At 33.6% G+C, this 68059-nt stretch overlaps 2 protein-coding genes and 1 long non-coding RNA gene across 3 annotated transcripts in view; 2 read left to right on the plus strand and 1 right to left on the minus strand.

Moving 5' to 3' along the window:
- Window positions 1-19984: 19984 nt before the first annotated feature.
- LOC123669780 (MFS-type transporter clz9-like) lies at window positions 19985-20812 on the plus strand. The gene has a single exon (XM_045603371.1). It carries the CDS (start codon window positions 19985-19987, stop codon window positions 20810-20812), a length of 828 nt encoding a protein of 275 aa, XP_045459327.1.
- A 1895-nt stretch (window positions 20813-22707) lies between these two features.
- LOC123669161 lies at window positions 22708-23325 on the minus strand. The gene is made up of 2 exons (XR_006745699.1): window positions 23168-23325; window positions 22708-22910 (listed from the first exon to the last, which is right to left on the minus strand). It is a non-coding gene; the product is annotated as an uncharacterized LOC123669161 (long non-coding RNA).
- Window positions 23326-64077: 40752 nt separating this feature from the next.
- The window catches only part of LOC123669781, a 5175-nt gene continuing 1193 nt past the window's right edge, over window positions 64078-68059 (plus strand). The window contains exons 1-3 of the mRNA XM_045603372.1: window positions 64078-64136; window positions 64975-65314; window positions 66125-66385. Of these exons, the coding sequence (XP_045459328.1) occupies window positions 64078-64136; window positions 64975-65314; window positions 66125-66385 (660 nt within the window). The remainder of the gene's footprint in view (window positions 64137-64974; window positions 65315-66124; window positions 66386-68059) is intronic.

Genomic DNA, 68059 nt, shown 5'->3' on the forward strand with positions numbered 1-68059 from the left:
CAAATTTGTTTTTATCTCAATTTGGTATGTAAGCAATCAAATTTGGTAGCTGGTGTCCGGACAGGTCAACGTCTTCCGGGTCCCCTAGTAATACTATAATTATTTACAATAATCTTTTGTATGATGTCAATTAATGAAACATTATTTTTAATTATGAACCGAATTCTTATTAAATTATTTTATTTGTACAGTTATTTTTTTTACAAAAATTGTATTTTAAAGTCTATTCCTTATATTTTTTTTTTTAGCAAAACCATTTATTTTTCATTCGTTATGATTAATATTAAAAAAAAATTACAATGCTCGACAGTTAAATTATTTGCCGTAATGTTACATATCCATATAAAATCAAAAGAAGACCAAATCATTCCTCAAACTTTTATTTCACACCAATTATCTGTGTTTATTGTAATTATATTTACATTAACTTAACTTAAACGTAAACTTAACGTAACTATATTTACATTAATTTAACTAACTTAACGTACTTCATGGCAACGCTATTATTAACGGCGATATTTATGTTAATCGGAACCACCGGTCACGAATTGTTGTGAACATAAATGTTATTTAGTAATATGCGATAACAACAAATCATTTCAGTACTCAGCTACGTTAAATATTTAGTTTTAATTACATCACTATACAATATATAACAGAAATTTAAGCGAATTAATTTTGTACAATCATATACAGAAGAAATAATAGTATATTATTTTTGAAGTGAAACGTCTTTAGGCGCATGAAGGTAAAATTTTTACGCATGAAACTGCAACGTTTTGATGAAACGGCAGCGTTTTGAAGAAACGGCAACGTTTTGAAGAAACGGCAACGTTTTGATGGACGGCAACGTTTTTGTCGATGGCGCTGGAACGGAAATCTAAAGCTTTAGATTTGTATAAATATAAACGAGACTTAAAAATTAGTTTGCCAAAGAAGTTTCACTTCTGATATGAGGAGGTGATTAAGTGTTTCTTCGTATGCTATGAGCCGAGAACTCATTTAACTGCGTAGCTTTTGGAATTAGGATTCACTCAGCGAACAAATTAGTTGAAAAACAAAAAAAAATGTTTTCAATTTAAAATTAATGTATCAGAAATATACACACGGAGGCAGTGTGTTCAATAATAATATAACCTTTACGTAAAATCATTATGTTTTTTATTATTATTTTCTCCATTACACGAACAACTCTATTACGGACAAAATAATATTTGTTAAGTCTACGTTTAGTACATTATAAGAAAGTTGTTTTGTTAACTTTAAGCAATAAAATACAAAAGATGCTATGTTACATTTAACAATTTAATAATCGTGTTATTCTTTATGGACTATATTGATTATAGCTACATCATATGAAGATAAAAAATGATCTAAAACTAGTCTATTTAATTGAATGAAACTCGTTTGATTTGTTTAGTCAAAAAGTTTACTCCTGAATGACATTCTTACTCTAATAATGAGCCAAACTTTGTAGCCCTTTTTGCGAAAATTGCGCGGACGTAGGAGTATGAAATTTTTCACACTTATAGTTTACATAGACAAGGATTGTAGAACGCTATTTTTTTTTATTATGCATAAAAATACATCACATCAATAAAAAAAATATTACACTCTAATGTATTTGACATATGCGCTATGGATACTCTTTTGTTTATTATTATAGAAGTATAGTCTTTGACAACGGAACCTTAACAATGTTCAAACTTATAATTTAAATTATTTATGGTCGAATTTTGACCACTGAGCGACCACTAGTAATATATAGTAATATATATATAAGCCTCTAACATCCCACTGCTGGGTGGTGACGGCCTCTTTCTCCATGTAAGAGAAATATTGAAGCTTAATCTCGAATCATAATATTTATGACAACAACTGGGACCGACGGCTTTACGTGCTCTCCGAGGCACCGTGGGAAGACCCACAAGAATAGATATCCAAACCGAAAAGAAATATTTGTACAAATATAAATATCCATTCCGAGCGGAAATTGAACCAACAAATCGGCAGCGTTTTAAGCGACTAAGTAAGCCGTATGACGTTATTCAATACGGAAGAACACCCAAGGTGGCGAAATAGTTATTTTTAATGCACTCGTACAATATTTGTAGGAGTATATAGGAAAGGGGTTACTGAGAGTAACTCGAAAAATAAATTGACGTTAATCTAAAAATAATAAAATAAACTTTTTCTTTAAAATTTTTACTATCAACACACAATCTTATTACACAATTTATATGCATAAAAGCTTATCGCGAAATTTACCGATGTAGATAAACAAGGAAATTGAATAACTTGAACTGAGTTTTCAAACTAAGAAAATACGAATACTGTTTCGACGAGTACATTTTTAGCGCATATAAAATAAAAGCTTATTTCTTATATTTTATACTATTATATTTAGAAAAAAGTTTTTTTTAATTTATTAAAATTACCCATTGTGTGTGTTAAAGACGTTAGGAAGTTAGGGGTACCTATGAGAGCTTTCTAGAGGTTTGTTTAATATCTCTGCTATACATACGTTATCAAATTAAGGGTTGATTATATCAATAAAAAGTAAGAAAGAAAAATCATATTTTCATTTGGGAATTTTTCGGAGTTACGGGACGTATAAAATAAATTCATGAACACATCCCTTTTTTTGCGTATTTGATTCTTTTTTACAAATATTGTTTTTATCCATTTAACACTTTTAAAAACTCAAGATACCAACATATAAAGACAGAAAAAACGTAAAAGCAATAAGTGACATAGCCGTGATGTATTGTAGCGTTAACGTGATAGTCGTAACAAATGGGCACGTAAGCGTTTATTTCTTAGAACACAAGATTGCTGTTTTTAATTAAGTTCCATTTAAGTTCAATAATATTACACAAAAATTACCTAATTTTTGTGTGGTAGTAAAACTTTTATAACATTTCAATTTTGCACTTATTTTTACAACTTAATTAAAAATGATTCTTAGTGTTATACATTACTAGCTGACTCAGCCACGCGTTGCTGTGGCTTAGTAATTATAATTTAATAAAATATATGTAAATTCTATATCAAAACGCGCCATCAATAATTTAAAAATATAAATACGGTGCCATCTACCGGATATCTTTGCAACTTAGATGCCAAACCGCCATCTATTAAGATTTTATAGAACTAACCGATAAATACACACTAAAGTCGTATATTAAACATTTAATTTGCAAGAACAAATATTGAAATCTATGATTGAGATAAAAAGTAGTCAGTAGCTTCGAAACGAAATATGTTGAATGTTCTACTTATAGTTGGCTATTTAAAAACTAAGATGAGCTATCTCAATTGAATAATATTTTATCAACAGATAAATGATATTAGGACTGTAAAACTATTTTGGATTTGTCTAGAATTATAGTACCGCTGTGTCAACCTTGCACTTTAGGAGTAATTATAGTTGTATTATTTTACGTCTACCTCATTTGGATAGTTTTACGTCTACCTCATTTGATTTTTGTCAGTAACTGTATCTTTGTGGTTTTTCTGACAGAAATCTCTTCTAGGGATAAATAGAACCTATTCATTTATTTTAATAACTTACATTTTATAATTTACTTAAACCATAATGTTCAGTCAGTCAGTTCAGCATTTGCAGTTCGCTGCTGGAGCTAGGCCTCCCTAAGTTCATGCCATACATCTTGGTGTTCCGCAATCCTCATCTAGTCTACACCGGCAATCTTACGTAGATCGTCGGTACAGCGGACCGAAGGACGTCCCACAGTGCGTTTGCCAAGACGGTCTCCACTCCAGGACACTTCTGCTCCAACGGCCATCGTTCCTGCGACACAGGTGACCAGCGCATTGCCATATTATCTTGCTAATTCTGAACTTCGAAGAACTTCGAGGATTCCGCAATGCGCGATGACAAAAGTCTTCGTACAATGCGTCCTGCCTGTGTTAACATACGGAACCAAGACGTGGACACTGACGAATGGACTGATCCACAATAATTATATATTGCTTTAATTAATGCCATTTTTGGCGAGAACTTGTGGAGGCCTATGTCCAGCAGCGAACTGCGATAGGCTGAAGTGAGTGAGTGATTTAATTAAGATAAAACCCACTATAAAAGTGTTTTAATTGACCTCTATTTCATTTCTTTATGTTATGTATATTCTAGTATTTTCCGCTACACTGACCGTATCGATGAATACTCTACGAAAGGTCTAACAATAACGATTTTAAAGACAGACATACGGACGTACTTAAGAGCCTGAATTATTAACTTTTGCTTGCGCCCTCACTACTCTTTTTTTGCACTTGTAAAAACGTCGGAGAAAATTGCCGGACTACATAAACTAAAGCCTTAAAAAATTTCAGAAGTGCTTTATATGTTAATATCCGTGTAATACACCATACAGGTGTTTGCAGTGGTCTGAGTGTTTGTGCAGTACTTGTGGGTCTCCCCACCGTTCCTCGGAGAGCACGTTAAGCCGTCGGTACCGGTTGTTATCATGTACACCTGATAGCGTTTGTTACTCATAGTAAGCAATATATCTGCCAGTTCTGCCCCCCTGCACCCATGCAGCGCTCCATTTCAAGTCTCCACTGGGGCTACAAATTCAAACATTTATTAGTCTATTATAATTAAGCGATTTGACATAATTTTCTACACTTTTTTTCTATTACTGGCCGGAGCGTATTCTTCTGACTCACTCAAAACTATGTCTCATGTCATCCATCTTCGCAATAAAAAAACCCAATTGTTTACCAACTTATTTAAAAAAAAATATATATCTGCCAACCCGCATTGGAGCAGCGTAGTGGTTTAAGCTCTGATCGTTCTCCTACATGCGGAAAGAGGCTTATGCCCAGCAGTGGGATATTACAGGCTGAAGCAATCCGAGTAATACACCGCCACTATTTAGTTAACATAGATATCATCGTTATTAGTTTATCATGCTTGCTTATTCCTTTGAAATACAAACATATATAATTCTCTTATTAAGCCACACATAGATTATTTGCTTGAAATCTGAAGCTCAGCGGCAAAAACAAACTTAGAACCCTTTCACGTAGCACAAAATAAATTAATAAATTTTTTATTTAAATATAATTTCTTCACCTCCAACCAAAAAATTTACAAGCAAATTGGTCTTATGAATGTTCATCAAACTTGTGTTTATTATAATTGCTTATTGATACGTAAAATATTAAACAAGGATTTACACGCTAAATTAAAATTTAACAAAAAAAAAAAAAACAAGAAATACAAAAAATGAAATTAAGATCAGCCAATGATATTATACTCTATAAACCACTAACTACGGGAAGAGGTGTGTTATGTTCGAAGGTACCCAAGTGTACAATAAACTGCCGAACGACGTTAAGGAAGCTAAATCGCTTTTTGCTTTTAAGAAACTACTTAAAAGCTATGTAAAAAATCGAATAATATAATCGCAATAAACTAATCACCAACTATTTCAATTTCATAAAAATATCTCATTAAAAATTGAACTACATATTCATGTACTTGACATTCGTCAACTTCGGGTAATGGTATGTGGCAAGGATAATATTCGTAATAATAACAATTTTTTTTAATTATAATAAAAAAATTACTAAAATTATATACATAATTATAATAAAGCAAAACAATTGATACGTTTTCACTTAAAAATAAATAAAGAAACAAATAAATAAAAATGAATACGTGTATTAATTTTTGTTATATAATGAAATATAAATTTACTCTCTCTCTCTCTCTCTCTTCTAATACCTCCTATTTCCTCCTATATCCTCCTGGTATTAGAAGTAACATAGGATACTTTTTTATTAAAAAAAATCAATGCGAGCGAAGCCGCGGGTAAAAGCTAGTATTTTAATAAATTAAAAATTCTTCACGAGATTTTTTTATTTACAGATATACTAAGGTACATAGATCATACAGGTATCTGCCATCTGGAGCCGATTCTGGCTATAAAATCAGGTCATGCTCATCACAAGAATCATCTGTTGTCATCGAAACTGAACTATCATGCAATATTCCAACTGCGTCGGATATGAAAAGAAGTGGTTGTAATTCACACTAGCAAAATTTTATTTAAATCTATGTACCGTTTGTATGATGTACCTACATATACATAAAAATGCATTGAAAAACTCTAAACACAAACCATTTTTAATCAACAGCTTTTTTTATTTTCGATGCTACACCCCTCTATTTACAAAATATTGTCATATATACCCTTTTACAGTAATTGACCGTAATTTAAATTACAAGGTGAATTTAGTTTTCGTAAATTTCACTTCCTCCTATCTAACTTTCCTGTTTTGGCAACAACAACGCTTAACGCTGGCGACCCTAAACAATCTGCCCGTGAGAGATATGTGATTTACTCTAATTCAAAGATCGGAGTGTAAACAACTCGATAGGGTTCAGCATCCCATGAACAGATTAATAAACTACGCTCACGTGTACTGCGGTATTTACTCAATTTGGTCACGTTGTAAACAAAACACGTGTTTCGTTTATGATTACTACATTACGCAACGTATATTTTCAGGAAGTAATGAGAAAGAACGCTTCAGCCGTTTGACTAAAAATCGATCGAAGCTTCAATTCGTGAGAATAGACAAAAATTCTCCACTTCAGGTTGGCAGATATATTCCCTACTATGAGTAACGATCGCTATTAGGTGTAACATGATAACAATCAGGACTGACAGCTAAACGCGCTCTCCGTTGTAAAATATTAACAACTTATATCAACTTGGCAACAATCTGAAATATTGACAGAATGACAAAGTCTAAAGACAAGACGAGCACTCTGGTGTAATGGTACGTGTGGCGTGTCGGCGGCACCTAAACATCGACGGTCGCGGATTCAATTTCCGCTTGGAGTGGATATTTGTGTTTATACAAATATTTATTTTCGGTCAGACTGTTAACCCTTGTGGGCCTCCCTACCGTGCCTCGGAGATATACACCTTATAGCTATCGTTACTCATAGTAGGGAATATATCCGCCAACCCGCACTGGAGCAGCGTGGTGGATTAAGTTAAAGTTGGCGGCGGATCAAGCAAACTTTTTTTAAATATTTAAAAATCCAATACTTTCGGAGCCTGTATTTTCTAGTTTCTCTTTCATACCAGTTCTCGCATTTATTCTTCTCGCACTTTCATTCCGCATACCTTCCATTTTTTCCATCATTTTAGCATTCATCACCTTTCGCACACAGGGTGGGTTCCCTCTACTTTTAAGTCCTAATTTTTCTGCTATGATTACCTTACATTATATTTCACATGGGTAAATAATTTGGCACTCTTGGGTTTTAACGTTCTTTGTTTTAGAATGTTGATTTTTCCTTAATTTCTAGTTATTAATATTAAATAGTCTTAATGATATATATATTATCATTATTACAATTTTTCTTATATTCTATTTTTACAAAACAAATTTTTGTTCATCCTTAATAAACTACAGGGTCTTAATCTAGTATTACAGGATCTTAGTCTTATATTATTGTATAGTTATTTTACATATTCTAGTCTAGTGCTATGTTATTAGTACATTTCTTTCATTACACTTATTAACTACTTCAACTTTACTCTTGTAACTTTAATTTCTGTTAACCTAAAAAGAGACATTTAGACAAGACAACGTTTATACACACGATATTCATTATAGAGAGGTATAATCAAGTACTTTTAATCCCATACAAAATTAGTTTTCGATAAACTCTGTAAGATATATACACTTAGATATACATAATTACTTGTTCGTTTCTACTGTGGTGTAAAATAAAGAATATTGTTAATATAGACACATGAAAAATACAAAATTAAATTAGTTTGACGTCCATTTTTTTACGATTACTTTGAAGTAAGTGAAACTAAGAAGACATTCTTGTTAAAGTCTCTTGGATTAGCTTAATTGATTACATTCTTCGAAGTTTATGTCGGTGGTTAATCTTTTTAACAGTGATTGATATTTGCTCTGACATTTAATGCCTGACTGAAACCAGCTAACGCGGTCTATTTTAGCTAGAATCGAAAAGTTATTATATTTCGTAGATAAAGAATTGTTAACTAATTTTATACGTGTGCCAGTTCATTTCTTCCTGCATCCCTTAACTTACTACGCCCATGCGTATCTTTACCTGATAAAAATCCAGAATAATTAATTTTTTCATTACAAATAACTTCAAAATTAGCGAACCTTTAAGGTGAAACGGGGAGAACATACATGGGAGTTCGGTTCTTTAGTAAGTAAAAAATTAAGAAAGTTTATATTTCAGTTGTTTGTTAAAAAAAATATATCGCTTTAGCCTGTAATATCCCACTGTTGGGCATAGGCCTCTTTCCCCATGTAGGAGAAGGATCAGAGCTTAATCCACGACGCTGCTCCAATGCGGGTTGGCGGATATATTCCCTACTACTATGAGTAACGATCGTTATCAGGTGTACATGATAACAACCGGGACCGACGGCTTAACGTGCTCTCCGAGGCACGGTGGGGGGACCTACAAGGACTGCACAAACACCCAGACCACGGCAAACACCTGTATGGCCAATACAAATGTTTGTCATGTGCGGGGATCAAACCCGCAACCGCCAGCACAACGGGTACAATCCATGGCTCTGATCGTTGCGCCAACGCGGCGTCAAAAAAATAGATATGTTAGCATTTTTATAATATATTTCCTTTACCAAAGTGAAATTAGGTATGATATTTTGTATAGAAGTTTATTTTCACTTGAAATTATAACGTTGCTACCCGTATCGGATGTCTACCCGCGAACTTCAATCTCGTGCACAAGACATTCGTAGATAATGTCAAAATATCGAGCTCCGCAAAATAAAAATATAAAACATGGCTAATATCCTGTTTTAAATAATTTTGGTAATGAAAGTACCCATGATAATTTAAAGTCTTCTATAAAGTTGTAGTTATTGAAACAAAAACATTAATAGTATTTATCTCACTTAGTCATCCGTTTTGGATTTAAATTAATTGTATTATCTGACGTATTATTACTGTTTAGGTATACGTTATTAAAACTTATATAACAAGTACTTAATTTCATAAAGAGTAAATAAACGAACAGTATTTAGTATAGTTTAATAAGACAATAAAAATTATAAAAATTGATTTTTAACAATGTTTTAACAACAGCTCGAGTGCAATGTTGCGAGTAGTCGTTTAAAACACCGATGGTTTGCGGGTTCGACTCCCTCTCGGGATGGATATTTGCATTCCTATAAATATTTCTTTACGGTTTGGATGTCTGTCCTTGTGGATCTCCCCGCTGTGCCTCGGAGAGCACGTTAAGCAATCGGTCCCGGTTATTATCATAAATACCTGATAGCGATCGTTACTAGATCGTAGAGTACTTATCCGCCAACCTGCAGTGGATGATAATGTAATTGTAATGATAAAGTTTTATACATCTACCTACTAATAAGATAGGATTAATTATACAAAAAAAAAAGAAAAAAAAAACAAAAAAAAAAGATTTTACTTTACGTCCTTCCAGGAAATTATAATCACTAGCTGTTACATAAAACATTTTAAAAAATCCTAATTTAGTAAACGAACAAATTTACTATTATAAAAACACTGATTTAGAATGCAGATAATGATATTTTGAAGATTAATGAGCTGTGACCGCTATCGACCAATATATTATAAACAAATTATATATAATATTACAATTATTGAAGAAATTAACTAACTAAATATATTTGAACCAATCGATAGTTGCTAGTAGGATAATAATCCAGTGTCGAGCATTGCGCAATGGAAACAGACAACAACAGAATAAAACATGACAAACACCTTTATGGTATGGTGAATATTTTGTATGTCTTGTAGCCCGAGGTTTCTTCCGTTTTGCACGTTTTCTATTTTCTCCTGTTAAAATAGCGCCTATATCATTTAGTAATAATAGAGCGGATGGACGAAAAGATTTTTATCTATTACAGATGAATAAAATATTAAATCTCTCCGTTTTATAATATTAGTAAGTATTGATATGCTGGGAACAACCTAGAGACTACTAAAACTAACTAACAATAATCAGTTGTTACAACTATTGCACCTGCCGTCAAAGTACTCCTACCAAATAAGAATATATAAACATAATAGGAATATGTAAACATAATAAGAATATGTAAACATAATAACACTTTTTATTTTATTTAAACTGTTATTGATACGCATGAACAAAGCAGTCGTGCGAAATTATTCCACGAATGAAATAAGCTGGTAGCTATAAAAGGAGGCGTTTTGTTTGGCTTTATTTCTCTTTTTTATAAATTTTCTATTTGACCTTTGATGTTTGCATTACACTTTTCATTAACTTTCGTTTCTATTGTTCCATAATATTTTTATAAATATTTCATAGTAATCTAAACTAAACCTTTCACAGTTAACAGGTTTTTTGAGTTGATATTTAATATTCCAGCAGTGGTCTGGAATATTTTTATAACGCTAAGAAGATTTTAAATATTAGACTGAAATATAACGTTGCTATTTCATTTGAAGACCAATTTTGGTTTATGCTCCTTCTTACGTCGCTATTCGTTAAATCAGATTAACTATTTGGTCATATACCTATATGAACAGATAATAAAAATAAAAGAAGTAAAATATATGTATGCGTCTTTATCGTTACGCATTGCAGTGCTATATCTAAAAATCTACTTGTTGATTTTTATTCGATAAAAAAATTATAAAAATACCCAAAAACAAAGAGGAAATAGTCCCAAAAGTCGAAACGATACGATCGTTGAATAGTTTTGAGATAAAAAAAGATAACAACAACAAGACTACAATCGCGACTAACTACTTCGTTTTCTATTTTTACATCTACTTTTTGGGTTTTTTTATTTGATATTTTATGTAAGAAAATTTATTATACTTTGCAATTTTTATTTATTAATTTAACCAAAGTATTAAATCACCATCCGGTGATACAAAATACGTAACGTAACAATATATAAGTAATGGTATTACGAAAAGCTGCAGTGAAAAAACGTCACCTTCTTCACACTTCGATCGCTTTTTCGACGTAAACAACAAAACAACGCTAGAAACAAATAATTGTATTTGCTAGCAAACGAAAAAAAAACCAACTTCAATTACATCGACAAGTAGGTAGAATAATAATCAAGTAAATATGCGATATCAAAGATTACTCAAAAATTTGTTACCAGATCTCGATGAAATTGAAATGTCACCACATGATAAACATCAGCTTTCAATTAAATTAAAAATTTATCAAAATCTTTACACCCAGTAAAAAGTTATGGGGTATATAACGTTGGTCGACGAAAAAATAGTCAAGTAAAAACGCATTATTAGAAAGAGATATAAATCGAAAAGTAGTCGTTAGATCTCAAATAAATTCAAATATAATCAAATGACATACACCACCTTTCGAATAATTTTTTTTTTCATCGAAATCGGTCCACCCAGTTAAAAGTTCTGGAGTAACATACATAAAAAATAGAGTCGAATTGAAAACCTCCTCCTTTTTTGGAAGTTGGTTAAAGATACAGATAATTGTGTTTGCTCGCAAACGAAAAAAAAAACGAATTCATTCACATCGACAAGTAATACCTACAAATTAGATAAACGAAAATATAGTCAAGTAAATACTCGTTATCATACATTACTCAAAAAGTAGTCGTCAAATCTCGATCAATCCCGATGAATGATGAACCACATGACACGCGTAGCGTATGTCATGTGGTCCCATTTTTTCGATTACCAAAAATTATAAAAATCTTTCTACCCAATCAAAAGTTCTGAGGTAACTAACATACATAAAAAAACAAAACACAGTTGAATTGAGAACATCCTCCAATTTGGAAATCGGTTAAAAAATTAAAATTTATCGGATTTGAAACCCTTGCGCACGAACACGTAACTTTACGCGAGGTTATTTAAATTCATGCCTCTGACAGTCCAAGCTCGTTGTTCATGCCTATTCTGAATCGCGGATCAATCAGTTTAGTGAATTTTTATTTTGTCCAAACGAACAAACAAAAGACCTTCGTTAATAGAGTTTCGTTTTGAATGTGTTTAAAATTTGGTTCGAAACAATTAAATTTTAAATAAATGAATTTTTCACACAGTTGTAATGATTTATCTTTTACAAAACCTTAAAAGTTTTGAAGATGACAAAACTTTCTTATGATTACAAAATTGATTTTCTATCGTAGAATAACTAAATATAATAATGTCACTCAGGTGTAGTGGTGCATGCACCGTGTAGGCGCTCACACGCCGGCGATTCCGGTTCGATTCCCACTCGAGATGGATATTTGAACAAATATTTTTTCCGATCTAGTTGCCTGGTCCTTGTGGGTCTTCTCACCGTGCCTTGCAGAGCACATTAGCAGTCAGTCCTGGTTGTTATCATAATAATAATAAATATTGTATCTTTCTTTATATGTGTCTGTATTTCGGTATAAATTAAGATTAATAAATAAATAAATAATAATAATAATATTCTTTATTGTACACCAAACAAGCAGAGTAGTAACTAAAAACAGATGTACAAAGGCGATCTTATCGCTGAAGAGCGATTTCTTCCAGATAACCTTTGGGCACAGGACACGATATAGTAGTGACGGATAGGAAGTGTACAATATGAAGATAGACACCTGTTAGCGATCATTACTCATAGTATATCCGCCAACCCGCAGTGGAGCAGAATCGTGGATTGAGCCGGAGCTCGAAAAAAAGGTTCAGAACCCTTCTCCAACATGAGAATGTATGCGAACTTCACAAATTGATAAATATTAACATTTTACTGTATTAATAAAAGTTCTACCGATATAATTAAAATCGGTCATTGCATCACAGCACAAATGAAAGGCACGTGTCAATAAGATATGAAATATCAGTCCAATATATATGACTCGATATCAGATACAAATACTAATAATAGTAGACCGAATATAAAATACCAAAACTTCGCAACAGAGATATACAATAATTTAAATAAAAATTCAATCTGTTATATACCTCTACATATCAATAGTTATAATACTTAACACTGTAACTCATAACCCAGTTCTGTGTACGGAAGAATAATTTTTCAAATGATTAATGGTTTAATGATTTGGCACGATTTGAGAATATTTCCACCTATCGATCGCTGGGATTCTTTTATTCCAAAATTTGGCAAAGTTTGTTATTGGGAGGTTAAGCAATCACACATATATATGGAGTATTATGATGCTATGATTCCCTTTCTCTAAAGGACCTTTGTATTTATTTTTTCATTATAACAGAGTTTCACTTAAACAGTGCATAAGTTTTGGGATTGGCTAAGATTTATTAATTAAAATGATAATTATATTTCTTTTGAAAATTATTTTCGCCTGAAATGGTGACAAGAATGCTATAAATGACAGCGTTTCCATATTGAGTCCAATTTCAAAAATATTGAGAGCATAAAAAAGGAAAAAGTAATGAAGTGTTTGCATGAAATCAATCTCCTTGCAAAGAAATCCATTAAGTTCCAAAAGTTTTATTCTCTCGACAACCCTTAGGTACTATCTAACAGACTCAGAACAAATAACAGTTGAAATTCTTATTTAGCTTAAACAAGAGGTTGAACAAGTCGAGATTGAATCGATAGTAACCGACCAATCCTGCCCCAAGGATTCAAGTTCTGACGCTGATCGACTGACGACTTTCTGTTTCTCAATCTATAAACATAAATAAAATTGGATTGTCTGTTTTTAATATTAAAATAACTGCATTTTACTATATGCATATGGATGTATACACGGACTTATACCAAAGTAACTTTTTTACAATTTTTGTCTATCTGCCTGTCTGTCTATCTGTTTGTTCCGGCTAATCTCTAAAACGGCTGGGTCGGTTTGACAAGACTTTTACTAGCAGATAGCTTATGTAATAAGGTGTAACTTAGGCTACTTTAATTTTAGAAATTTATTTATTTTGTAACTCTGCGAACTGAACAATAACTTTTTTGTTAAATTCCGCAAGGACGAAATCGCGGGCACAGCTAGTAGGAAATAAAATTAAAACTTAAAAAGCTTTTTTGGAAACTTGTAAGCCCGGTATTGAAATATCTAAAAAATATAAAAGGACTCATTTTTAATATTAGAAGGAAGGAAAATTTTAAGTACTTTATTTAATAAAACTTTTAGAAGCACTTTTAAATCCTCATTTTATAAGTTTGTCGTGTTAGTTCAACGCGAAGTTACAAGCTCGTAATGTAGATTCTATTAAGAAAATCCGAAAAACTTCACTGTATCTCTTTTAATATTTTCAACACAATGGGCTAAACTATGACTAGGTATTTACAAAAAACTCGAAGTATGTTAATGCCATGCTTTTTTGGTATCGCAGAGGGGGTCACCCGTTTACCGTTCACTCTTCTCTCACCCGCTCGTTATTCTTCTTCTGGGACATTACTGTCTCGCAGAAGGAGACAATCGCCTTCCAGGACTCGTCGTCGCCGAGCATCGCGATGATGACGCTAGGGAGTGACAAGTCTCCTCCGAGGACTGTCGTCAAGTCGCGACGCAGCGCCGCCCATCTCGGGCACACTGTCGCGCGTTAAAAAAATGTAATAAATATATGTAAATGTAATTAAATTGAAAGAGCATAGAATAAGAGAATATTAATTCTTTCTTAACGTGACGAACTAAAACATAGAGAGGTAAATATATATTTAAAAAAGTTAACGATCAGATTAGATTGGAGAACAAAATTAAATTAGACTAATGTAGAAAGTAATTTAATACAAGGAAACGCAATTTTAAGCTTAATACAAATTTGAATTTTAACAAACAACTTTATCTTCCGTTTATGGATTAAACGAACGAGTTTAACACAACCCGAAATTATTTTAATTCTACACTATGGACCGCAATACATTTTTTAATTAATCTAATATTAATTTAAACTACACTGAGGGTTCGAATTATTTCTGACACGTGGGTGGAGGTTAACTGTGGTCACTTATAATAGCGGGTCTCCGTGACACGTGGCTCCGCAGAAACTCCCTGGATGATCACCTGCCAGTCTCTCGAGTTCAGTTGTCCATCTCCACGACACTATCTCCATCACGATGTCAGCCGGGGTTAAAAAATTTTGCTCGGCCAGAGAGGAGAATCCCGATGCTGATCCGTGCTCGTAAATGTTGGGGTCCTAGCAGCCAAACTACAAAATCCAGCCATGTGGTATCACCGGCAACAACGGCACCGCACGTGTCCGCCACGCCAAGGACCCCAACAAAATCGCACCCTGAACCTGACCGAGGCTGAAGACCGAGGCTGAAGACCAAGGAAAAGCAAGGAGCCGCACAGCACCAGCGCTTATACATATAGCGCCGAGCCTAATCTACACCGCGAACCCCACCAATGACTGCTTACGCAGCCCTACGTCACACGCTCATAGCGAAACGCCTAGCAATGAGAATAGCAATTAGACGAACAAAATAATTGTTAAGAGAATGAACAAGGAATAAAAATAGACGTTACAACACCTCGAGGGTGTGCTGGGCCGAGTCCACCGCCGCGCCACAATCGTGATATCCAGTCATCGGCTCCCTGTGGGCCGTCCGACACAAGTAGTCACCAAAGCAGCCGTGCCCGGTGAATATTAATACCATGCTGCTTTATCAAAAGTTTATGTTAAAACTTTCTAATTAGTAAAAAAGGATATACAAAATGAAAAATTTATATTAAAATATTTAATAACTCTTCTTGAGCTAGTTATAATTACGACTCGTCCATCCGCCTTATATATTATACATAGACTAAGATACATAGAATAAGGTACATAGAATAAGATATATAAAATAATTCATAGAAAAAGCAAGAGACGCAAACTCAGCGTCTGGTCGGCCCCCCCTGACATCCGCTGGGCCCAAGACTGTAGTAGTTAAGACAGAGATATTAAAACCTCCAAATCGGTCACATGTCTTTCATTTTCTTTAATTTAAATTAAGTTAGTTAATAGTAAATTAATATAAATTGTTTCGCTTGTTTTGAATCAACAGTGCTAGGGTAGAGGCTGTTAGTGTTATACTGTCAAACCTAATTTGTATAATTTTGGACAATAATAAATATTATAAAATATTATAATATATATATTATAATAAAATTGGAAATTTATTTCAAAACCAAAGGTAGAACAATTAAAAACCAAATTTGAAAAAAACAGAGGTCTTGTTTTTACATTTTCTATACACTCTCTGAATAAAAATCAAATTTCAGAACTTTACCAAGTTAATCATTGACGACACGTATTATTCGGCATTTTTCAATTATTAAAATTTAATGAAACTTTCAATTTTTTTTGTTTTTTTCGTTATTTATTATTATTATAGCATTATAATAAAACAGTAGTATTCCAGAGTATCTCTAATGACTGTAACGTCAATATGCGTTATAGAGTAGAGTACGCTTCAGCCTGTAAGTACGCTATACCACTACTGGGCAAAGGCCTCTTTCGGGTAATGCGGGTCGGCGGATATATTCCCCACTATGAGTAGCAATCGCTATCAGGTGTACATGATAACAACCGGTACAAACGGCTTAACGTGCTCTCCGAGCCACGGTGGAGAAACCCACGGGGACTGCACAAACACTCAGACCACGGTAAACATCTGTATGGCCAACACATATGTTTGTCATGTACGAGGATCGAACCCACAACCGCCAGCGCACCAGCCACAAATCAGTGCTGTGACCGTTGCGCTAACGTGTTGTTATAGACTAGAGAAAATGCCTTGTATTGATTTGAGTTCCACAGTGTTGGCATTGAGGTAACATCCAACATCACCCAAGTAATTTAAAAGCCTTTGTACTAAAGGCGCTGATGTGCATGTCGAGACGCAAACAGCTATAGAGAGATACTGCCTTAATATCAGCAATCACGTAAATAGTTTCAATTGCGTAAAAAATCTTTACAGTATCAGTTTCAGTTAGTTTTCAGTCAGTTTCTATCTGCAAAACCTTAGAACTCTTACAATAAGTACAGAAGTTGCTAGAGCAAATTATATTTACTGTCACAATGTAATTAAAATAAACAATTTTTATCATTTATATAGATTTATAACGATTATTAAGAAGAATTAAATAATTTGGCGTTGGATGAGCTAGGCTAAATGCTGGGCGGCCTAAACGAGCCCTCCCGATGAGTTGGTCTCGATATAAATTTGAACATAACGAAAGTTATGTTTAACGACCAAGTCATACTGAGACCGGTATCGATCAACGGTATCCTTTTCGAAGTTGTTAAGGATTATGTCTACCTTGGCAACACCATTCAACTAAGTCGAATCAACTTCCCGAAGGAAGCTGATAGGAGGTTTCGGGTGGGCTTGCCGGCATTAGGCAGACTTCGTCGAGTCTTCACTTCGAAGTTTCTGCAATGCTTGAAGACAAAAGTCTTCGATCCTAGTTGGATCAAAATACGGAGCTAAGACGTGGACACTGACGAAGGGACTGGTCCACAAGTTTAAAGTCGCTCAAAGTACAATGGAACGGGCTATCCTTGGGGTTTCTCTCAAAGATACAATTAGAAATGAGATTATCCGCAAGAGAATGAAAGTAAACGAAAGTAAGTAACCCACAGAATTATCAAGTTGAAGTGGCAGTGGTCACCTGTGTCGCAGGACCGATGGCCGTTGGAGCAGACGTGTCTTGGAGTGGAGATCGTGTCTTAGCAAACGCAGTGCCAGACATCCTCCGGCCCGCTGGACCAACGATAACGATCTATGTAAGATTACTGATGTAGGCTGGATGAGGATTGCGGAAAACCCGAACGTCTGGCGCGAACTTAGGGGGGCCTATGTCCCACAGTGGACAGACAGAGACAGTGCGATAGGCTGAAGTAAGATAATTTGCGGGTTACTGTTTACTTTTTGGTTTCATTTTTAAACTTTCACCTTTTCAAACCAGCCCATTACAAACAAAACAACCAAAAAGATTTTACCACAAATTACAAATTTTCATTTTACGTACGCACGCACGCACGATTATGTATGTATCTAGAATATAATGTTAATGTAGTGCAGTATAATTTTTATTAAAATAAATTTAAAATAAAATGTTAAAGCGAATTCTGGGTTTTCATAAATATCCTACGTTAAAACTACTAAGTTGTTACAACCAACGAATTTCTTTGACTTCTTGACTTATTTCGACTTTATACCAGAATGTATTCTATGTTTTTATTATTGACAAGAGTAGATTATTTTATCTTAATATATGAGAAATAATATGATTAGCTAAGACAGGAAAGAGAGACATTTTGAAGAAGTCGATTGCTCACATACATTAATGACGTATGATGTATGATTTTTAGCTTCGTACATCTTCAATTTCATCATATTAATTTACTGCTAGCGCCCGTGTCGCTTTTCGCTACTTATCAAATTGGTTTATTTGTTGCTACCGTCCTATGATATCATTATAACATCATTGAGAGTTCGAGAACATACATCTTGGTACACTGGTAACTTTTCAATCTTATTTTTTAATTAAAAAACATTAAATGCTAGTCTATCTTCCTGTTTGTCTATCTTAACAAAACCTTTTACGTACGTACGCCAGGACAGACAGCAAAGCTAATAATTAATTAAAAAACTGTCAATAATAGTAATAAAAGTTCCCTATTTAACAAACAATTCAAATACGACGTTTGTTTAGCTTCCTCATTCCTTAATCCGTTGTAATGTTTGCTACCAAAATATTTGTAAAAAATGAACTTTTCCAAAATTCGGTCACTAAAAATAATACATATATAACTTCGTATATGATTTTATATCGATTACTATACGATCTTAACTCAATTTACGTTTGAAGGTAGGGGGGATACGCAATGAAACGGACGCGTTATGCAACGGACACTATCGATATCTTTAAAATATCTGAACGAAACCATTTATGTTTTTTGGTTGTTGGCAACACTGGTGTATAGATAAACCCACAGTGATGACAGGTTCCGGCGGCCATTACTCTGTCTGCTATTTCACATGTTGCTGAAGAGCACGTGTGGAGTAAAAAAAAACTGTTATTTGCGAACTGATTTACATTTTGATCATATCAAAAGGTGCAATTGTGATGGTTGTATATGTTGCTACATAAAGTCAAAAAGATACGGAATGGTGAGTTATAATTTCAACATTACTTGAAGTATTTTGATTTGGGCATAATACTTGTAGGTTATGTTTGCAATGAATCGGACAAGTAACGACGCGTTGAAACGGACGTCCGATTCAATGCATCGATGCCTGTCCGATTCATTACTCCTGCATGCTGTAGTTTCTCAAAATTTGTTTTATTTGTTTTTTTTTTCATATAGATGCCGCCAAAGAAAAGAATTCGTCCAGAAAAAGCTGCAATAGAATCTGCGGTAGAAGAGGTGTTAAAAAAAGGACAGTCTATTCGTTCTGTTGCGACAGCATATAAAATATCAAAATCATATTTAGCAGATATCGTTAAGAAAGTTAAAGAGCCTTTAAGTACGTATACTCATGATCCCAATATTGGCAATAGACGAATTTTTAGCCAAGAACAAGAGGCCCAACTTACAGATTATTTAAAAAGATCGTCGAAGATGTGCTACGGACTCACAACAACCCAGGTTACAGAGCTCGCTTACCAATTTGCAGCTGCGAATCATGTCGCAACTGAAAAGTGGATTGAGCAACAAAAGGCTACAAAGGATTGGTTTCGAGGGTTCATGAAAATAAATCCATCATTATCGGTACGCAAACCAGAAAATACGTCTTTATCCAGGGCTACATCTTTTAACCAAGAAAATGTTGGTAAGTTTTACGAAAATCTAGAAAACGTATTAAAAAAAAAAGAAAATTGAACCCCATATGATATGGAACCTTGACGAAACTGGATGTTTAACAGTGACTAACCCGACAAAAGTAATTGCAACTAGAGGGTGTAAACAAGTTGGACAGGTGACATCGACAGAGAGAGGACAGTTAGTCACTATGCTTGGATTCATTAATGCTTCTGGTGGCACTGTTCCTCCTGTGTTCGTGTTTCCTAGAGTCCATTTCAAGGAATTCATGCTACAAGGTTGTCCAAAAGGAGCATTAGATTTAGCCAATCCAAGAGGTTGGATAACTGAAGAGAGTTTCTACAGGAGCATGATACACTTCATCAAGTATGTGAAGCCGTCTGAGGAGAACCCTTGTTTATTACTATGTGACAATCATTCTAGCCACATAACAATTGACATTGTCACGTTGGCTAGAGACAATCACATAACAATTTTGACGTTTCCACCTCACTGTAGCCATCGCCTTCAGCCGCTGGATGTTTCGGTATATGGTCCTTTCAAAGCCCGATACAGGGAGGCCATGAATGCATGGATGATATCTCAACCCGGAAAAACGGTATCTATATACGAAGTGGCTCAATTTGCCAACACCGCGTATGTCGCCGCATTTTCTATGGAAAATGTTATTGCGGGGTTTCAGAAAACTGGGATACACCCATTTAACAGAAACACATTCACTGAGGATGATTTTTTGACATCATTTGTCACTGATAGACCTATGCCTGAGCTTCGAGATGCTGAAGTAACAACTGATGACGCCCATGAACTTGGTGCTAAAATTCCATCAACTGTCGATGCTCCTCCAACATCTGCTGATATCCTGTCTACCTCACCTTCACAAACAACAGGCTCAGTCAGTCATCAGTCAGTCAGTCAGTATCGAATCCATCAACCATGGTTTTATCTCCTGAATGTGTCCGACCATATCCAGAGGCGTTGCCTAGAAAGAATACTCAGAACCGATCCAAGAAGATGAAGAGCACCGTTATAACTGACACGCCTGAGAAGGATGCACGGAAAAACTTTTAGCTAAAAAGAAAATTAATAAAAAAAAAAAATAATAAACTGAAAACTTCGAAAAACATTAAAAAACTCCCGCAGTCATCTTCTGAGTCGTCAGATTCCGATTTTTCACTCCGAGAATCAGACGATTCTGATGGATCAACATATAATCTACCACCTCCCTCTAAGGCATCATCATCTAAAGCATCTACATCCAAGGCTAAAGGCAAACATAAGCAGCGAAAAACTCAAAATAATAATAATAATAAAACGGATGACTATTGCATTGTTTGTAAGGGATCTTATTTATGCAGCAGTATTGACTGGCTAGTGTGTGCCATTTGTAAAAAATGGGCACACGAGACATGTGCCTTGAAGGGTACAAATAATTATTTTTGTCATAATTGCAATTAATAGGTATTCCAATAACGTAACGGAATACATAATGTAACGGAAGACTGATTATTTTAAAATGTAGAATAAGAATTATAGAAAATAAGAAAACTAACAATTTGCGATTTATATTTTAAAATCTATATTATTGATACTAGATTAATTATTTGATACCATGACTAAGAAGTTGAGTCTAATTATGTTTTTTATTATTATTTTTTGATCTCAGAGTAGTATCACAGTATTAGACTTACTGTATAAGTGTTATTGTGTGTAAAACTTTTTAATTTAATTTTTTGATATTACTGTTAATGTTGACAAATTAAAGCTAAGACAAAGAAGTTGAGAGATTAATAATTTTGTGTTGTTTTTTCTGTAATTGTTTATTTTTATATCTCGGTTTATGTTGTAAGAACTAAAGTGTTTGACTTATTTACTGAAAACTTGTTATGTTAAAACATATAATTTGTGACATATTGAGTATTCATGTGGCTCAAAGTATGGCACTCATAGTTAGGCCGTTTCAAAACACCCACTGTCCTATTCAATGCTATCTGTTTTATGAAACGGACATAAGTAAGATTAAAAAAAAACACTGTATTTTTTATAATAAATTTAATTTTTTTCTTCAATTGTGTATAAATACTTATACAATATTAACCCCCAATTCCTTTAGGACAGTTAAAGACCTCCTATTATTTTAACTACAGTATGTAAGAATACTTGAAAGTTAAATGTCCGTTTCATGGCGGATCTCCCCTAATTATGTCAATCTGTTCATAAACGGGATATTTACCATGTTTTTTATTTTTATTTTGCGAAGCTCGATATTTCGACATTAACTGCGATAATATGACTTGTTCACGAGTCTCGTGAACAACACATATAGTACAATAGTTTTAGTAATACAAGTAACAATGTTAATCTAAAATCTTATTTGTCAATCTGTTTTTAAAGCTTATTCGCTAGTTGATTAATTATTTTGGTGACTACGGTCATAGTTTAACATCGTTAATCTAAACAAGTGATTTTTAACAGTCCTTAACCTTCTGAGAAGAATTCTTTGAAATATTTTTGAATCAGTACCATTATTAATAAGTATTATTACTTTTTGTCCTTTCGTGTTAAAAAAGATCGTAAATGTAACGAAAATAAAATTTGTTTGTTGTGTCTCATATTTTTTGTATAAACGGCTTGAATCTTATTCATTCGTTTATAAGGGATAAACGCTTTGACATAATATTGTAAGAATTTTAATACAACATTGGTTCATAAATATTATAGAACTAGCTGTGATACCCGGCTTCGCTTAGGAGTTGATATGAGATTACGTGGTAGTTGAAATAAAAAATAAACTATGACGTAAATACTAAAAAAAAAAATCATTGAAAACATTTTCTCATTATTTACACTACTTGTTTATAAACAACATTTTTTTATTGTATTGTCCGGGGTATATATATATAAATTTTTAAATTCTCGATTCTTCAATACTTTTATTTTATTTTATTTTCTTTCTTCGCTTTTTCTGCTTCTCAGGGTGCTCATTCTGGTTCGTTGATTTTGTAAACGTGCTTCGTGCTCTTCTTCCGTTTCATTTCTTCGATATTCTTTTATTTCCGCCGTTTCGCTGCAGAACTGGCAAGATCTTCTCCTATTTTACGTCTAGGCATTGTAGTCTGTAAAATAGAAATTAAATAAACATTTTATAGACAAATATATTGTTACGTAAACGTGGGGTACGTTAAGACAAAGTAAAAAATTTATTTAACCTTCAAGCGATCGCGCGATATTTTGTTTACGGCCAAAAGTATATATACCTAGAAGGCATCGATTAAACGTCGCGCGACTGTTTGTAGGTTAAGGATATTACAATTAAAAGAAAAGAAAAAAAAAACAATTATAATTAATTACATACACTATTAAAAATACTCACATTTGATATTTCACAATATAGGCTCACAGCAACTTTATGCTTCTTCGCTTCAAAGTAAAGGCTCACAGATAACTTCTTTCCTTTTCGTTTCGAAACCGCTTGTTTCGCTGTTCAAATCGAACTGACTCTGGCGGGCGAAACCGAGCCCTTATATATTCAGAGAGCTAGGCTCTAGGATATTCGAGAAAGTTTGAGAATATTTTCTTTCTCACACCTTCTAGAATGTTCTCGACATTATCGTCCGCCGTAACAATAGGTTCTGCAGCTGTAGCATACGTAGTAAGGCGCGAAATTTAAAAACTTAAGTTTTAAAATATTTAAGAACTAATTTGAATAATTAAAATTATGTCACTTTAACTCTAAAATATAAGTTAGCTATTGCTGTATAAATACATAAAATTTAATAACTTTATCATAGTAACAAATGTAATTTAAGACTTTATTGAAATTGGAATTTTAAATTTTTTCGTTTATGTTCTTTAAGATCCACGGAAGATTTTAATACTTGAAAAACAATTAAAAAAATAATTCATTTACTATTAAGTTTTGATAGAACGAAGTTTGTCCGGGCAGTTAGTATGTTATAAAAGAAGGTTAATTTAAGTCTCAGAAATCAAACCTTTAAGTGCAAATTCAACGTAGGTAAAGTCGAACGGTTCATCTAGCATGTAAGTGAAGACTTGACAATGGAAATACCGGAGAGGCTTAAAGTCGACTCACTAACGAAACTGTTCTTGAATTATCTTTTGTAATTAATTATCTTCAAAAATCTTTTGTTAACTAAGTAAGATCAATTGCTTAAAGTTTGTATATAATTTAAGTAAAGCCTTGAAATATATCGGTGTAAAGCAAGACTACACAAAATTTTGTTACCTCCAAACGAAAAATCCCGATGCTCACCGGGAACTATACTAATCTTCTGTAAAGTTGTGGTACATCCCCAGATGGGCTGCTCCAGATTTTGAACAGGACATATCGCTACTGAGTACCTTAAAAACAAGATACGCACATTAGGAATACTTCAAAAAGTAATCGTCAGATTTCAACCAAATTTAAATGAGTCATTCACTGCCTAATAAAAAAAAAATAAGTAATAAAATAATTTCCAAACTTTATGGCGTCTTAAGCTATTGAAATTTAACTAAATATTGTATAGTATACACCGATAATATAATTCGTTGTATTTTGAAAAGAAACGTTTTCCTTACTGTAGTCGCTTGGATTTGTTTAAACGACATTTTTTGACAACTTGTCGAGAATGGGTAAGATTTAAATTTATGAAGCTTGTGCGTCTTCACTGACAAAATAATCATTAATTATAATTATTTGCATATGCAGAAACGCAAGATAATGTAAACTCAGGTTTTTCTGAATAAATTAAATTGAGATAAATAATGCTTTGTTAGAGCTGAGCAAACAATGTTTCGCTGGCTGGCTGGCTGACTGGCAGGCTGGCTAGCTGAACAATGTCTCTTCCTCCACATATAAGAAAGATAGAAGCAGATAGATAGCTTTATCTACCACGCTCCTTCAATGCAGTTTGGTGGGCAAGCAATAATCCTTATTATTTATACTACACGATTTACGATTTCAATCGGGTGGCCGTGATTACAACCGGGATCGAGAGCTTTACGTGTTCATAGAAGCATAGTGTAGAAATATTTGTAAAACTACAAGTTTTGTAAAACTACTAGGTATTACCGCTTGCCCTCCGCATCAAACACGTGCAATCGAACCTACGATCATTCAATCATTATCGATCATTGTCATGGCGGAGTTACGGGATACTATTCCCTTACAATTTTATCATCACATGGAAAAGTATTTATTATGTGTAATATTGGGTCAAGTTTGTTCCTTTTATACAAGCGTTGTTAAAAATTTCAGTGTAATCAAATTTAATACTTGTTAATCAAACTAATTTATGTTTAAAAGTTCACAAACAGCTGTTTCTAACTTAGCACACCCCGCGGTAAACCCGGACATTTTGAACAACCTAAATAAGTTACGTACACCGTGTTTGTGAGATTATTATAATAAATATTTATGAAAATAAACTAGAAATATTTTTGTTTTATTGTTTATGAGTGTTTTTATTTTCAAACATTTGATGAGTAATGAAGTATGTACCAAATAATCAAAAACTTTATCTTGATTAAATAACGCACTGATTATGAATAGATTGTCACAGTAGGTCATGTTGCATTTGTAGGAAAGATCTCGATTCGATCCCATTTCGAATCGACAACAATACATGATGATGTTTACGATGCAGTAAGAAAAGCAGTCATTGGTTGTAGCAACCGGCATTTTTATTGTGCTTAGTTGATAACCGCGTGCCGCGCGTGGCGCTCGTGCCTCCATTCAAGTCACACAAATTATTATTCACCATCGTTTCTTCTGTGACCTATTTTCGTCGCGTAATCCTCTCTTTTAGGCGCTTACTTTGTTTAAACTCACATTCGTGCACAGTCGTGTTATCTCGGACCACCGAAGACACTATCACTGATTTATCAAGTTACACACAATATTTTTATATTCAAGCCAATTGAAATTTACGAGCGTCGGTGATAATAATTGATCAAGGTATATTGAATTTGATTTATATTGTAGCTGATAACATCGTGCAAAAACTTTTAAAAGATTATTTTCTTCCATCTTCTAGCCTGTAAAAATAACATAAGGGTTGTTCCATTTTTAGTTTGAAGTGAGATTTGCAGTGTAATAGGAAAATTTTGCTACTATTTTTGTCACGGTTAAATTTGATACAGTTTTGTAAAATATGCCGTACATGTATTAAAACTTTATTACCAGAATAAGATACAAATAAACTTCACTACTAATTAAACTTAGTCTACTCATGGTTTATCTAAGCTTCCAAGCACAGTCTTGTTATTTTTTATAAGCTTTTGTTAGGATAAGCAAACTAAATAAAATTTCTAATTGATTTTTAATAAGTTTGATTCGTACTCTAACAAAACTAAATGTTTGCTAACGTTCCTAATTTCTTGATTTTGATAATAACTGTTATTGTATCTAAAATAAACCAATAAAACTATTAATTAAGTTCTAAAAAAGAATGTAGTCAAAGCATCATCGGGGCAGGAGAAGAGTGCTGCACAACTACCGCCTTTTCTTACTTTTCGAAAAGAGACAGTCAAAATTGTAGGATATTAAAATATAAAAGAATTTTCTCTATTGACATCAAAACTCCTCCTCTTATAGTTAGTATTTTGCTTCTAGAGCTAATATTATTTTTTATATGTTCCAATAATTTGACATTATTTAATAAAAAAATGTGTAATTTAAATAAAGGCTCTTAAAATAAAAAAATAAGCATAATATTAGAACCCGTTTATAAGAAAAAATAAACTAAACATTTAAAAACTACGTAATAATACCTTATTTTGATACTTAAAAGGCCTGTATAGATGTACTATTTGCTGGATCGATTTGTACCAAACCTAGCAAACTACTGCAAAGAAACTCGCTTTCACATTAAAAAAAATCACATATTAATTAGTAGTTTAAGAGCTACAATGTCATAGACGGGCATTGGAGTAAAATTTTTATTATCTAATTGCGTCGGGATTCCGCTGATTAAGTTAGATTTTGATTATTATTTGTTACGCTCAGTTAGCGGTTGTTGTAAATATTTTTTTAGTAATTGGTATTTAAAAGGAAAGGGTACCTGAGAGACTTTTAAAAAATAGACATTTGAATAAAATGTTCTTGTCTCACTGTATGCCACCGCCGCGCCTCGAGTCAAGAAAGGGACAACTGCAGCTTAGACCGTTTTAGGTAGATAATTCATGACCAAAACAGCATTTCGTAGTCGACTATCTTCTCCGCAAATCATGCCATTTTTTTTTTTTAATTTAAAAAACCTTCAGCTATGTATGTTCTCGTTTTTTTTTTTTTTGTAAATGTGCATAATTTTTTTTTTTTTTTTAGTGTATGGAAATGTATGAAAATTAAGCATTATGAGAATACAAATATGATAATTGTGTTTGCTCGCAAACGAAAAAAAAAACCGACTTCAATTACATCGACAAGTAATACAACATAGATCGACGAAAAAATAGTCAAGCAACTACGCGTTATCAAAGATTACTCAAAAAGTAATTATCAGATCTCGATAAAATTTATATGTCACCACATGATAAACATCAGCTTTCGATTAAATTAAAAATTATCAAAATCGGTACATCCAGTATAAGGTTATTACGGATTTTCGAGAGTTTTCCCTTGATTTCTCTGGGATTCAATCATCAGATCCTAGTTTCCTTATCACGGTACCAAACTAGGGATATCTCCTTTCCAACAAAAAAAGAATTATCAAAATCGGTATATCCAGTAGAAAGTTATGCGGTATAATACAACGTAGGTCGACGAAAAAAGCGTCAAGTAGAAACGCATTATTGGATATAACTCGAAAAGTAGTTGTTAGATCTCAAATAAATTTAAATGGGACCAATTGGCACACACCACCTTTCGATTAAAAGAAAATTTGTCGAAATCGCTCCACCCAGTGAAAAGTTCTGATGTAACATACATTAAAAAAAAATACAGTCGAATTGAGAACCTCCTCCTTTTTTGGAAGTCGGTTAAAAACCAAGAAATAGGTGTTAGCATGGTCATGGCAGTCAAAGATTTTATGTAACAATAATATTATTTTGATCTAGTGTCATTATCCACGTAGGAAACAGTCAACTACTTTTGTATGGAGAAAGAGCCAGTATCCTCCCCTCTTAATAATAAGTCTTATTAATTCATATTTGAAAAAAAAATTAAATGTCAATAGCTTTGATTCCTCGATTGAAAAGCGATGAAAACCTCCGTGAACCGTGAACGCTCTTTTTACGAGCTTAAAGAAACCCCCATTTCACAATTTTAAATTAACCAATCTTCTTCCTTCACCATCGATCGCAAACCCTTTTAAATTCTACAAAAAATATTTTTTAGATTGTTTTTTTCCTTTTAATATAAATTTGTTTTTAAATCGTTTTATTTTTAATATGTAATTAGTTTCATACTTTATACCTCGTATTTTATTTACAATTATCCAAGGGCATTTAAATATACACGTGTTATTCCTTACTGAAAGCTTAATTCGGTTATGTAATTCCATAATCTTTCTGTATTATAAAATTTGTGTGCTGTGTGGCTACGGGTGCTGTGTGGCTACGGCACTAAAGAATTTAGCCACCCCCTCTCTTCCCGTGGGTGTCGTAAGAGGCGACTAAGGGATAACAAGGTTCCACAACCACCTTGGAACTTAAGAAGCCGACCGATGGCGGGATAACCATCCAACTGCTGGCTTTGAAATACACAGGCCAAAGACGGGCAGCAGCGTCTTTGGTGCGACAAAGCCAGTACTGCGGTCACCAACCCGCCTGCCCAGCGTGGTGACTATGGGCAAAACACATGAGTTCACGTTATTTTTGACGTAAACTTGTGGAGGCCTATGTCCAGCAGTGGACTGTATAGGCTGTAATGAAATAATGAAGATAAAATTTGTTCGAAAACTTTTATTTTTAAACGGTTTTATTTAGCTCACCCCGTTTGTTTTATTTTTTATTCTTGGGTCAAATTTAGTAATTCAAATTTCACCCTCTTCCTGTCAACCGATTAATCTGAAATTTTGTATACACTTTGGATTTTGGTGACAATACAATTATGTTTATTCATTATCATTATAAATTCAAGATGGCCGCCGCTACAAAATTGCGGATAATTTATGTTTTATTAATCCCATCAATATGGGTATCAAATGAAAGGGCTCAACAAGCAGAATACAATATACTATAAAAAATTGAAATCCAAGATGGCGGCCGCTACAAAATGGCGGATAACGTAGGTTTTATCAATCCCATCAATATGGGTATCAAATGAAAGGGCTCAACAAGCAGAATACAATATACTATAAAAAATTGAAATACAAGATGGCGGCCGCTACAAAATGGCGGATAACGTAGGTTTTATCGATCCCATCAATATGGGTATCAAATGAAAGTGCTCAACCAGTATAATCAATGTACTATATAAAATTAAAATCCAAGATGGCGGCCTCTACAAAATGGCGGATAACTTAGGTTTTATCAATCCCATCAACATGGGCATCAAATGAAAGGTCTCAACAAGTAGAATACAATTTACTATGCAAAATTGAAATCTAAGCTGGCCGCCGCTACCAAATGTCTGATAACAATTTTTTATCAATCCCACCAATATGGGTATCAAATAAAAGGGCTTGACAAGAAGAATACAGTGCACTATACAACCTCAATATTTAAGATGGGCCTTGCAATAATGAAGCACTAAATGAATTAAACAGAATGCGAAATAAAAACTAAAAACTAGAAAATAAAAATAGGTAAAAAAACTTTTTAAGTTAAACGGTTTTATGTTAAACATACATTGCAATGTTTAAGATAAATGTACTAAAAACCAAAAAATAATAAAATAGATACAGTCGTGGGAATTATAAACATATGCATAGACTAGACTAAAATAAAACCGTGGGGCACGTCAATTGTCTACAAATTATCGACTTAATGTGCGATAGAAGAATCGTTTAATTCGTCGTTAAAATAGGCAGTTGGCCCGCAGACGGTGAGGAAATTACTTACTATTTTCTTGCTCATGGAAATTCCAATATTTATACACTCCATGTAAATAAAAGAGATGTTTCAACTAGTTTATCGTTGGACATTCACACTGCTGGCTGGCGAGGAATCGTTTCACTGCTCGTAGTTTGTCTTTAATCGACAAAACATATGATAAAAGTACTACTCGCTCACCACTATGAAACCCTAAAACTCGCTTATAATCGAGCTTGCTAGCTTGTTTCCACATTCTAGCCCTACTTATCACACGTCCATCGTTGTCGGTTGAACAACTGCCTAATTATAGTGTAACATTACAAAACAAACATTTTAATCAACGATTGTAGACAATTGACGTGCCCCACGGTTTTATTTTAGTCTAGTCTATGCATATGTTTATAATTCCCACGACTGTATCTATTTTATTATTTTTTGGTTTTTAGTACATTTATCTTAAACATTGCAATGTATGTTTAACATAAAACCGTTTAACTTAAAAAGTTTTTTTACCTATTTTTATTTATAAATAAAAGTTTTATCATGTCATTAAAAATTCATAGTAATCTACATATACTAATATTATAAAGAGGAAAGATTTGATTGCTTGTTTGTTTGCATTGAATAGGCTCCGAAACTACTGAACCGATTTGAAAAATTCTTTCATTGTTGGGAAAGTACACAATCCGCAGATAATATAGCCTATATCATCGAAAAAATAGGGGAAAAAATTATTTTGAAATTTTTGTTAAATACGCTTACGAAGAACGGGTGGGATGCTAGTTTTTTATAAGTTAAAATTGTAACATCAGTATCAAAATAATTATTAGAGTACTATATCAAATATAACGTAATCATTGAGAAATCTAAGCCATAGTTATATTGAATTAAACTCACTCCATTCTTATCGACATTAATTAAATACCGTTTACTTAGTTTCTATGTGACGTTGCCATTCAAGGAAAAAAATATTATAGCCTTTTAAAGAACAATACCCAACAATTGTTCTTAGTGTAGTTTAACTTTTTACGTATTTTTTGCTCGTTATCTGAATACATGATACGCTCATTTAGCTAATGTACATAAAAGCCGATTACCTTTCATATAAGATAAGCTTTACTTCACAATCTGTATTTTAATGGATAAAAATGAATAAAACAACTTTTATATATTTAGATTTATTTGGATTATAATACATTAGTCGTTCTTTTATGGGTCTAAAATTTTATTATAAAAATGCATTTTGAGTTTTTTTTTTCTTTCTTTAATGATAGCTGACCCGACATCCGTTAACGTGTCTTGAGAACAATCAAATGCGTGTAATGTAAGTAATTTTTTTTGTTAAATTGGGACATCTTAATCACGTAGCGGTATGAAATAAACTGTAGAACTTATACTCACAAGTCACACCTAACAAATAAACAAAAAGATAGATATAAAAATCGGTCCAACCATTACGGAAGATTACGACCACCAAAACCGTGACACGAGGTTTTAATATTTTAGATTGGAAGAAGTTTCCGAAATGTTTTGAAACGCCTTACTGTTTTTACCAAAAAAAAAAAATTACAAAATGAACCCCAAAACCTATATATGCTTGTCTATAAATCTTAATGAGACGCCTTTTACTTAAGTCAATAAAGAGAATGTCTATTACAGAATCGAGCAAAACACTCTATGGGATTATCTAATACCGTGCTTGATTTTCTTTATTTACCATCTTCGTAAAACCCCAAGCGGCTTTTCTGTCTTTAACGATATAAAACTTCATAAAGCTTTCAATAAGCTAATATTAAAATAATAGCTATTATAAACTTTATAAATGGAACTATATTTAAGTTCAAATAAATGAAATAAATATAATTTATATTGAAACTCTAGAATGCGTAATTTTGCTTCCGCCGTTATAATTAAATTTTATGGTTACGAAATTCGAATTTCGTTCTTGATTATTACCATTCGTTTTACCGAGCCTATAAAATACAGTAAATTTGTTAGCTTAAAATGAGCTGTCGGCTTCATGATTTCCTTACATACCGAGTTTCAGGTTATTTAATTAATATTTGGAAACTTCTTAACTAATAAATCCAAGAACATAAAAATATTTTTTCTTTCATTTAAAATTTATCAAGTTTTTTATAGATATATGTATGTGTATATTTATATGTATATGTATGTGTATTTGTTTGTGTATGTGTATATGATTATGTATATGTATATGTATATGTGTATATGTATGTGGTGCATATGTATGTGGTGTATATTTCTGTATATGAGTATAATATGTTCATGTGTATCCTATATAACATTTTTACGCCTCATCCCACACTCCTTATTTAGTCCTCTGCCCAAAGGTTGCCTGGAAGAGATCGCTGTATTAGCGATAAGGCCGCCTGTTGCAACTTCTATAAATTTTATTTTTATATATCATTTGTAATACTGTTAAAACCTTGTATTGGTTTGCGAAAGTGTAAATAAATAAATAAATATTTATTAGCTTCCTAACAAATCAGTTGCATGATATACAAAAAAGCATCGGGCACTGAGAGCGCGTGGATGCTGTTACTAAATAATAAAAAAACTACAATTAAAAAAGACAAATAGATAGACACAGATGTAATTTAAAACATTTTAATTTTAATATCAATGAAGTCAAAATAAATTTTTATCTATTTATTTATTTATTTATTTATTTATTTATTTATACTCTATTGTACACCACAACTATATTTTAAACATTAAACATACTTAAGAGATTTAAAGACTGTGAAGCACAATAGGCGGACTTATGGCTATTTAGCCATTTCTTCCAGACAACCTAAATTTTTAGTTACTAAAGAATATTCTATTCTCTATCATAATCAAGTATAGATATTATAAAACAAGATATTTGTCATGTTTATTGTTAGTCATTTTTAGTGTATGTCGAAAACAATTCGTCAAGAACCATTCGTCGAAAACACATTTCGCCGAAAACACAGTTCGCCGAATTACAATTGGTCGAATCGCAATTCGCGGTATCACATCATAACTTCAGCCTATAGCAGTCCACTGCTGGACATAAGCCTCCACAATTTCGCGCCAAAAATAGCGTTAACTCATGAGTTTTGCCCATAGCCAACACGTTGGGCAGGCGGGTTGGTGACCGCAGGACTAGCTTTGTCGCACCGAAGACGCTGCTTCCCGTCATACGGTTCATACTTGGTCTTCGTAAAAATGACCATGTTTCCGAATTTTGCAATCGTCTCAAGTGGCTCCCGATTCGCTTTCGCAGGAATACTCACATACTCTCGTTACTATATTATATACTTTTTCATTCTGATACACCTCTGTACGTTAAGTAGCGTTTCAAGTATCTTTGTAATACGCACGACTGCACCCTTAGATCCAAGTCTACTTTGATGCTCGAAACTCCAGCCCAAACTACTTCTTTTTACTCCTAACTCTTTTTCAGTTAAAGCTGTTCAACTTTGAAATGCTCTACTTCCTCCTATAAATCAAGCCCAATCCCTGTCTTGCTTCAAAAAATACCTCAAGGCGCACTATTTCTCACTTAAAACATTATAATTGTTTTTAATATCTCTACATAATATCATGTATGAGTATTGCTACACTTGTAATATGTATTCTATGCATTTATCTATATTATATGTATTTCGTTTATAAGTACAGTATTTTAATGCGTATGTTTATTTACATATATATGCTAGCCGACCCGTGCCCACTTCGTTGGGCGTTAATTATTATTTTTGTAAAGCAAATTATATAGTAAAGTTTTCATCTCGCTCGCATTTCTCCAACTTGATTTACATATACTATTATTTTCTTGTCTAGTTAAATGTTTTCGTGATAAATGTTGCTGATATACTTCTTCAGTAATATCCCTACTTTATATGAACAGCATAGATAACATGCATCTCTTTTCGGTTGAAACAAGGCTATGTACCTTTCAGAACATCTTCTAAAAGATTTCTGGAAGCTACTCCCTGTCTTTTTTGTTACCTTTTCAACATAGATACGGTATAGTTCACGTTTAGATTGTATTATTGCCTCTAAATATAATTTCGTACTTTCTTTTCTGCTGTAGTGAGAAAGCATTATGGGCTATTCCTTAAGAATGTACAGAAATTTATAGCAAAAATAAACCACAGACGCGCTTTCGGTGTCATCAGATCACTTACACGGTATCGACGCTTGCCGGCCGAAGATACGCGGTATTGTTATTTGGTGATTTCTGACTTTCTATCGGTTGAAATAAACTCACGTCAAAGTGGTGGCAGTAAATCAAGATTTTGCGTTAAATGCACGTGAAAACTTAAATTAACTACATTTGTCAGATACGCGGTATTAACCAATGCTAGTACGCGGTTTTGCACTATCCCCGACGATATGTATCCTGCATGCGCCTACTTCCGTGGTAACATGTAGCTATTATGGTGGACCAAGATACAAACGTAGCTTAGTTTGGGTCCCACTAGCAAATACTGTATATTCTATGTAGTTTACTTGAATAAAAAAAAATTATACGGGATGGAGAATCGAGGAAATTTTACCAAAAAATTACCACCACAAGAAAGGACTAAACTGGAGGACGAAAATGGCTACCTCATAACTGACAGTAATGATATTAAGATGGCATGGCGAGATTACTTCCAGAACCTACTTAATTGCCCATTTCCTCAAGCCGAAATCATCAGGAAGAATGAGGACAACAAGGAAGAGGTATCCCCTCTCAGATTCAAAGAAGTACACAAAGCAATTATGCGACTCAAAAATAAGAAAGCACCAGGTACTGACGGCGCGCCTTCTGAAGTGTGGAAGCAAAGTAGAGCGGTGGTATAGTCCAAGTTATATGAAGTCCTCAGAAAGATCCATATGGGATGAACAGATACAGCCAAAAGACTGGAATACAGGAATCATCTGCCCAGTTCACAAGAAGGGTAGTAAGAAAAAATTTAGCAACTATCGTGGAATTGCTCTGTTGGCAACAGCGTATAAGATATTGTCATACATACTGCTAAACAGACTGGAACCCTACGCGGAAAAATTTCTCAGTGATTATCAGTGTGGGTTTCGTCGGAACCGAAGTACGATCGACCAGTTTTCCTCCTTAAACAGATTATGGAAAAGAGATGGGAATACGCTCAGAGTATGCACGCGCTATTTGTGGATTTCGAGAAGGCCTACGACAATATTGATAGGGGCGCCCTGTTTGCCATCTTAAAAGAACTTAGCATTCCAACCAAACTAGTGGACTGAATAAAAGTGGCTATTGGGGAGAATAACATGTGAGTGAGGATGGGTAAAGAACTCACAGAAGAATTCGCGGTGTTCACCGGATTAAAACAAGGTCCCTGTCACCTGTGCTATTCAATTTGGTACTGGAATTTATGCTGCGAAAAATGCTTGCATTGGACTGGGGAGTGTCACTAAATGGAAAGCATAAGGTGATTGAGTATGCGGATGACCTCGCATTGCTAGTTGAAACCCGTGACGAAGTGGGCAAAGCCGCCGAGATCTTGAAACAAGAAGCAGAAAAGGTTGGACTAAAAATCAATGTTAACAAAACGGAATATCTCCACATGAAGCGTTATAGGGATACACGAACTCAGCACCAAGATCTAAAAGTTAGAGATACGACGTACAAGGGAGTTGCTAGCTTCAGATATCTAGGTTGCACGGTAACTGACTCACATTCCAGAGAGGAAGAAATTAAAATCCGCATCCAAAATACCCTCAAGTGTGGTGCAGCCTTGAATAAAGTGCTCGTGTCCAGGCTATTAAGTAAAAACACCAAACAGCGGATATACAAAACAGTTATAAGACCTATACTGATGTAAGGCTGTGAAGCCTGGACTCTAACCCAGAATGAAGAACGTAACCTTTTAGTCACCGAACAAAAGCTTCTTAGGAAGATCTTTGGTCCTACCAAACGAGAGGATGGAAGCTGGAGAGTCCGAAAGGAAACCGAATTAGAAAAACTTATGGCCGAGCCAAATATATTTATATGAAATTTAAGCACAAAGCGTCCGTTGGCTTGTTCATGTAGAACGAATGGGTGAGGAACGAGGAATGAGGAAGGCTTACTTGGGTCAACCGAAATGAATTGAAATAACATCATGTAAGTCTTCTTCTTCGTCGTTTCCTGAGGATCGTGACCACATATGATCTTCCACTGAACACGGTCATGTAAATAAAGATAGTTAAAAAATTATAATATTGATTTTTTATTTATTCTTCTTTGCTTGCAATTTATTTGATTTTGAGACTTTACTTTTGAGTTTAATTATGGTTATTGTAGCTCGTTGGATAGCTTTGGATAGCTTCGGAGTGTAGATATTTTTAAAATAATACGCAGACACACGTTCATAGGTTTTTTTTTTCGGTACGTCATAAGTTTGTAAAACAAAGACATTAATTATTTTCCTCTTTTTAACTTTGATGAGTCAATGGTTGAAAATCCAATAAGTTATCGTTATCTTTGTTGTTATTTATTATTATTTAGAATATTGTTTATCATTCTATGAAGATTTTACGAATATTCGTTAATTAATTTCTTTTTAATGCCCTTTAAAGTGATAGATTCGGGGGTTTTTACCAATAATAATAAAATAAAAAATAAAATATCTAAAATAGGTGAACATGGATTTTTCAAAATATTTTTTTTGTGATTGCCCCTCCTGACAACCCCTTAAAGGGATCGTGACATATTACAAGTAACCCTGTATATATTAACAATCTAAACTCCTTCTCGATATAAACTATAAGTGTGCGAAATTTCATAATCAAATTATTAACGCAATTACTGTAAAAAGGGTACAAAGTTTTTCTTCACGTATTACTACACAAATGTTTCTAATTATAGTTGAAGGTCCCTAAGAATATTGTCCGATATAGTTTAAAATAATTTATCAGTTGTTTTCTACAAATCTTTAATAAATTGCGATTCGATTAATGGTGATTCGCAAATTGTCTTTTCGGCGAATTGAGTTTTCGGCGAATAGTTCTCGACGAATTGTTCTCAGCGAATTTTCCGCAAATCAATTTTTAGTTCACGATATGCTAATGGTTACAAACGCCATGAGTTCACCCGTGAACATGGCGCGTATGCCGCATATCATGATATAACGCTGGAACTAAGCAAGATAAGCGCAGGGAGTAATACTCGTATATCGATCAATAGCGATGAACAAAAAACAAAATTGAGTATTTCTATTTTAGCTATGAAGAACTATAGCCTCCCCATCCATGTACCCACGTACTCGTCGTTCCATTGTCCCTCAAACGGGAAATGCGAAACCAAAAATAGAATGCTGAGACACCTTTTTTTTGTCGATCCGGGGGAATCCTTCCCCAGACCCGGGGGAGCCACGGGGTATGTCCGAGTCGCACAAACGAAAACCCCTGGGGTGTTCCTCCATCCGCTTATGGTGGGATCGCGAGGACGCTATAGAACTTCCGCAATCATATTGAGACACCTGGTTTGGTTTCTCAAAAGTTTTCGAAGTGACAAAACGATGTGACCCTTAGTTATTTATTAAATAAAATAAATAAATAGATAAATATAGGTAAATAATAACTATATTTTAAAAAATATATAAGAAAAAAAAATCCCTTACTAATAGTAATATAGGTTAAGTGTACATTGTAAGTAGAACATAAGTGTACATATATGGTAATTAGGAAATAAGTGTAAATATAGACATAGATAAGAAAAATAATAATGTTCAGAAATTAGAAAGGAATTATGTGTATACTTCTCCATAAACAGTATTTAGTAAGGAAAAAAAAACCGTCAGCGTCGGACCACGTCCTAGTTTTACTAGGCAGTCACAAGACTGTCGATCTGTAAGTAATAAAGAAAAATCGTCTGTGGCATTATTATAATGCGTGCATGATTATCAAAAGGCATGGGCATTTTGAACCCGTGGTTCAACATTTTTAAATAAAAAATAAATAAATAATTGCAAAGGAGAATAATCGAAATGTATTTATTTATTATTTTACATCCCAGTGGATTTTAGTTGTAAATGAACCTGACCACTGTTAGAACCTGAGGCTAAAGAAATAATAAGGTAATTAATTGCATGGTGTGAATAGATAATTGGAAAAGGACGAAAGAATTCTTAAAAGTAAGCTCAGGTTGTAGAGTATTTTTAGTTCAAAGTCTGTTCAATCCAAGTTCCGTGTAAGTATATGATGTTGTAAGAATACTTATCTCTCCAGCGTCAAGAAGTTGGAAATAAACGAATGACAATATAACAACTCAGTTAGATTTAAACATCATATTAGGAAACTCCAATGCAAAATGAAAAAATGTCAACAAAACTAAAACGAAAAAAAAAAACAAAAGAATTTAAAAACGATATTTAAGCAACGATACAAATATAATTAAACGAAGATAATACAAATATAATTTAATGTAAATAAACACAACGTTATCTTTTAATCTTTCAATAAATATTCAAAGTTGTTCAAAGTGACTAAGATTTATTTATACCCGGACAGACTTCGTTCTGTCAAAAATTAAGAGTATTTTTTTAAATTTTTTTTAGTATTAAAACTTTTCGTGGGCCTTAAGGAACGTATAAAAAAATGAATAAGCCGAATTGGTCGAGTCATTCTCGAGTTATGCGCTTAGCAACATTCATTTTTATTTATATATAAGATTGAATCCACGTTCATTAGTTACTCTAACTATAATACAAAACAGGTTTTATAATGTGATACATCGCTTTACTCGTGTTAGAATTGGCGGATTAGCAAGATTTCAGTTTAAGCCGTCACTCATCTCTGAATAATTTTGAACAACAATAACTGAAACTTAAGTTTCATTTCTGTATTTTAATGCTCTGAACTCGTGATTTCCTCCCTGATTTCAAAAATTATTATGGCACAGAATCATTTATTTGTTGATGATTAAGTTATATTGTAATCTTAAATAACTCTCAACCTATGTGTGAACTAGCATCAGTTATTAAAATTACTAATATGTAAATTTATGAGTCCGATTATTCACATAAAAATAAACGCGGTATAAGCCGGACGGACGGGTACTAGAAGTTTATATAAAAAAGATATGCCTATCAATAATGTAAAAAGGCAAAAACAGCGTTACGTATCGTGAATATAAAATAGGTAGTAGTAGTATTACTTTTTATGACTAAAATATGCAGTATCATTTGACAGTTTATTCCCATATATTTCTGCATGGAAATATATTATTTACTAGCTGAGCTGGCAAACTTCGTAGCGCCTTATTTTGTTTCTAAAATATAATAATTATATATAACAAAATAAATTATAGCCTATCTTTCAAGTTGTATCAAGCTACACAGGTGTGCAAATTTGATTAAAATCGGTTAAGTAGTTTAGGAATCCATCGCGGACAACCAACGTGATACGTAATTTATATAATTATTAGGTATAATAAGTAGATAAAAAGATGCGGCACGTAGTATCTGTCTATATTTTAAACTTAAGGTTTTTTCGTCGTTTGTAAATTTTACAAGCGAATACTGTATTTATTTAACTAATTGGAAAATTTAAGAAAATATAGGTATTATGTTCAAACCTTAAGCGTATCTAATAATAAAGCTTAAAAAAGCAACAAAATTTGTCTAATCGGTACATTACGCAAGATTTCGTGAGTTTCAAAAATTTTAAAACAATTTCAATGTAAACATTACAGATTTGTGTAGATTAATAATATTAATTTATTTATTTCAATGACGCAATCGTACATTGGTTTTTATAAATGATGACGAAAAGTTAAACATGATTTAACTCGATAAATGTATAAATTTTTTACTGAAGCTAACAAAAAATCCATTTTTTTTTCATCTAAAACAAAACATATATCATCATAATCACATATAAATAATTATCGTTTAATAGACACAAGAAACTAACGAAATAAGAACACTTTTAAAGTAAAAAATAAATACAGTATAAAAATTTATAAATATATTTTTTTAGCTTCAAACAGAATTGTGATAGGATTAAACTTTTCTTTACTATGCTAGGTACATTCTCTAAATTTTAACATTTTACAAACGTTCATTAAAAAAAGTTGTAATAATGTTATTAATTGTGTATTGAAGAGACAGTCAGTATAAGCTAAATCCCCCTTTTGCAGAATGCACTGACTAACCTAACTGACCGAAACAATAAACTGTGCATGATCTGACTCGCAATCAGTAACTTTTGGTAAAAATATGTTTTTGACCATTTTATATTTGACCTTGCTTAGTTTAAGGTCGTTTCTTGTTTAACAATACAATCGTAAGAAAGTTTTAAAGTGAATGAGCGTGAAGAATTTTAAAGTGAAGAGTGAGCATTACCAATTCATCGATAATTTTGAGAGATAAAAATACGTTGCTTACATATAATAGCTTCATATTTCTTAACCTTTTGAAATACCTTAGCAAATTTTTCACTTATAGTGATTTTAATGCTAATTTATAAAATATAATACGAACAAAACGCTTTTATACGACGTTTATTATTTACGTAGACTATAGTTCAAGCATTGATCACTTTAGTATAAACAACGTTGTAAATTAAGTTTTAATAAAATTCTTGACTTTAATGCTTGTAAACTTAAGGGTTATTATATCTAACACCAGCGAGGAGGTGAAGGTGCAGGGTTACGACATTGCTTTTTTCTGCACCTTCTGCATATTAATGTATTAAATTATTATTTAATGAACTAGCTGCATGCGACCTTGATTATGCTGTTATGTTTCCTAACTTGTTCCTTCTAATGTTATGCTACTCTTATTTAACGTATTTTACCTCCCTCACTTATGGGTATCTGTATTAGTGGAAATTTGGTAATATCTTTACAGTATACAATTATACATATGTATTTTCCTAACTCATTATACCATTAATAAATAAATAACAAATATATTTGACGTTAACACACGGTCGTCTGTTAAGTTAAACAATTTAATAATTGTGTTATGATTAGAAGCCGACTGATATGGCTACATTTATTTTTCGATAAACATAATTATTAATAAAACATTTATATTTCACTCAGACTTGCGGCGGGAATCGAACCCACAATCCTCGGAGCAGAAAGCAGGGTCACTGCGCACTGCGATATCGGGCCAGTCGAAGTCAGCCAGCCAGCCAGAGGCAGTCAGTTATTGTGATAATTTCAAAATACAATTGTATTTTTGTCTGGTATCACTGCCGTTCGTGATATTCTGTTAATCTATCTGTGTATAACCTAAAATTGATCTTAATGGCAAGTCAATTTCTTATTTTTGTCAAAAAAAAATTATTTTGTTACTAAAACTTTTGCTTGGTCTATTCGCAAAGTTACCAGTGCTTTCTGCTCAAATTGTTCCGAATTCAATTCTTGCCAGTGACTTATTTATGTATGTATCATATACCTACAATGTATATTTAATACCAAAAAAATATATGTATGTGTATCGGTCAACTGCTACCTAAACAATAGCCATTAAGTTACCTTATCTACCTACTTACTACGTACCCACCTTAGCAACAGATGACCGTGTTTGTTGAACATACTTATGCTTACAGAAAAACGCTAAACCTCCTCCTGTTAAAAATAGAATCGAAACTGTTTTTAAATTCATTTACTTATTGTGTTGGTATATATTTACTATGTACGTAAGAACGCTCTTCGTTTAACGATAAATCGTACCTACCCTACTGTACACTACGATGTATAGACGCGACAACATCATAGGGATACACAAATATTTACATATTTACTTCAACTGTACATATTTACAGTGTTTTCTACTATGTGTAATGATGTCGGGATATCGGCGACGACAAGCGGCTTACACATATACTTATCGAAACGTACGGTAAATTTAAGGATGTATGATGGCACTACAATCTAATCACGTATTTACCTGTCTCGCTTCTTGTTATTTTAAATTCCATATCATTTCATTGTAAATAAAAAAGTGAGTCTAATAATCCAAGCAGTTGTCTTTTTAAGTGTGATAAATTATGTACTACGTCAACTTTTGCTAAAAAAATGCAAATAAGAACTAATTTGTTTATTTCAATCAGAAAGTAATTTATCATTTACATATTTTGAGCACCATATTTCTTAATTATTGGTAAGTTTTTTATTATACACATGTTATTTTAATACACATTTTCAAATATTATTCGTAAATTTAACGTAATTAAATGCTTTTTAAGAGAATATTATTCTGTTATAATCTAAAAGGTAGTATTTCGTTTTTTAAAAATTACCTTGTTGTTAAACTAAAATTTTCCAATGTAATAAAAAAAATCTTCAGAACATTTTGTGAGCTTGATTGTTCTACGAAGTAATATTTGATCGTTAAAATGTTATAATCAGGCTCCTAAAATACCGTAAAATTATCATCTAGTAAAATAAAGATAATTTAGAACATGACATAGGTATAAAACTGTAAAATCTATATTTTAAGGTCTATTTTGCCGATTGTCGATATATCTGACGTGTAACGGCATCCAACAGTTGACCTAAGTTTATGATTTTTTTTTTAATACCAAGTTCAATTTTTTGTCCAATATTTATGTTCCCTACCTCGGAATCCAAAAATTGTAGCTTGTTAGTTCATGAAAAACAAATCTAAGCTTACCTCGTGCCTATGAGCCTATGAGTAATTACGCTATACAAATTTTATCAAAAACCGGTGAAACAGTCCCAAACCATCTTAGATTACATAACTCGAAATGAAGATAACATAAGGGTCATTTTAGGGTAAGTGAAGATTTAATTAAATCCTAGCAAACAGAGTCTTGTAAGGTGTTCAAAAAATTGTTCAACGTGTTTCGGCTCTTATCGCAATGATATGTTAATGTAACCAACAGTAATTTTAATAACGTAAAGCTAAAACAAATGTCAAAAGGGGAGATAGTAATTAGGTTTGGAAATCTACGTAGTTATCTCACCGCTGCCGGCGCCGCATCAGTTTCCGTTTACGAGCGCCTCCGGTAAGCGTAAACAATTATCACATTAAACAAAGAACAAAGAACTCATAAGTCAATAATTTTAGACATAAATTAAAAATGACCTTTGCTTGAAATTTAGCTCTAGGTAAGATTTAAATAGCATTTATCGTCATACAAAACAAATTAACATTTAACGAGCAGTTTTTAATTGCAGGACCTGGAGACTGGAGGTTATACGTAAAATTTCTGTTACGAATTAAAAAAAATAACTTGTTCAAAATATATCACTGTCAGAGAATTACAGAAAATTTTCACTTAATACTTTACAAGGCTGTTTTGGCTATTTAAGCGTGCTGTTAATCTAAACAAGATTTGGCAGCGTCCACGTCCAAAACTCTGTGTGGATGGAACAGTAAGTTAGTCGTGTTGCAGTGTTCATAATATTAAACTTTATGACCTAGGCACCACAAACAAATGTTTACTAGACGATTATGAACTGAAGAAAATCAAGCTGTAACGTACAACTAGAAGATTATATAACAACGAATCACTGCTAGGATCTAAGGCTTGCAACAACATAATATGTAGTACATGTTGGGTAATCGGAAACAAATAGCCACATGAAGACTTTTTCTAAAAACAAAAATATGTCCAAATTCAGGAACAAAATGTGCTGTGTATCAGTACTCCTATATAGTATTTGTAGTGTATGTAGGGATTCAATCTTATACGACGTAGTGTAGTGTATTATAGTTAGTTAAAAGTTACTAAATACGCCGTTTAGTTTTATAATACGAGTGTAGTGACTGTAGCAACTGGTAAACCAAGCTTTGCTTTGCCATTATTGCCATCTGTGGTTGAATAGAATCATAAAGTGGGTATCGGATCCAATATAATTCACCTACTTGGCAAGGATACCTTCATAAGTCAAAGATACCAACATAACATATTCAAATACGGGAGTTGCATACATGAAGTATTATGTTGAAATTAATTTAGAAGATAAGTTGCAGCCTCTGCGAAATCTTTTTCACATAAATTATTAAGTCTGTATGCTGTAATATTGTACCTATTAAGGTTAGCAAAAACTATTACAGACGATAATAAAAAATAATATTCATTATAATTATTTCTAAAAGTAATATTGTATCGAATACGGTTTCCAGTGTGAAAGTGACAATGCTTTCGATCATATTTTATGTCAGCTGTAACACATCGGTTAAGAACATTGTGACCTGCAGCAAGAATAAATACATATCGGATGTCACCTGACCCCAATAAATAAATTTAAATGGTTATTTGTGAGAATGCAAATGTTTTAAGAGAAAAAATTTAAAATTCTTTACATTAAGGTATCTCAATAATAATTAATAACACTGCATATATTAGGCAATGTGTATGAAATTGATTAAAACAACGCATTATTTTCCCTTTTATAAAATTGTTATCATTTCTTCATAAAATTAATTCTAATAGAATATAACATACGTACAGTTAATCTCATATCAGTACACTGTAACAAATCTGTCATCTGTAATGAATCTGAATCATATCTGTGTATGAATATGCCGGATTAATTTTTCATTTTTGTAGCAATAAAATTATCTTGCTTAATCAATCAAGTCAACTTCCCGAGTAGAAATTTTTTCGTCTTCCTTAGAAGGACCGGACCAGGCATGCCTGATCAGGACTAGATAAGGCATGTAACGCAGATGATTGGTCTGGACCTGATCAGGATGAGATGTGATTTCCTGATTGGGTCCAGATCAGGAAATCTCATCTCATCCTGATCAACCGGTTCGATCCGGTCCTTTTAAAAAACACGAATGTATATTCTTGAAAAAATTGTTTAATAAAAAAAGCGAATTGATATTATAAATATGTAACATAACATAATTATTATGATATTTATTTCCATTTATTTTTTCCAATGTATTATTTTTTATGTTTTTACTTTAAATATTAATTATTTTTATTTATTTTTGTTATTAATTAATTATTATTATTAATTAAATTTTATTTAGTAACTTCTAATAATTAACTATTAATTAACTATTTCCTATTACTTACGACTGCTCCACTGTGTAAAAATGGACTCCCTGCTAGACTGTCCTGATAACTGTATATATACGGATAGTGCGCTTAAAAACTTTAATAGCGCGATACAGGCTCAGTTCGCGTAAATTCTTTCAGGCTATCCTGACCTGGACCGGACCGTGTCCTGATCCAGTATGCCTTACTACACTTGATTGTATTTTACATCAGGCTATCCTGATCTGGACCGGACCGGGTCCTGATCCAGTATGCCTTACCATACTTGATTATATTTTATATCAGGCTATCCTGATCTGGACTGGACCGGGTCCTGATCCAGTATGCCTTACCATACTTGATTATATTTTACATCAGGCTATCCTGATCTGGACCGGACCGGGTCCTGATCCAGTATGCCTTACCATACTTGATTATATTTTAAATCAGGCTATCCTTGTCTGGACCAGACCTGGTCCTGATAGAGCTTGCCGGATCTGGCATGCCTCATCCTATCCTGATCCGGTCCAGATGCATGATCTGGTTGAGCCTGACCTTTTTTCTAGTCGGGTTAAGAAATATATTTACATTCGAACCGACACGTCTCACCTACGACTGTTTCACCTACGTTAACATTTATGCCTATTGTGCGTGCTTTGAATTTCTGAATATATCGTCGGGTTTGTTGGATTTTTTGGTATGTTTACAACTTCGCTTCTATGTTTTATCGAGTACCGAGTAAGTTATAACAGTATTCAGTAAATAGGTTAAGTAATACAAAAGTACAAAAGACATCAATGAATTTTCTAAATAAGAATTTAAGAAAAAGGTTTAATATTTTTTTTTTTTATTTTTTTTATTTTTTTTTTTTTCTATAATACTAAGCCAATATTTGTTTTTATCATAATTATTTTTAATGAATAGTAACAAACTACCCTCTAGCGTGATCTAATTGAGTTGTCTGTTACAGGGGTGTAAAATAATATAGACTAGTTTTATTTTTGTGTATGAATATAGGTAACATTTACTTAATATAATTCGTAATTGCGTTATAATAAGATTTGTGCCAAATGAATAAAGTTATTTAAATATTAGACGATTTACTCCCAAAATTAGAGTATTTTAATCTCTTCAGTATGCATTTATTAACCGACTTCAAAAAAGGAGAAGGTCCTCAATTTAACTGTATTTTTTATGTGTGTTACCTCATAAATTTTTACTGGGTGTACCGATTTTAATGATATTATTTTTATTCAAAGGCCTCTTAATAAGCTTTAATAAATCACAATAAAATAGGACCACCCATCCAAATGTACTGGAGATATAACGAGTAATTTTTGAATTATACGTACCTAATCTATATGTTAATACGTAAAGCAAAAACTTTGTACCCCTTTTTACGAAATTTGCGCGGACGGAGGAGTATGAAATTACGCACACATACAGTTTACATAGAAAAAGAGTGCAGAATGCTAATATTTTTTCTATATTATTCATAAAAAATATATAAAACTAGCTGTGCCCGCGACTTCGTCCGCGTGGAATTTAAGAAAATAGTTATTGTTCAATTAGCAGAGTTAAAAAATAAAATAAAAATCTAAAATATAAGTACTCATAGCCTAAGTTACTCCTTATTATATCAGCTATCTGCCAGTGAAAGTCCTGTCGAAATTAATGGAGCCGTTACAGAGATTAGCCGGAACAAACCGACAGATAGACAAACGGACAGACAGACAGACAAAAATTGTAAAAAATGTTATTTTGGTATATACAGACACTTAAGTTTTATTTATTTGTATAGATCCATGCCCTTACGTTCATTGCTTTTTATTAGTTTATTAGCTGCTGCCCGCGACGTCGTCTGCGTGAACGCTATACAGCACCAAAAATATCTACGATTATACCTTTTAAAATAACATTCATTTACCCGTTTCTACTTTATATTTCATATCTACAGAAAAATCTCATAGATGGCGCTGCTTTAAAATTGTCTTGTCTACTTATATTCATTTAATTATGTTTATCGGCTTAGTTACTTATATTGCGTGATTTTTATAGTGTGAAGCTAGCTTATATAGCATGGTTATTAACATAATAACAACAACATTCATATACGTGTCGTTAGATTACACGTTGTTACAGAACGCTTCAGCCTGTAATGTCCCACTATTGGGCATAGGCCTCTTTCCCCATGTAGAAGAAGGATCAGAGCTTAATCCACCACGCTGCTCCAATGCGGGTTGGCAAATATATTCCCGACTATGAGTAACGATCGCTATCAGGTGTACATGATAACAACCGGGACCGACGGCCTAACGTGCTCTCCGAGGCATGGTGGGGAGACCCACAAGGACTGCACAAACACCCAGACCACGACAAACACCTGTATGGCCAATACAAATGTTCGTCATGTGTGGGGATCGAACCCGCAACCGCCAGCGCAACATGTACAATCCATGGCTGTAACCGTTGCGCCAACGCGGCGTCACGTTGTTACAGAATGCGTTGAGGAAATAAAGGTTCACCGCTCGTTCCCGGTAGGTGATAGCATGATAATATGTAGCCTATATGTTGACCTGACGTCTTAATAATATTCGTGCCAAATTTGAAGTAAATCCATGCGGTTCTTTTTGAGTTTATCCCGGACATACATACAGACAAACAGATAAACAGACAAAAATTCTAAAAACTATATTTTTGGCTTCGGTATCGATTGTAGATCACACACCAAGTATTCTTTTAAAAAAAATATTCAATGTACAGTTTTGACTTTCCTACCATTTTATTATATGTATAGATGATAGAATATATATTATATTTTTATTCTTCTTTGTGTTTTCTATGTGTTTTCTGTAATAATAACAAAAATAATAATAATAATTATAAATTCTTTATTTTACTGAAGTATTAGAATGTAGCATGTAGTATTTGTATGTAAGTTTATTATAACATCTAAACCACTTACCCAATTTTGATAATAAGTTTTTTGTCTGGGTTGTCTGGAAGAAATGGCTAATTAGCCATAAGACCGCCCATTGTACTTCACTATTTGTAACTATCTTTATGCTTTGTTTGTAATATATTTGTGGTGTACAATAAAGTATCAAATAAATAAATAAAATAAAATAAGAAAAACATTACAATCACTTCCATGTATTTGACACACACACGCATATTACATTCTTCTGTTGATTGTCAGTCTTTAGTCAAAATGATTTTTTTAAAGGTTCTTTATTTTCATAATTTTTTGATTTTCTTGAATATAAATGTTTTATTATGGTCGAATTTCGACCTCTAGGCGACCACTAGTAATTTTAAATATCTAAAAATAATCATGATTACCAAAAAAGTTATCAAAATCACTAAAAATACACATAAAAATACAGTCGAATTGTTAACCTCTTTCTTTTTGATGACGGTTAAAAAGTGTAAGTAAATAAAAAAAAAACAATATAACGGAAATATGTTAATAGGTATTTCATAAAGGCAACTTTTCGTCTTGTCTATTAGTAAGACATTTTCTAATGACCTCAACTAATTCTTTACAGCGACGATGGTGGGATTAGAATTTATACATTAAAAACATATTAATTTAATGGTAACAAAATAAAGTTATTTTCTTAATGTAGTTTAGTACTTGCGATAGTCACAGTGACTCGTTAAGTTTATACGCATGTATGAAATCTTATATTTTTTAACTGAACTGTATTTTATGTATGACATTTTTTGGTAATAAAAGTCAATTAATGTGTATTTTGTTAAAATGCTTACAAATAAATTGAGTGTATTCGAAACGGACAGCGATGAGGAAAAATATATTATACGTCGTCACTTTGAATGGCTAGATATAGAAGAGAATAAGAAACAGGTACATTTTTATCATCATCAATACATATAACACACCAAGTTGCAGAGTCTCGATCATCGGCGTAGGGTAGCTCGTCTGTCGGTGTTCTACAAATATATTTCGGTGAGTGTGCGAAGGAATTACACGATCTAATTCTCCCAACAACCTTCCGCCATCGGGACACTAGGCGCGGTCGATCGTTCCATCCTTATGTCATCGATATGCCACCTACGCGCACAAAACGCTTTGGCTCTACTTTCCTGATGCGCACAGCTAAGGAATGGAACTCGTTGCCCGCGTCTGTGTTTCCCGAACGATACAATCTGGGTGCCTTCAAGGCCAGAGTGAATAGGCTGTTATTAGGCAGGCATGCTCCACCTTCGACCGCATCGTCACTTAACATCAGGTGAGATTGTGGTCAAATGCCTGTCTATTTGTCATAAAAAAAAATATATATATATATATATAATTTTGGCTAGCCCGTTGGCGCAGTTTGTAGTGCTTTCTACTCCGGGGGTTGTGGGTTTAAATCCCACCCCGAGTCTGGGTGTAATACATATATTTATTTATGTCTTTATATATGTATTATTTGTAAGTATGTTTATCGAAAATAAAATTATGTAGCCATACCAGTCGGCTGTTACCTATAAACACAAGCATTAAGTTGCTTACTTAAGGAACAGACGACCGTGTGTGTATTGTGTAAAAAAAAAATTAAAAAATTAATTTTTACTATTAACTTTTGACAGAACGAAGTCTGTCCGGGCAGCTAGTATATAATAAAAATGTAGCGGGTCGCTGTCTGTACTTTAAAGATATATAAAATATTATTGGGACCTTTATCCACGAAAATAGAACGAATATTTTTATCTGTCTGTTTATCTGTGCGTTTGTGCACGCTAAGCTCAAAAACTGCTTATCAGATTTAGATATGGTTGTCACTTAAATATTATGGTAAGCTTAGATTAATATTTAGTGTTTGTTTCATGTCAATCGGTTGATAAATAAAAAGGTTATGCCAATTTAAAGAATCACGTTGAACATATAAAGTGTCTAATCCACGCGGGCGAAGTCGCGAGCACAGCTAGTAATTAATATAAATCGATTTTACTTCATACTATAATGGTGAACGCCGCTACATTGCTATTTAATTATATATAACTAAGTAGATACTAGCTGACCCCGCTAACGTTATTTGCCACATATGCTATTAACCCCCCTTAATCCCCCCCTCTTATAAGTTAGGGGTATGAAAAATAGATGTTGGCCGATTCTTAAACCTATCCGATATGCACGCAAAATTTCATAAAAATCGGTTTAGCCGTTTCGGAGGAGTATGGTAACTAACATTGTGACACAATTTTATATATAAGATTAAGTAGGTAATTTGCAAATCTAAAAATCAATCGAATGTTATATTAGGAAATATGTTACAAAATTTAAAAAAATATATAAATATTATTTCTAAAGTAATAAGTACTAAAGTAATAGTAAGCGAAATTTTATAAAATCATTTCATAACTAAAGGGGTTTACAGACGAACGGTGTTATCTTTCTTTGCCGCTACATCATCATCATTGCCGCTTTCAAGTGCAAACTATCCCATTAAACCTATCGATATTCCATTGTATATTCTGAAGATACAATGATACCACGCAGATAATAGCTTTTGTTCGGCAAACACAATTTTTGTTCAAAACACTTTGCATATCGCATATTGTAATGTAAATAAGCACTTCAGACTTTAACTATTGCGCGCTATTGTTCCCCCAAATAACGTGATTTATCCAATTACACAGACGCAACAGGGGTCACGAACTATTTGTAGCCTACGTTTAATAGTAGGTATTTATCCAGTATTACGACATTTTACCTCGTGTATAAATGTACAATGCTGTAAAGAGGTAGATAAAATGAAACTGTATTTACGTCTATGTGAGTACTTTGCTTTACTAATTTAAAATAAAATATTAATAACAAAAGGACTACGCAGAACAGTAAGATTAAACAAAATATTATAAGCGTAAATTGATAGATTAGTTTTTGATGTTCTATAACGCTTGAGATACTGATCCGACTGCAACAAAAATCCTATTATAACTATGTAAGTATATAATTATTTGAAAGCGCATAATTTTCGGGTAGAATTTTTTAATTTCCAAATTTGACATAATTAAAATATATGCGGGTAAAACTATAAGCCAATGATTGTTTTAATTAAAGTTGCATTTAATATTATAAACCAAAACAATGGGTTTGATAAATAAACTAAAATTACAAATCATCGGAATTTGCAGATTGTGTTTGAAGTTCGCAACAGTTGCGTCGTGTGGTGCATCGCACTGCACCATACTTAACTTGACATTTGAACTTATTGAAATTACTATAACATAGATGCACAACTCATTGTATTTAAACGACATTGTGTTCCTCAATCTACAATATAACTTTGTATATCCATACAAATAAATAAAATTGCAATGTCTGTTTGTAATATTAAAATAACTGCTTTTTACTAAATTAATATGGATGGTATATACGGTACATATACCAAAATAACATTTTTTATAATTTTTGGCTGTCTATCTGTCTGTCTATCTATCTATCTGTCTGTCTGTGTCTGTCTGTCTGTCTGTCTATCTATCCTTTTGTTCCGGCTAATCTCTGAAACAGCGGGACCGATTTTGGTGGGACTTTCACTGGCAGATAGCTGATGTAATAAGAAGTAACCAAAGCTACTTTTATTTTAGTTTTTTTTATTTTATAGTTCTTCGAACTATTTTGTTAAATTCAACGCGGACGAAGTCGCGGTCACACCTAGTTAGTAAATAAACTAGGTTGTAAAAACTATTAAAAGATAATTTGATTTTAATATCGACTTTATACGTAATGGACAATTAATTACTTAAATTTTGAAATTGAAAGTTAACAATATAAATTTTACATCTATTATAGTTAAGGATATGATAAAACTGTTTTTGTTTGCGTTTTATTTTCAAAGTCATTTTTTGTAACTCTATTACACACGAGAATACATATTTTTTTCTAAATATTCAAATTACTATTTTTTTAATACTAGTTCGGAAAAAAAGGTTCTTCGTATGTTATATAGAAACTCAAGGTAATATTTTACAAAATTTATTTACGTTAATTATAAATACATTTATACATGTACCATTTTGTTCGATAGCTTGTCGCCTTCTCGTAGGTAGTGATAGAATTTCATTGCTGTGTGTCATCTCATTAAAAGGCCGCGACAAAAATATTTTTGACAGTTCTCTCTTGATGTTAACTTTACTCTACTTAAAGAATTTTGAAGAGACCGAAACAAGTGGAAATCTGAGGGTGCAAGATCCGGTCTATATGGTGGATGTATTAAGACTTTCCAGTCAAACTCCCTCAATTTTAGTTAAGTGGCTAAAGATATTTTTTGGTTAGGCTTTAGATTAAGAACCGTCGAATTATCTGAGCTCAAAATTTGACCGCCATTTTTTTAGCCCATTCTAGCCCATTTTTTTATTTATAAAACTGAGCCGATAGTAAGCGATTATCGTAACTTATAGACTCCTGCAATACCAGAAGCATCGCAAGCGCGTTGCCGACCCTACTCTCAATTCCCCTTAGGAGCTCTGGTCACCTTACTCACCACAGGAACACAACACTGCTTGATAGCAGTATTATTTAGCTGTGATCTTCTATAAGGTCGAGGTACTTCCCTTAGACATCAAAATTTTCTGACTGGAAACGCTTAAACCAATTTTATGCTACTCTTACTGACACAGTGTAAGGTCTATAAACGTTATAATTTTTTTACGCGGCTTGAGCCGCATTTTTCTCTTTTTGAAGTAAAACTTTATAATGTACCGAAGTTCTTCGTTTTCATCCATATTCGCGGACAGAAAAACAAACTTTTTAATTTCATTCTTAAAATGTCATATTTTCATGGTGTCCAAACCAGCCAGTTACAAACAATACAACCAAAAAGATTTTACTACAACTTTTTACTGGAAAATATAAAAAGGCTTTTTCCCTGACCTATTTGCTTCAGCCTGTATCTCACTGGGACTTATGTTCTTCAAGCTCAAATTTTTGTGTATGTGTTCAAAAATTATCATAGTACGCTCTTTTGATTAAACAACTTTTTTAGATTTTAACATAGCCAGCTAAGCTTCAGCCTGTAATATCCTACTGCTGGGCCTCTTTCCCCATGTAGGAGAAGAATCAGAGCTTAATCCACCACGCTGCTTCAATGCAGGTTAGCGGATACATTAAATATTGAGATACAGTTTTTTAGTAGAAATAATTAATTAATATCAGATCACTTGCAATTGAGTGATCATTAGGTACAGGTTACTTTATAACGTTTAAGTATATGGGGTACATATATACCTATAAAGTGACACATATAAAATATACATTTTCTAATAGAACTAGTAAATTTATTCTACAAAGATAACTTGGGCCGTTAGTACCGACGATTTTATCATAGTGATGCGGTAAAGTCATTAAGTGACAACGCATATAACGGGGCAAAGCCCTTGGCCCATTAAATGCTTCTTAAACTACACATTCCATAAGCTGTTTTTATAAACAAAATACGTTGTTTCTTTATTGACTTATAAGTAATGTCATATGTTATATCCAGAAATAACAATGTGTTGCCACTATCAATGTAAACCAACTGAGTATTGGAAAACAATGATTTAATCATTTTACCAAAATATTTTTTTTATTGTTTGAAAAGGTCAGTCATAATACATTTGTATTTCAAAATCAATTTAAAAACAGATTAAATGAATTTATATAAAATAAAACAAATTTATCTTTTCAATCCATTACCAGTTACTCTAACTGCCCACCTGAATTATATAAAATAAAAATATATACAATGTGATTGATGAACAATTGGCACAACAACAACATATTTTTAGTTCCGTTCTATTTTTGGTATTTTATTTATATTCTTTTAAATATTTTTCTTGATACCAATTTGCCTGTATCAAGCCATTTGAATTGCTACTACTTACCCTGCCAATGAATGTATTTTTTTCTCGTTATTGTAGTTGTAGTAACTATTAGAGAGCCAATATAAGAAGGTCAGAGAAATTTTACGCACCTCCGCCGCATGAATGTTTTTAATTCTAAAACTTAACTTTTGTACTCAATATGTAATCAAACAAAAAATACGTATAAGAAAGCTGTCACGAAAAGATCAGAAAGTATGATGATTTAAGTCGATGTGATTACAATTAATGCAAGCATTAATTACTTAGGTTCGATCAATATTCATAGTTTATATCGCAAACAAACTGCAAGGTACGCAGATGAGTGTTGCAAAGCTAAGTTTAAAGTTCAAAAACGGGATGATCAAAAGCATCTTAAATTTTTTTATTCAATATCACATACTCATCTGCATTTTGATAAGTTTCTAAAACAGGCGTCAATGAAAATCTTAACATGAGCTCTTTGTCCAAGCGAATTTCATTTGAAATAGTTGTGCTGTGCTAAAAATAATCGTACAACGAATCGGTCGCCCGAACTAATAATTGCCTCTAGAGTGTCATTGATATCACTTCGATCGATAATGCTTGACAATTATTATCAGTTAAATATGTTTATATTTTATTTTAGTTTAGTTCATTACATATGAATTTTGAAGGTACTACCTTTTAAAAAGTGAAATTGTTTATACTGTGTCATACGATAACAGCATGTAAATTGCCTACTTCTAGGCGAAATACTACCAAATGACAATGATAGACTATAAATACACATATAATAATAACTTTCAAACCCTCCCTGAATTTGAAGATTAAACTGAAACGCCGCCATACCGTAGTTTGGCGAAATACCTTCATGTTTCAAAATTTGTTACAAAATTTTGAATTTCTTGACAAGTTTATATTTGATCGCTGAACATTAGTTGAAAAACGATAAATTAACATATCGATTATCATGGTCTCTCCACTGAGCTTCGAAATCTTTGCGCGTTAATACCATATTCCTTATGTATACAATATCTGAACCTGCTGATTAATATGTTACGAACAGGTTATGTACATTATATTAGATGGGTACTATCCGTAAAATAATATTATTGTCCCGCTGATGCATGAGATTATTCAATTAAATATGAAATGTACTGCGGTTTTAAGTGTTGAATATTTGGAACTTAAAATAAAATTAACGGAAAACCTTTACGAAGTGATTTATATCTTATAGTAATAAATAAAATTGGAGTGTGTGTTTTTAATATTAAAATAACCGCTTTTAACTAAATCCGTATATACAACCGTGTATACAACACGGTACATATACCAAAATAACATTTTTTATACCTAATTGTTGTTTGTCTGTCTGTTTGTTCCGGCTAATCTTTGAAACTCTTGGACCGATTTTGACGGGACTTTCACTGGCAGATAGCTGATGTAATAAGGAGTAACTTAGGCTACTTTAATTTTAGATTTTTTTCTAATTTTGTAACTACGATATGAACAGTAACCGTTAAATTCCACTCGGACGAAGTCGCGGGCAAAACTAGTAATAAATAAAGTGGCTTGTTATTCGTTTACGTTTTCGATAATACATAGTATCACAATATTATTTTTAATTGTATTCTGTCTCATACCTTATTCTTCCTTTTTTTAAAGTTGGTTAATTAACATACCACGTAACAAAAAGATCAGCTTAAACAAATTTGAATAAAACTTATGCTACGTGACTTAACACGTAAGCTAGAGAATAAATTCCATTTAGCGTAATATAACTTTCATTTAAAGTTACTAAGCGAAGGAAAATTATCCTCGTAGTATGCCTGATTAAGTATTCCGTTAGCGTGGCGGTTATCAGTAACATTGAGATGGTGAATTAACATTGCTGACGCGAATGCAACCACGGTCGTCACTGAGTATTGAGTTACACATAAACAAATTCCTGGATAGCATCACTAATGCGATGCCTACATTATTTACCGATCGACCTAATTTTTTAATGAGCATTTATTACAAAATTAGGTCGAAAAACTCATATGCATAAATTTTTATTACAATGACTGTATGATTATATATTTTGATTTATTTTTTTGTAAAAGATAGAATAATTAGTAATTAAGTATATTAATTAGTAAACAGCCACAGCGCGCTGCTTCTGTAGTTACAATAAACACGAGAAGGAATAACAAAATTGTAACTCCAAGATTCCGACTGCGCAAAGTAAACGTCTCCTTTCTGGGTTATGGTATTCGCATGTATAATAAAACTCCACAAGCAATTTTGGCATTGTCTACACATAAATTTAAAGTTTTTATTTTTAAAAAAATAGATAAAGCTTATTATTCAGTGCAGGATTACATAATTGATAAAGATGTGTGGACTTAGTGACGCTGTATTTTATGCATCCTGTTACTTATTTTGTACTAAAACACAGCTAATATATTATTTTTCAAAAGAGTAACTGCGGAGTTTCATGCCGATTCTTCTCTGCAGAATGCTATATGCTGCTATATTCCGAATCGGTGGTAGCCTTACTTCTACAAATATAATCATTTATTTTTAAGGTTTTAATTTGTAAAATGACGATTCGAAAGTGCTCTTGGGGCCTATTTGAATAAAGCTGTTTTTGATTTTGATTTTGAGCAAAAACAGATTTATATTGTGACAGAATATACTTGAAATATAAATTATATTTATTCATTGGGACATTTAATATATCCTAATTATATACTTACACATAGAATCGATCACCCAATCGAACTCATCCTAATATATTTTTATGAAATAAATAATCTCGAAGTTTTAACAACCCAATATGTAATATCCCATAATCCCCACTGCTGGACATAGGCCTCTTTCCCAACTTTAAAAATTCCATTATTTTTAAAGCTAACAATTAATAATAATTTTATTATTTGTTTTTAACAATTACGTTGAGAACAAATTTATACAACATTTACGATTTAAAAAAAACCAAGTATATTTAAATCCACTGAATATCAAAAATTAATTATTTGTAATTAATCAGTGTACAACAATAATTAATAATGTCAACTTAATGGTATTAATCTACAATACATAAGCAACCTTGTAATATTTTATCAAACATACATCAATCAATGGATATTTTTAGCTTCATAAGTATAAAAAAATTATAGATTAAGAAAAGGTAAGAAGATTAAGAAAAAAGCAGAAAGAATTACAAAAAATTAAAAACCGAAAAAAAGAACCTCAGTGCAAAAGTTCCATGACTAATAAAAAAATCATGCCTAAAAAAGTAAAGCACGTTGCATTTAGTACTACAAAGGTATCTAGTAATAAAATTATTATTTTATACCACTGAAGATCTTAAATTATTATTAGATTTTAATACATATTAATATTATTTACTGATCACAAACTATCCACGTCTGATACTTAATAAATTGAGTCAACTTCAGACTTAGCGAGATAGACAAATTACATTTATTACAATTTAAAACAAACGTTTATCCGTTTATTGGTTCTAATATATTAATTAATGTAGTACATTATCTACAAATAAAAAATTAAATAAAACAATACAGTGTGGAACAAAGACAGATTTCACTGAACGATTTACAAGAACAATTCACTATTGCACAAGAAAACTGAGAAACAGCTTGTGAAATACGCAAATGACAAAAACAAATTGCAATTTAAATTGTAGCATTATTTTTTAGTGTAAAACATGTTGTTTATGAAATTTAAAAAATTTCATAAGATAATTTATGTTCATTCTAACGTAAAATATATGAGAGTTATTAGAGCCCGTCGAAGTATTGTTACTTAGAGATTTGTTTTAAATTTGATTGATTTGATTAACGATGATGTTAGAAATTCATTTAAAATATGATCAAAAAATCAAAACATAAATCTATATCTTCTATAATATCCTGGAAGGAGGGTCGGCTTTGCCTACTTCCTAAGGCAGGGCGGACCCCGGACTCGGCTTCGTCGGTGCGACCGGTGGTGTTGCTGAACGAAGCTGGGAAACTCTTGGAGAGAATAGTGGCTTCCCGGCTCGTTCAGCACCTGGAGGAGGGCTCGGGACCCGGACTCTCGGAATCCCAATTCGGGTTTCGAGCACGCCGGTCGACCATCGACGCCCTCAAACGCCTACGGGCGGTGACGGGTGAAGCGGAACACAAGAGGGAGGTGGTGCTCGCGGTGTCGTTGGACATCGCGAACGCCTTCAACAGCCTCCCGCATGCAGTGATTCGGGAGTCACTCAAATTCTTCGGAGTACCCCCGTATCTAGGGAGGCTGCTGGAGGCGTACCTCTCCGATCGCAAAGTAGGCCTCGAACATCGGTCGGGGTCCGTGGAGTGGCGGCGGGTCGGCTGTGGTGTCCCACAGGGATCGGTGCTGGGCCCGATCCTGTGGGACATCGGATACGACTGGGTCCTGCGAGGCCGTCTCCTCCCCGGGATGGGTGTCATTTGCTACGCGGATGACACTCTCGTTTACTCCCGGGGACGAGACTATAAGGAGGCGGCGCGGCTTTCTGAGGTCGGACTCGACCTCGTGATCAGCCGCATAAAGAGTTTGGGGCTTCGTGTCAGAATTGAAAAGACCGAAGCCCTCCTCTTTCGCGGGACCGGACGCAAGGGACCCCCACCGGGGGCTACCCTGCAGATCGGAGAGGGGAGGGTCCGGATGAGCTCCCAAATGAAATATTTGGGGCTCATCCTTGACGGAGGGTGGACCTTCGGTCCACACTTCGCTATGGTGGGACCGAAGGTCGTGAAGGTGGCGAGTGCACTGGGCAGACTCCTCCCGAACCTCGGAGGACCCAGCGCTGCCTGCAGGCAGCTATATTCCGGAGTCTGCTGGAGTATGGCGACGTACGGTGCCCCGGTTTGGGCGGATCGCCTCACTGCGAAGAATAAGGCCGCACTGCGGTCGGCGCAGAAGATCATCGCGGTGAGGGTGATTCGGGGGTATCGTACGGTATCGTGGGCTGCAGCTACTGCTCTAGCTGGCGACCCCCCGTGGGAGCTCGTGGCGGAGGTCCTTGCCGAGACCTACTCATACGTCTCGGGTAGGAGGGCTCTCGGTGAGAACCTCACGTTGGACGGGATCCTACGGGTGCGCCGGATGGGGCAAGAAGCATTAATGCGGAGGTGGGGGGAGGACCTGTTGGAGCAGCCGTATGGCACTCGCGTAACGGCTGCCTTGCGCCCGGTCCTTGAGCGGTGGATGCGCCGTAAGCGCAAACCCCTCACCTTCCGTCTGACGCAGGTTCTCACCGGGCACGGCTGCTTTGGTGAATACTTGTGTCGGACGGCCCAAAGGGAGCCGACGACTGAATGTCACGATTGTGGCGCGGCGGTGGACTCTGCCCAGCACACCCTCGAGGTGTGCCCGAGATGGGCGGCGCTACGTCGCGATCTGACGACAGTCCTCGGAGGGGACTTGTCACTACCGAGCGTTATCACCGCGATGCTCGGTGATGACGAGTCCTGGAAGGCGATGGTCTCCTTCTGCGAGACAGTAATGTCCCAGAAGGAGAACGACGAGCGGATGAGAGAGGGGGCCGCCGACGAGGCCTCCGTCCGCAGGCGACGAACGGGGGTGCGTAGGAGGCGCTACTTAATGCGTCTCCAGTAACGCCCCTGTGCCCATGTCGGGCTGGGATGGGAACCCGGTCCTGCTAGACATGGCGTCGTCGGGATTGTTCAGAGGTGAGCCGGACAGTCCCATGGAGGAGAAGTCTGGTCTTTTCGCCGAGGCCAGCCTGTCGCTGGAGGGATCCTGTTGCCTGCAGTTCCGGGACCCTCCAATTAAAGCGGCTGAAGGCTCCCGCAGGGGTTTTGGTCGGTAGTGCACCCCCAAGTGCTAAGCCGACATACGGTCTAGGAATGCCTACCCGGGCATCCTGGTTATCACCCGTAAATGGGTTACCCTGCGATATCAAAAAAAAAAAAAAAAAATATCTTCTATAATATATATAAACGCGAAAGGTCACTCATCACGAAATCTCCGAAACTATAACACCTACAAACTTGAAATTTGGCAGATAGGCTCCTTAGAGGGAGTAAACATTCGCTAAGAACGGGTTTTACAAAACTGGACCCCTAAGGGGGTAAAACGGGGATTGGAAGTTTGTATGAAAGTCCTATGTTTTTGAAGTAAGAGACTTGAAATTTAAAATTTATGCTCTATAGATGGTGAGAAGGTGTCCAAATAATGTATCTTTAGAAATCAACTCCCTTTTGGGGTTAAAACGGGGGATGGTAGGTTGACTCACTCATCACGAAATCGCCGAAACTATAACACCTAAAATCTTGGAATTTGGCAGTTAGGCTCCTTATAGGTCGCAGACATTCATTAAGAACGGATTTTACGAAATTCGACCCCTAATGGGGATAAAACGGGGGTTGGAAGTTTGTATGAAAGTCCTATGTTTTTGAAGTAAGAGACTTAAAATTTAAAATGTTTGCTCTTTAGATGATAAGAAGGTGTTCAAATAATATATCTTTAGAAATCAACTCCCTTTTGGGGTTAAAACGGGGGATGGTAGGTTGATTCACTCATCACGGAATCTCCGAAACTATAACAGCCACAAACTTAAAGTTTGGCAGGTAGGTTCCTTATAGGGCGTTAACATCTGTCAAGACCGGATTTTACAAAAATCGACCCCTACGGGGGTAAAACGGGGGTTGGAAGTTTGTATGAAATTCCTATGTTTTTGAAGTAAGAGACTTGAAATTTAAAATGAACGCTCTATAGATGGTGAGGAGGTGTCTAAATAATGAATCGTAATCTATATATATATACATATATATATATATAAAAGAGAAAGGTCACTAACTCACTCATCACGAGAACTCAAAAACCGCTGGATGGTCTATCTATCCAGGTTGGACAAAGATAAAATTTGGCAGGGAGGTAGATTATAGTTAGCAGACGTCCGCTAAGAACGGATTTTACGATATTCCACCTCTAAGGGGGTTTCATTGGGGTTGATAGTTTGTATGAAACATATGCAGCCTGAAAATAAAACTAAAAATGTTGTGTATACAGAAGTTTTATAAAAATAACTATTAAATTATACTAAATTGTGCCTTTTAAAAAGTTACTCAGTTTGATAAGCATTTCAAGTGACTGAAATAAAAAATAATTTGCGTTAAACATCTTAATAGTAATGCATATCTGCATAACCACGCGGACGTAATCGCGGGCAACAGTTAGTGTATTATAAAACCAAGTCTCCAAAAGTGTGATCGATTCGTTCAAAATCTACTGAACGGATTTTCATGCGGTTTCACCATTGGAGAGAGGGCTCCACCATTGGCAAGAGGAAGGTTTACGGAACGGCTAAGCCGATTTTGATGAGAGTTTCACTGGAAGTTTGCCGGGAAAACTTTGTGACACACTAATTTCAACGCGGGCGAAGCCGCGGGCACAGCTAGTCAAATATGTTTGTGAGGTTTGTGCAGAATAATCTTTGAAACGGCTTATCCGATTTATTTGCGTTCCAATTTAGGTAGTGTTTGTTTGGTTTCAATCGGTTCATAAATAAAAAAGTTATGCCAGTTTAAAGAATCACGTTGAACATGTAAAGTAAATATTCCACGCGGACGACGTCGCGAACACAGCTAATTTATAAAATAAATGCAATAAAAATAAATCACTGAAATTTATGTACGCGCGAAATTTCCCCTGCACCAAATTTTTTTTTCTGTTCTTTATTGTCAACGACGCGTTGGCGCAATGGTCACAGCATTAGTTGGTTACTATTGCGCTGGCGGTTCCGGATCCGATCCCCGCATATGACATACATTACATATTATAAATAAACGCCGTATTTAAGAAAATAATCATATTTTTAAAACAATTTTACATAGGAATTAATAAATACAATTAAATGTTTTAAATAAATCTTCTGGCGTTTTTTCTACATAAATTGTGCTATAAAATGTAATTAATGATATAATATTATAATATTAATGCTAACGAATGGTAAAATTTTGCTAAGATAAAAGCAAACCCAAATAATGAGCCGACAACGTAGTAATCAGATTGCGTGCATTGTTACTTGTTAAATCCGGCGTTGCAGACACGCCACTATAGTTATATTTTCAGTCGTCACTTGTTATTTAAACTACGAAAACGGGAAATTGCAACGTTTGGAAAATCGTGACCAATTTGTGTTATACTTCCGCTAATGTTTTTATAATAGATTATGAGCAACTAACTAAAAATTCTCAATAAAAATGTAACCTAAGGTCGGGAAAAAACTTTCTTCATTTTTTATACAGAAGGTAAGGTAAAGGTAAGGTTATTCAAGGTATGAATTTAACAAAAATTGCTTACATTAATTAAAATAATTAACTTTTTTTTCTCTTTTCTTTTTAATGTTCTTATTGTAAGTGTGCAATAAAGTATAAATAAATAAATAAATAAAATACATATGTACCATTTTGTTCGTTAAATTGCCGCCATCGCGTAGGTAGTGACAGGAATTCGTTGGTGTAAAAATTTTGGGACTTCTCATTAAAAAATGTGACGAATAGTTTTGATAGTTCTCTTAATGTTAACTTAACACTATCTAAAGAATTCTAAAGAGACCGAAACAGATGTAAATCTGAGGGCGATGCTAATGCATCTTGCAGACTTACCAGTCAAACTCTTTCAATTATTGTTGAGTGGCTAAAGACCTATGTGGTCGGGGGTTGCCGTGATGAAAGGCCACACTTTTTCCGTTTATCAATTTTAGCCGGCTATTCGCTATTTCTTACTTACGTCTCGTCAGCTGTTGACAGTAGCAATTCAAATCGATAGCTTATAGTCAATGATGCCCTTCCAATCCCACCATACACTCGACATCACCTTATTGCATGTCAACCCGAGTCACGCGATTGTCTGTGCAGCTTGACCGACCATTGACTACGATCTCTTTCGTACATCCTTATCGTAACTGATTCACTTTGCATCATCAGTGATCAATTTCTTTAGATTCGATATCAATACGTCTTAAGAGATAATCGCAAATGAGTATACGGTCCATTAGGTTTCTTTCAACGATCTCATGTGGCACACATATCGATATATGTGTATAGAAGCTATATTTTAGCTTCGCCTCCTAAGATCTAGGAATTAACGGACAACAAACACATACTTTTAAATTTGATCGATATCTGATGACTACTTTTTGAGTAATCTTTGATAACGCGTAGTTACTTGACTATTTTTTTGTCTACTTACGTTGTATTACTCGTCGATGTAATTGAAGTCGGTTTTATTTTTGTTTGCGAGCAAACACAATTATTATCCTTACCACTCATGTGAAATAGTCTCATTGTGTCCGTAGTCGTGTAGTAGTCATGGAATAAACGCGAATACTCGTGTACTAGTCGTGGAGTATCCAAACTGGAAAGAAATATTTGTACAGATACAAATATTCATCCCGAGCGGAATCGAAGCCGCTAACCGTCGATGTTTTTGGTGACTACTCGCACCACTACACCAGAGGGGTGATTGTACTACGTATTAAAGTTAAATTAGAGCAACTATAACCAATTAAGACGATTCTTTTAACAATTGTATTTGACTGCTTAGTCCTTGATTAGATAGTAACATTATCATTTTTTGATTTATTTTCTTGATCATCGTTTAGTTGAAAAGGTAAGGTCTCTACGTTCATAGGTAAGAAGCCAGGGTGGTAGTTGTGCTCGTAATGTTTTTTCGCTATCCCTCCAGAACTACGCATTTTTTCTGGATGAAAGGTAGTCTATGTCCGTTCCGGGTCTGTAAGCTATGTACATGCCAAATTTCATAGCTATTGAGCCGTGAAAGTGGAACAAACAAACAAACTCATTTTCACATTTATATTATTAGTAGGTATAGATTTGGCTTAATCCCTCACGGTAATGGTTGGACAAAATGGAAGTTAGGAAAAGCCTAATATTAGGAAAAAAGACATTTAAATGATTATAACGCTACCTAGTATTGCGCTCATAAAGTTTTATGACCTATACAAATATTAGCCACAGAAAATGTGTTCATAAATAAAGTTGAATACTAATATACTCGGATTTTTCTTGCTAGAAAGATAATAAAAAGCGTCACCAGTAACAAGCTGACATTACTGCATTTTGTTTTAAAACGTATTGTAATATTGATAAGTCTTTCTTTTCAGGATTTTCCGATTTTTAATTGATTCCAAAAAATATTCTAAGGGAAGTTATTAGCCTATATCATTTAATTACCAACCTATTCTATGCAGAAAATGTCATTCATATCTTTAAGCCGGTTTTGAATAGAAATATAAAAAATATATATATTTCTTAAACATAACTATACGTTTGTTTATGCATACAAAAGAAGTAATGCACAGTATTTTATTTATCATTGTTTTTCTTTGCTTTCAGATAGGGCCAATATCAGATTTTCGATGGCAATATGGTGGCAAAAAAATTCAAAAGGACAACAACATTGCAATTCATGTCATTCCACCAGATGGCGAAGAAGATGACGAGTTTGTGCCGCCACTACGTGTGCGACGTAAACTTAGCACTCCTCTTAGTTCGGTGCCTGGATCTATGGAAGGATTTTCTGGACAAGGTGATGTGTCTTTTAAGTATTTTTTTTGTTTTTAAAAAAACAAATAGGTGTAGAGAAAATATGAACTTACGTAGATTGTGCATTTCATTATAACTTTCATTTTAAGTCTCGGTAATTGTCGGTTACATGCATACCAGTGTCGTCAAATATAACAGTCCATTTAGATCCAATACGATCCAAAGAAATGAACTAACATAAGAAAGAAGGACAGACAGAGTTTTAATTAAAAGTTAAATTTTACCATAATATGATACAATACAATACTATAGTCATTTAGTACTGGGTATTTTTTTTTAATAAATCGTGTTTTTTGTAAATCATATTTTAATACTTATTACATACTGATATAATATGAATAATATTTTTCGATATTACCGACATAATAATAAAAAATAAAACATAAATAAAAAATCACGAGAACTTGAAAAAAATGGGGGAAAATAATCGGACTGAAGACACCTGGACTCGAACCGGGATCTTTTGGTATCGAGACCACCTGAGTACAATAACCTTGTAGATTGCGCAAGTAATAGGTGGCGCCATTTACCTTCGTATTCTAATGATATTGTAGCAGTTTTTTATTGTCTGAAAACACAGATAAAATGACATTTTATAAAAATTAAATCTAACTAGATCGATTTATCGCCCCGAAAACCCTCTGCATACTAAATTTTATGAAAATCGTTGGAGCCGTTTCCGAGATTCAGTTTATATATATACAAGAATTGCTCGTTTAAAAGTATTAAATATATAAATCAAAATAATTTTAATTTTGTACAATATTTTTACAGAAGACTAATGTAGCATATTTAAACTGGAATATTTGACAAAATATGTTCCATATGTTCTTATCCTCCATATCCTTCCATATATTCTATCAAAAAAATGTATTTTTATTCTTCTAGACAATCTTGGTACTTCATTATCCCGTGGGCTGTCCCCATTTGATCGGACCAAACGTCGCTTTAGTACAATGGTCACCAGTGGCGCGGCAGCAGCTGTATCCCGCCGTCTTTCCGCTACCATCGGCTGGTGTCTCGCCACGCCCACACAAGTCAAACCCCAAATCGTAAGGCAGGGTCGCGCTTTATGTATTCAATACATAAAAACACAAATACGTCGCTCACCTACATGTCATAACAAGGTAAAGGAATAGGTACTTTAGTTTTCCTTAAGGTCGATTATTTATAAAAAATACGTATTATCATTTTACTCTTCTATTTACATATATATACTGTCATAGGAACATTTAATAATTGATCAATTTCTATTTACGATCAAGGTCATTTTATAGACTGCATATATTACTCGTTACAAAAGTCAGCATATTTGTAAATATAACAGTATGTAAATTTTATATGCCTATATCATAATGTTATGCAGATTGCGGCCGCTTATTCTCGTTTCAGAATTCTAATTTGTATTACAAAAGATATATTTACACAGCCATAACGTGTCTTGCATTCTACAGAATAAAGATTGCAAGAAGTATTTAACGTATTTGTACTAAACAATAGGTACTACTATACGAGTATAAGCATATGCTCAGCATTAGTCGATATAGCCGATCGTTTGTATGATGCGCTTTCATAAGCAAAGATATTTATTTAAACACTTAAGCATGTGCACATAATATAAATATAGTAAGAGGCCCTAATCTAAGCATTAAATCAGAACGCTGATTTTTAATAATAAATAATCGGTCGGAAAAAAAGTCTTTTAATATTTTCTAGTAAAAAGTTGCAATAAAATCTTTTTGGTTGTATTGTTTGTAACTGGCTGGTTTTGATACCATGAAAAGGTGACATTTTAAAAATAAAATTAGAAAGTAAAATAATTGTTTCCCGCCACTTTTCATTTGTTTTTCTGTCCGCCAAAATAGGTGAATCCAACGAAGAAATTCGGTACATTTTAAAGTTTTTTTTTTTTTTTAAAGAAAAATTCTAATTTACAGCAAATAGTACTCAAACGTCTTCAAAGAATGTTGGAAACGGAATGCGGTGAAGAAGCTGCAAATAATACAGATTCTGGAGTCCTAACTGCTTTGCGCACATTGTGTGCTGCTCTTGAAAGAAAACGACCTGACGCGTTTAGACACGTGGCGAGACAAGCAACTCGCTCCCCCTCTGCCATGCTACGATCAGATACTGCGCTTGCTGAACTGACTCTTGCTCTTGCCCGTCGCATCACCAGGGAGAACATCACATGGTCTAAGGTAAATCGAACCCTACATTAAAATCATTTATTTTTAACCGACTTCAAAAAAGGAGGCGGTTACTCAATTCGACCGTATATATATATATTTTTTTTTTTTTTTTATGTATGTTTGGGGATAGCTTCGTCGATTATAAACCAATTTTAATAAGTTAGAAAGGAGATATCCCTGGTGTGATACCAGATAAGGAAACCAGGATCTGATGATGCGATCCCAGAGAAATCGAGGGAAGCTCGAAAATCCGCATAACTTTTTACTGGGTATACCGATTTTGATGATTTTTATTTTAATCGAAAGCCGACGTTTATTATGCGATCACATTTAAATTTTTTATGTAATCTTTGATAATGCGTTTTTACTTGTCTATTTTTTCGTCTACCTACGTTGTATTACTTGTCGATATAATTGAATTCGGTTTTTTTTTTCGTTTGCCTGCAAACACAATTATCTTCTTTCGAATAATGACAAAAATCTATCTTACTGTAAATAAAAACCACTACAAAAATTAACGTTTCACTATAATATTACTATTTCTTCATAAGTTCTTACAACATATTATATATGCATTATATTAATTACAACATATTTTATTTACTTAAAAACCTTTTAGAAACTAAGAAGGATAAATATCAATCTTTTAAATATTTAGGGTAAATGGGATCTAAAGAATATAAAAAATAGTAACAAGCATTTGCTATTTTTGCATAAACAAATGTGACAATAATCACAAAAGGAAAAAAATCAAAGACAGAAAATGAAACGAAATGAATTATTAAGAAGTCAATTGACTTTGCATTTATTAGGGTCCGCTTAACAGTAGTTAGATAACCAACGATCAGAAATACAATGGTAGCGTCAACAAAACTTTTGGCTTAAGCTAGTTAAATGATTAAAGCACCTTATCATAGTGTTAACTAAACAGCTGATATCCGAAAAATACGTCTTCAAACTTATAAAAGAATATATACCTAGATCTAACGATCTATCCTATAATTAAATACTAGGGCGGCCATCTCTATGGCAGAAACATAAAGTAAACCAATTGTTTACGTGAAGTTAAGTATATTAGACCAGGTGTTCAAATTCAACGTATGGGATGCTGGGTCTGAGGGTTTCTGTATCCAAGACTTGAAGGTTTGTGTTAAACATTTATCAATTTAAAAAAAAATCGTCAAATGCAAAATATAATAAAAAAAGAGTTTGGTTCTGGTTATTCTTATTTTCATCTTTATTGATAATAAAACATTACGACCTTGAATATCATAGTTTGTAACATAGTTATGTATACTAAGATGCCTTATTTTGACGTGCATCTGTAGTTCTTGTTTGAACCTAGGGATAATAGAGTGCAAGTCTAATTCATCCTAAACTACCGTTCCTAAAATATTTATAGTGAGCGGTCAGTGGTCTGATTCTGGAATTATAGTGACTCAAACACTTTTTTTCGTTTTGTACCTACAAATTATTCACCAAAAAAAGTTGTCGTTTTAAGTTTACGTAATCCATACAAAATAAAACAACAAATATTACATTAAACAGTAGAAGGTATATAGTAACAGTAATACATATTAGTAGGTCATTATTTTTACTGAGAAAAATATCTCTGGAGCAACCCGACTGGGGAAGTGCCTCAACCTTATAGAAGACCACAGCTAAATAATACTGATTTTAAGC

This window comes from Melitaea cinxia, chromosome 3 (assembly GCF_905220565.1).
Source record: "Melitaea cinxia chromosome 3, ilMelCinx1.1, whole genome shotgun sequence".
Lineage (NCBI taxonomy): Eukaryota > Metazoa > Arthropoda > Insecta > Lepidoptera > Nymphalidae > Melitaea > Melitaea cinxia.

Coding starts and splice junctions, on each gene's coding strand:
- LOC123669780 (XM_045603371.1), top strand. CDS start 19,985: ATGCTTGGATTCATTAATGCTTCTGGTGGCACTGTTCCTCCTGTGTTC.